This window comes from Pristis pectinata, chromosome 9 (assembly GCF_009764475.1).
Source record: "Pristis pectinata isolate sPriPec2 chromosome 9, sPriPec2.1.pri, whole genome shotgun sequence".
Classification (NCBI taxonomy): domain Eukaryota; kingdom Metazoa; phylum Chordata; class Chondrichthyes; order Rhinopristiformes; family Pristidae; genus Pristis; species Pristis pectinata.
In genome coordinates, this window is record NC_067413.1 from 38,163,448 (window position 1) to 38,235,536 (window position 72,089).

A 72,089-nucleotide genomic window follows, 5' to 3' on the forward strand; every position below is an offset into this window, starting at 1 on the left:
TCCTTCCTCTTCTTCAGATGGTGTCAGGGGATCTATTTTTAGTCTGCTCAAGCAGATTGATGGGTTTAACACACGAGCTGTGGTTAAGTAAGTTTTGGAAATAAATAGGAGAGAGGAGACAAATCTTTTCCTGAGACCTGAGGCTTTGATTTAATTGTTGCTAGAGTAGATGGGATGGTGAACTCTCTGTCAAAAATGGGCTTGCAGTAAGAATGCTGGAATCATTTTGAGAACCAGGCCATGTGGAAGTAGAGTATGTGGCCATTAGAATGACCAAGTAAGCCCATGTTCTCGCTACCTCAACACCTTTCCAGATTCAGGCAGTACAATGTCAGGCTACACCATGAACATCTGGCCAGCCACAGGTCATGGTGCAGGAGGCTGGGGATTATAGAGAGCAGGGCATACCTTCCTGATGGCCTTACAAAAATGATTCAAAATTTTCATCCATTTGTGCCAACAAAATAGATCAGAGATTACATGAGACAGGGTCTGGCAACTTTGTCAGTATGTCACGTGATTATTATGCTATGTTCAAACGTTTTGCTTACTGAGTGCATTTCATTCTTAAGGACATGGTGAATAGTCCTGAACATGCCTGGTATGTAGGCCGTGGCGATAAAGAAAAGTCGTCATGGTTTACATAATGCTTCTATATATTTAATCACAAACCTATAGGGTTTATAACGTATATGGCGTTTACATATTTTGAAATGGCAATCAGTGTCTGACCAACATCAGAGGACGCACTCTGCATATGGAAGCGTCCTACCTCCCAAAACAACCAGGGCCGTCCCAAAACACAGGTGGTATGGCAGTATCCAAAGACCATTAAAAATCCAGACATCATTTGTTGGCATCACCCACCATACTTTCAGCAAGTTTAGATCAAGTCTTTGATATGTACACTACCGAAATAATATTGGAATTGGAATTGGTTTATTATTGTCACATGTACTATGGTACAGTGAAAAACTTGTCTTGCATACTGTTCACACAGATCATTTCATTACACAGTGCATTGAGGTAGTACAAGGTAAAACAATAACAGAATGCAGAATGAAGTGTAACAGCTACAGAGAAAGTGCAATGCAGGTTGACAATCAGGTCCAAGGTCATAAAGAGGGAGATTATGAGGTCAAGAGTCCATCTTATCGTACTAGGGAACCATTCAATAGTCTTATAACAATGGGATAGAAGCAGTCCTTGAGCCTGGTGGTACCTGCTTTCAGGCTTTTGTATCTCCTCCCCAATGGGAGAGGCGAGAAGAGAGAATGTCCGGGGTAAGTGGGGTCTTTGATTATGCTGGCTGCTTTACCGAGACAGCGAGAAGTATGGGCAGAGTCCATGGAGGAGAGACTGGTTTCTGTGATGTGCTGGGCTGTGGCCACAACTGTCTTCAGTTTCTTGTGGTCACAGGCAGAGCAGTTGCCATACCAAGCTGTACCATACCAAGATGATGCATCCGGGTAGGATGTTTTCTATGGTACATTGATAAAAATTGATGATGGTCAGCAGGGACATGCCAAATTTCTTTAGCCTCCTGAGGAAGTAGAGGCGCTGGTGAGCTTTCTTGGCTATGGCGTCTGCATGGTTGGACCAGGACAGGCTATTGGTGATATTCATTCCTAGAAACTTGAACCTCTCAACCCTCTTGACCTCAACACCCTTGATGTAGACAGGAGCATGTGCACCACCCCTCTTCCTGAAGTCAATGACCAGCTCTTTTGTTTTGCTGACATTGAGGGGAAGGTTGTTGTCATGACACCATGTCACTAAGCTCTCTATCTCCTTCCTATACTCCGACATCGTTATTTGAGATATGGCCGACTATGGTGGTATCATCTGCAAACTTGTAGATGGAATTAGAGCAGAATCTGGCCACACAGTTATGAGTATAAAGGGAGTAGAGCAGGGGGCTGAGGACGCAGCCTTGTGGGGCACCAGTGTTGTGAATATTCGTGCCGGAGGTGTTGCTGCCTGTCCTTACTGATTGTGGTCTGTTGGTCAGGAGATCAAGGATCCAGTTGCAAAAGGAGGTGTTGAGTCCCAGGTCTTGGATTTTGGTGATGAGTTTGCTTGGAATTATAGGATTGAAGGCAGAGCTGCAGTCAATAAACAATTGTCTAATGTAGGTGTCTTTACTGTCCAGATGCTCCAGAGCTGAGTGTAGGGCTGGGGAGATGGCGTCCGCCGTAGACCTGTTTCAATGGTAGGCAAATTGCAGTGGGTCAAGGTTATCTGGGAGGCTGGAGTTGATGCGTGCCATGACCAGCCTCTCAAAGCACTTCATGATAGTGGATGTCAGAGCCACCGGGCAGTAGTCATTGAGGCACGATACCTTGTTTTTTAGGTACCGGATTGATAGTGGTCTTCTTATTACAGTGTACAATAAAACCATACTTGAGATCTAACAATAGGTAACAAAGCCTGTGCATTGGTGAAAAATGGTTGCTTTACAAAAAGCTAGTATTGAAAATGTCTGTGCATTTTCCAGGAACTCAGTGGCTGCAATTTAGCAACAACGTGGTCATAGATTCATAGAGTGATACCGCATAATAACAGTCCCATTTTATACTAATCTTATTTTATTCTCCCCACATTCTCCCCCAACCTGCATGTCTTTGGAATGTGGGAGGGACCTGGAGTTTCTGAAGGAAACCTCTGTGGGCGTAGGGAAAATGTGGAAACCCAACACAAGACAGCATCGGAAGTCAGGATTGAACCTAGGATCCCGGAGGTGTGAAGCAGTGGCTCTATTACCTGCACCACTGTGCCCCCATACCAGAAGGATGCAAGAAAGATACTGAATGTAATGGGTCATGTGCAGACAGCATGATATTGTACTTCCTCCAATTTGAGAGAAGCATCATTCGAGTTAGCACGCAGGTACAGCAAGTAATTAGGAAAGCAAGTCGCACACTGGCCTTTATTGTAAAAGGGATGGAGTATAATAGTAGAGAAATTTTGTTGCATTTGCATGGGACATTGGTCAGACCAGACCTTGAGTATTGCATATAGTTTTGGATATTTTACTTAAGGATGGTTACACTGGCCTTGGAGATAGTGCATTGAAAATTTATTCAAGATATTCCAGATATTTTCTATGAACAATTGGACATAATCTCTTTGGAGTTAAGAAGAATGGGAGGTGATATTACTGAAACATACAAGATCCTGAGGGAACTTGACAGGGTAGATTCTGAGAGGATGTTTTCTTTCATGGGAGAGTCTAGAACTAGGGGCCACAGTCTCAAAAAAAAGGGCATCTGCTGAGGACTGAGATGAGGAGGAATTTCTTCTCTCCGAGGCCTGTGAGTCTTTGGGATTTTCTATCCCAAGGAGGACTGTGGAAGTTGTGTCAGTAGGTTTACTCCAGGCTGATACACATCAATCTTTGAACCAAAGGGAGGTAAGTGGAGTTGAAGCCAAGGTCAGATTAGTCATGATCTTATTGAATGGCAGAGTGTGTTCAAGGGGCCTTATGACTAACTCCTTCCTCTGTTTCATATGTTCTTAAACTACACAGAAGTGGAAACAAACTGAGAAATGTTGCTTCCATACCCAAAATGCATACAGGTAAAAATTTCCGCCACATTATTGTAACATGATGCTTAACATTGTCGATTCATGGTTGTATGGTCTGCATTTAATTTGCATGGCCTGTATCATTTCCAATCCATTGTCACAATGACACATCTTGAGTCACCTCCACCACAGGGAAACACAGCAAGACCTCAATAGGAATTCAGCAATTCCGCCATGGTAACACCTGAGATACAGGCATCCCCCTGTAAATCATAAGCACTGCATCACAGCTCCAAGCAACATCTGTCCATACAGTTGGGGGCAATGCCATTATGCCAATGGCTCCCTAGAGACATTGATAACTATAAGACCATAAGATATAGGAGGAGGATTAGGCCATTAGGCCCATCAAGTCTGCTCCACCATTCAATCATGGCTGATTTTTTTCCTCTCAACCCCATTCTCTCAATTTCTCCCTGTAACCCTTAACCCCCTTACCAATCAAGAACTTTTTAATCTCTTCCTTAAATATACCCAAAGACTTGGCCTCCACAGCCCTCTGTGGCAATGAATGCCACAGATTCACCACCTTTTGGCTGAAGAAATTCCTCCTCATCTCAGTTCTAGAGGGACCCTGTATTCTGAAGCTGTGCCCTCAGATCCTAGACCCTCCTACTAATATCCATCCTCTCCACTTCCATTCTATCCAGGCCTTTCAGTAATCAGTAGGTTTCAATGAGATCCCCCCTCATCCTTCTGAACTCCGTCGAGTACAGGCCCAGAGCCATCGAATGCTCCTCATACATTAAGCCTTTCATTCTGGGGATCATTCTTGTGATCCTCCTCTGGACCCTCTCCAGAGCCAGCACATCTTTCCTTTGATACAGGGCCCAAAATTGCTCACAATATTCAAAATGCGGTCTGACCAACACCTCATAAAGCCTCAGCAGTGTATGCTTCTTTTATATTCTAGTCTTCTTGAAATGAATGTTAACATCTCACTTTCTTACTACCAACTCAACTATGCCGTGCCTTGTGTCCATAACCTTCAATTTCTTAAATAATCACCTAGTAAACCAAAAATATTTATAAAAATACCACAGCCATTATTTAATAAGATTCTAAAATTCACAATGGAGACACTTTTAAAAATAAGTATCAGGAAAATTGTAGGAATACTCCGGAGAAAGGGGAAGAGAATTAACATTGGATGGACTTGAAGTGAACTGGACAGGAAGAGAGATTAACTGAGAGAAGGAATGATGGGAGAAGGCAAGAGTCAAGTGGTAATGGGACACAAAACAAAAGATGGCCCTTGAGGAGATGCAAATGGGAATGGAAGAATTATTACATGCTCCTGCTGTCCGAAGAATGTAATGGATCGTTAGATTTGGCACTCAGTTGTATTTGAACAGATTAAAGTCTCTGCTGTACTGACTGTGGCTTTCAGGTTTTGGTTTCAGCTGTTCATTGAGTCCCCAAATTGTTATCAAAAAAGCATCTGGAAGTCAGTAAAAGGGAGGTGATAGTAAACTAATTTCACAAGATGACTGGTGACTGGCTCAACATTGATGTCTCTATTTGAACCAGCTGTCTCTAAAGCTCTTCAATATTCTGTCAATGATGGGAGGGGGCCACATCTCACAGTCGAGACTTCACACATCTACCAAGATGAATAATGATTCAGGTCATTCCTCTCCAGATACGCAAGAAGTTTTTGAAGCAGGTGCCTTTCTCAATGCTACTTTTAATACTCCTTTTGCACCTCTGCTTCTTAGAATGGTGGTCAAGGTTTGAGGTTTGAGTTTGGTATTGGTATTGGCATTGGTATTGGTTTATTATTGTCACTTGTACTGAGGTACAGTGAAAAACTTGTCTTGCATACCATTCATACAGATCAGTTCATTACACAGTGCATTGAGATAGTACAGGGTAAAAACAATAACAGAATACAGAGTAAAGTGTCACAGCTACAGGGAAGTGCATTGCAGGTAGACAATAAGATATAAAGTCAAACAAGGTAGGTTGCGAATTACTGTTCATCAGGGATCATTCTGATTCTGATTATCAGCAGAGCAATCCTTCTTCATAACTACCCGAAGGCATTGTGTGCGACTTCCACTTTCTGCAGTCCATTTGAGCCCAATGCTCACACACTTGCATCTTCCATGGGTTGATTGAAGGTAGGATGAGGGTTGGCGAGGTGGAGGGAGTGAGAGGGAGGATGGGGGCACAGTTATGGATGAACAAATCACACTTCCTGTCGGGAGCACCCAGCTGATATCAAAAGCTTGTGAATATTTGGAATTCTCAACTATAGAGAAATGCAGAGGGTAAGTTATTGATTCCCACACTGACCTGCCCATCCTTGGCCTTCTCTACTACCAGGATAAAGGCCAGTATGAAGTGGAGGAACAACACCTTATATTCCGCCTGGGTAGTGTACAACCCCAATGGCAGGAGTATTGAGTTTTCTTATTTTAGGTAACCCCCTGTTTTCCCCCTTCCCCTTCCTGATCCTCTGGTCCTCCCATTTTTTTGTCCCCTTTCTCACACACCCACCAGCACCCCCTCCCTCCACCTATCTTCATCCCCTTCCCCCTCCCAGTTCCATCCACCCACTTCACACACTTCCCCCCCCCCCCCCCCCACCTGCCCTCAATCTGGTTCCAACTGCTGTTCACCTCTCCTTTCTCCTCTAATGGTTCCCATTCTCACTTCCTTTACTGATCAGAATCCAGCTCTGGCAGTGCTTTGTGTCCCTGTTTATCTCCCTCCAGCTGCTGTCTCCTATCTTCACACTCCTTTCCCCCACCTTGCTCCATCATTTTTTTTTCCTTTTTCCCCTCTCTCTATGTCTGCCTCCATCTATCATTCACCTGCCATTGTCTTCCAACTCCATCACTGCTCACTTCCCCTACCTGACACTACCTGCCTGTCATTTTACACCCCTCCTCAATCCACCAATCACCTCGGAATCCTTTCTCTCCCCTTCTCCTCTCCATACCGGCCATCTCGCCTCTCCACTCTCAGTCCTGATGCAGGGGTTCAACCCAAAATGTCAACAATTCCTTTCCTCCCACAGATGCTGCTGAGTTCTTCCGGCAGAATGATTGTTGCTCCAGATTCAAGCATCTGCATTCTCTTGTGTCTCTTAAGTTATTGATTATACTTAGGGCGAAGGTAGACAGAGAAACAAGTTCAGCTAAGGTAGACAGATTCTTGGTTTTAGGGCAATCGAGCACAAGGGAAATCAGGAATAAAGTGGAGTTGATGCCAACAGTCAGATCAGTCATGATCTTATTGAACAATGAGGTACTGTATGCTCAAAAGACTGAGTGACCTTCCCCACTGCTCTTTAGTACATTCTTGCATAATAATCAACTATTGACGAGAGGGGAATGTTCTAAAGGACTTTCTCTCCTCCTTCTGGAACCCTGAGTCTCACGTGTTTGTTCTCTACCTCTCTCAGGAGACGATAGAATTGCCAAGATGTTAGGTGCTGCCTTAGCCACAGTGTTCTGACCACGGATTTAATCTGGCCTTTTCCACCATGTCAGTTTTGTGTCTCCTTGGTTTACAAGAAGCAGCAAACTATTTAACCATCTGTGAACAACTCCACTAGAAATATGGACTGTGCTTGGCTGTAGTAGGCTAAATTCTTGTCCTTAATCCCACATACTGTATGTTATTGGAACCCCTGTATCTGCATTCTTGGAGCCAGTATTTTGTATATAGACAACAGGGAAGAGAATGATAATTTGGAACCAAAATAAAATTCAGTAATTCAGTAGAATTTTTAAAACCCTTATTCAAAATCATATTTCACTTCATGAAAGCCATTAATAATTTAGAATTAATCCAAGAGGGTCTTCAGCTCAAACATTTATTTAAAAAATTGCAAAGAACATGAAGGATTTCTAGCACACTACCTACCAGATGAACTTACACGGATTGTAGTAAATACTATTTTTGTTCTACCACATCAAAGAGATCAAAGGTAAGCATTGTTTTTCCAATGTAGGGTGAAGCATCTTGAAGCTGCATAACCAAAACAATAGCACCACTCCCTTGAGGAAACAGTACCTTGTAGGTCAGAAGTAGATTATACTGAAATTTCCAATGTTCCAGCATCATTGAAGATGATATGTGACTTTCAAAAATGATCTACTGGATTGTACATGATTAAAGGTTTCCTGTTAATTCAGCAATGGAAATACATTGAAACAGGGCTGCTGCCTTGACAACCAAGGTAAGTTGACTGTAAACTGCTTTGAAGACATGGATAAAATAGCTTAGTGGTTACATTGATTGTATAGCAACTGGAGGCATGGATAATTGATCCAGGGATATAGTTCCAATCCCTCCATGGTAGCTGTGGAATTTAAATTCAAGGTAATTAAATAAATCTAGTATATATAACTAGGATCAATAATGACAACTGTGAAGCAACCAGTTGTGGATCATCAGTGTGAAGAAAATCTGCTATCCTTACTTTTTTTTTTGGCTTATATGTTATTCCAAACCCTTAACGGTCTCCTAAGGGATGAGCAGACGAGGGAGTATTGAAGAGAGTGGTCCAAGCTGAAGGTGGAAAGCGATGGGGAGGAGAAGATGTGGCTAGTGGTGGGATCTCGTAGTAACTGATGGAACTGACGAAGGATGATGTGCTGGTTGCAGAGGGTGGTAAGTTGAAAGGTGAGAACTTGGGGAAGCCTCTTTCTATTCTGTTTGGAGGAAGGTTGGGTGAGAGCAGAAGTCTGAGAAATGGAGGAAATGCTAGAGAGGACTCCATCATCCACAATAAAGGGAAGCCACGATTTTTTTTCAAATAGCTAGTCTCAGAAGAGATAATTAAAATACTACTTAATTGTCATAACAACCTATCCAATTTGCTGATAGCTTTCAGCCATCCTTACCCAAGCAGGCTTATATGTGACTCCAGACCCACCAATCTGGGTGACTTCTAACTGCCTCCACAGTTCAGGGGCAAATAAAGGTGGACAACAAATGCCAATATTGCCAGTGAGGTTTGCATCCTGTTGAACAAATAAATTTTAAAAAAGTATATTGAATTTAAATACCCAATTAGAATGGTAGGATTTGAATTCTTGTCATCAAATCATTAGTATGGACATCAAGATTTATAAATTCAGTAACCAAACCACTTTGCAAATTAAATGTGATGTTGGTTGAGTGAAATGCTGGCTAGGACCCCTTGCATAACTTCATTGCTCTTCGTGGAAGTAATGTCCTGAGATCCATCGCTTTTGCATCGATCCTTGGTCAACATTCTCCCCGTGACTGCATAGGTTTCCACCGGGTGCTCCGGTTTCCTCCCACATTCCAAAGATGTGCGGGTTAGTAGGTTAACATGGGTGTAATTGGGTGGTATGGGCTCCTTGGATCAGAAGGGCCTGTTACCATGCTGTATAAATAAAAAGTAAAAAAAAGATTTAAACTTCTTAACTGAGAGATGAGATCTCAGCACCCAATAGTGTTGGGAAGTATGCAAGGTGCTTTTCCATGGGCACTGATCCAAATATTGGCTTCCTTTTCAATTTAACTGTATGAAATAAAGAACAGAGATGACCTTCTCAAATATACCATTTTCAATAACAGACAACATAACTATGAACATAATTATTGTTACTACCAATGTACAGTTACTGGGTTTCCAAGTTATTATATAAATATAACCAAATTTGATGATGATTGTGAAGTGGTGGGTAGGGTTTTGGTTGGAGATGTATACTTGTGGTTTAACAGTGTAATTCCCTATGAGGCAATTCAATGGAAGATTAGAAAACAAACTCTGATATAAAACAGTGAGTCCAGCATGGTGCTAAATGCAAAGGCCTAGCCACCACCCATTGTGCTATTCTCAGTGTAGACAAAAGTGCCGTGGCTTTGATTCTTCTGTGTAATAAAAGTAAATAAACGTGAAATAGCTCAAGGAAAATTGGTGCCCTGCCAATCACTGGCTTGTATCAACTGACAGGTAAGTCACTGGAGTTTTTAACTCTTCGTTAATTAGGCCTGACATTTGCATCAGTTAAAGAAAGTGTCTGCTCTCTGAGCCACAGAGACTGTGTACTCAAGTAGGAGGAGGAGGGGATCCCCAAACTCCTAGCTTTCATTCACTGAATACGTATGATGTTTGCTCTCCATACACAAGCTCCCTGGCAAATAACAATTTAATTTTAATATTTTCAAACACCCTGCCTCTCTATAATCTCCTCACTACAAACTTTTGAGATACCTCTGCTTCTCTTCATTTCCTAAATTTAATTGCTCCCTTATTAGTAGACGTGGCTAGAGTCATAGAGAGATAGAGCATGGAAACAGGCCCTTCGGCCCACCAAGTCCACACTGACCATCAACCACCCATTTACACTAATCCTATATTGATCCCATGTTTTCTTCTCTCTAGATTCCCATCAACCCTCTCCAGATCCTACCACTCCCCTACACACTACGGGCGATTGACAGTGGCCAATTAACCTACCAACCTGTATGTCTTTGGGATGCAGGAGGAAACTGGGGCATCTGAAGGAAACCTCCCGATCACAGGGAGAATGTGCAAACTCCATACAGACAACACCCGAGGTCAGGATTGAACCCAGGTCTCTGGAGCTGTGAGGCAGCAGCTCTACCAGCTGCGCCACTGTACTGCCCAAGATGCTGCTTCGGCCACTTGGGCTGTAAGCTCCTAGATCTTCCCTCACCACCCATTAAATTTCCCTCCCTCTGCACATTATGCTTCCTTTAAGACACTCCTTAAAACCTAGGGAGATACAAGAGACTGCAGATGCTGGAATTTGGAGCAACAAATAATGCAAGGTCCTGATGCAGGGTTTTAACCTGAAACATCGACAATTCCTTTGCCTTCCACAGATGCTGCTCGACCTGCTGAGTTCCTCCAGCATATTGTTTGTTGTTCCTTAAAACCTACCTTACTTCACAGGGTTTTGGTTATCTTCCCTGATCTGTTTATGTGATGCGGAGTCAAATTTTTGCACGATAAGGCTCCTGTGAAGGAAATTGTGTTATTTAAAAGTGCTAACTAAATGCAAGTTGTGTCATACCACGCAACATCTAGTTTATCTGAGCTCTTTTAGAGATACTGCAGCAATTTCTTTTTCAAATTAAAAGCAGCCAAAAAGTGGTTGAGTGATTAATAGGTCATTAACGTGGAGAGTTGACTTGAAAAAGGACTTTAATTAGAACAATGATTTGGCTTACTTTTCTGCTCCTGAAAAATAAGAAAAGCATAAAAATTAAAGGGTTTGCAAATATATAAATAAACCAAACTAAAACAAAAGAGAAAACACATGAGGCTTGGGGTATTGCAGTGTGAAAATGGTTAAGGGGTGGGAGCTGAATACTACAAAACCTAAAGAATATCATTTTTTCTCTCTTTGTTGGGGCAATTTGACTGTTAAATTGTTTCCAAGCCTCTGTGATAAACTTCAAAAGGTGTATTATGCAGAGTTAAACCCCCTACCCTTGAAAGTCACATTATGTGTTAATCCGTGAAACAAATGGAATCAAGTTGTCTGAAGCTGAATTGTTTCATATCTAATATTGCCAGCTGCATATGTGCGTCTCTGTGTGTGAACTTCTCTTTTCTGTCTCAAGTAATGAGCATGTGCACCTTTACCCTGAGGCCTTCATACACAATTTAGCCAGAAAGCCAAGGCTGATCATGATTTACCTTTTGACATCTCCTGCCTTCAGGCCAAAGGAGACTAATACAGATTTCTGACTCGGAGTTCGCTCTGCAAAAAAAAACCTTTTATTGACTAAATGATAAAGAGGTTTGTAATGATAAATAACAGTCATTTTATTCTGGAATTCCCAGAAAAGATGCAAGCTTTACAGTGTCCAGACAAGCAAAGAAAAAGTATAGGATGGTCCCAGTGGATCAAAATATCGTTTAAGTCTAATTTTCCTCCACAGAAATCGAGGTCACATATTGCGTTAAGATCCTACTATTAATACTGCATAAACACGAAACATAATCGGCATTGTATCCTTCCCAGTAGCATAAAGAGGATTACCAAGCCATGCTCGTGGGCATATCTCTCAAAGCCCACTTCTCAAACGCATTCTTAATGCATTCATGTCTATGCTTCTCTGAAAATTCTGCCAAGTTTGATGGATCATTTAATTGAAAACTTTAAATACAATAATGGATAATTCAGCTCCAGCCAAGCATCACAAACACTTTGTCAAGAATTTGAAACATTTTAAGTGGATAGTACATTTTCCAAAATTAAAACCAAGCAAGACTACATTGTTACATTTTTCCTGCTCATTTGTAGCTTTGGTCAGGTTTAGATGTTTGTGTGGCTTCTTCCCCCATTTCCCGTTAAACATTTTGCTTTATAGGTTTAAAAAAAAGTACCTATGTTCCGTTGCTGTTCTGTGAAGCAAATAAAAATAAAGGCAAATTCTATTTCAGTTTCTGACCAGCTACTAGGATGCAGAAATGAGATTTTCAAAAATAAATCCCAAGCCTCTCTGAAACTGTAGATGTTTACAAATACTCTTTTGTGCATTGGTAGAGGCAGGATCCAATTAAATCTTCAAGGGGTTCTCCACAAAGAATTAATCTCCTTCCCTCCCCAATCCCATCCTGCTTTGGATTCAGGGAAAGAACTTCACTCCACTGGATATCGGGAAACCCAATACTTAAAGTTGTGTTTACATTTGTATCATTGATTATGCTTGTGGTTTACATTGCAGGGGTCTGAACTAGTGTTCAACAAGCATGGTGATGGGGTGGAGGAGAGGGAAGAGGGAGCCCCTTTTGCAATAAAGAAGGTCTGTTCACTTACATGTATTTACAAATAGGCAATCTTTTCAGAGTTGCACATTGCAGCAAATGTACACCATTTATAATCCTTCTTTGGGAAAATTATAAGGCTGATAAAAAGTTTTGTGACTTGGAGGGGGCCTCACTAAATGTATGTGATAAAATATCAAGTTTTATGTCATACTATTTCTAGATTCTATTAAATCTATGCAGCAACATGTAAAAAGTAATAAAATGGATACAGTACCTACCGCCAAATTAACTATGCTTTGGCAAGCTGTACAAAAGGCAAATAAATTCAAAAGCAAACCACAGACAAAAATGTACACTTTAACTTTTGTTCATTTGTTTACAATCTGGTGTGGGACAGTTACCCACTCCAGGGCACTGTCACACAACACGACTGGAATGAACAGAACATACCAGAGTATCAGTTTCGGCAGACAGCTCATCATTCCCGACTTTTAGCCCGTTAGCTTCAAAGGCTGGAAAATAAGACGGGCAAATTATGAAATGCCACAGCCAATATTCCCGGAGGCATAACTGGCATCTGATGCTGGGCACACCAGTTCTGGAAGTAAACTCTCCATCCCTTTCAAATAATAGATGCTCATGTCTCAGCTGTAACCAAGGAAATTGTTAGTTTAATTATATAGTGCTGTGGTGAAAGTGCCCTGGATTATTGTGTCACAGTTTCCTCTCCCTACCTAATAAAGGGTATACACGTGAAAGAGGGAGTACAATAAAGACTCAGCAGATTGATTCCTGGTGTAGGGGAATTGTCCTGTGGTGAGAGATTATGCAGACCGGAACTATATTCTCCAGAGTGCTGGTGGATGTACAAAGGCTTTACAGAGCTTGACAAGGTAAATGCAGGGATGATGCTTCACTCGCTGTGGTGTCTAGAACTAGGGTTCATAGTCTCAGAATAAAGGATGTTTAGGACTGAGATGAGAAGAAATTTCTTCACCCAGAGGGAATTGTCTCTTTGACATTCAGTGCCTGAGAGGGTTATGTGAAGGTTCAGTCACTGCGTATATTCAAGACTAAGGTCAATAGATCGTTGAACATTAAGTGAACCATAGAATATGTAGTTAGTGCAGGAAAGTGGCGTTGAGGTTAAACATCAATCATGGTCTTCTTGAAGGCAGAGTAGGCATGAGGGGCTGAATGGCCTAGTCCTGCTTCTATTTTGTATAGTCTCCTCTTGCTGCCTCGCCAGCTCTTGAAGAATTGTTGTCATCGGTCTTTTCTGCTTTATCGGTAACATTGCAATTATCTTGCAGTGAAGAGTCGTTTCAAATGCAATTCAACTGAAAATCAATAATGATAAACCTGGCTTTAGTCTGTCGAAAGGCATGTCCAGTTCACCACTATTTCAATATATCTCTTTGCAACAGAATTATAAGATCAAACTCTGCATTTTACTTTTAACTGTAATTGTTTCATAGCGTATCAGAATAATAATGAACACCTGGTTGCGAGATCTGCACAGCTATTGCATTTGCAGCAAGCATACTCTTAGCAAATATATTGTTCTGGTCTTGCTGCCCTGCAATAACACCAATTTATGAAACAATTCAGTTCCAAAATTCTTTTCAATTCCCTCCATGGCTTTACCCTTCTTATTTTTGTTGTCACTTCCAGACCTACAACCTGAGCTCCTCCAATTCTTGATTATTCCTGAATCTGTTCACTCCGTTAAAGCCTTAATTTTGAGACGTTTCCAATTAATCAATAATTTAGAGCTGTGGACTCAAAGTCATATAGCACAGAAGCAGGCCCTTTGTTGCTGCTTTGAAATATAATGTAGATGCTGGAATCTGGAGCAAAAAACAGACTGCTGGAGGAACTCAGCGGGTCGAGCAGCATCTGTGGGAGCAAAAGGGATTTTCCATTTTCAGATAACCCACGCCTCCCATGTTCCTTTCTCACTCCTACCAGACCACCTTGGTTCCCTCTCCCTTTTCCACCCACCCCCTCCCCACCCGTTGTCTAGATTCATTACCCTCTCCCACCTGGGACCATCTACTCATCATCCGCGTACCTAGCCACCTGGGTTTCTTCACCCTTGGCCTACTCTTCCTATTCTCCTCCCCCATCTGATCCCATCTGCCCATCGTCCTTCCCTTATCTGGTTCCAGCCTCTACCTGTAGCTTCCTGCTCCCTTCTCCCTTCCCAGCTCCCCCTGCATATTTTTCCCCTCATCTGATTCCAGCATGAAAGTCCAGACATCCAGGCTTGAAAACAGCTGCTTCTCCACTGCTGTCAGACTTCTGAACCAATCACCTCTTTCACATCCCCTTCCTGGTGGTGCTGCCACGTTCTCAGACTCTTAATTCTACCTCTTCCATTTCTTTTTGCACGACTTCAGTTTGCACTACTATGCACCATTCTGTTGTTTTGTGCTTGTCACTGTATTTATTGATGTACTTATTATTACCCTATATACTGTTTACTCTGTGAGCCTCACACAAGCAAAGAATTTCATTGCACCCTGGTGTATATGACAATAAACTTATCTGAATCTGAACCTATCACCCACCAACCTCTGTCCCTAAGCTAACCCCCACTTCCTCCCTCACCTGGCTCCATCTGCCTATCAGCTCTCTGATGGTTCCACCTATCACCTACCAGCCCCTGTCTCACCCCTCCCTCTCACCACTTTATACTGGCTATCTTCCCTCTACTTCCCTGATGCAGGGTCTCAACCCAAATAATCAACCATCCCTCTGCCTCCACAGATGCTACTTGACCCGCTGAGTACCTGCTTGAAATATAACATGCTGATCTTCTGCTTGGGCACCACTCCTTTGCTGAACTTCCCAGCTTCCATTCCTGGCATGGGCTTAATGGGCAGGAGCATCCTCTGCTCTGTTGCCTGTGGTGCCAACTGCCAATAGTGTGCCAGTGGAAGTGGAGCCCAAAGGGGCAGTGTGGACCTCCACTATCTCCCCTGTATTCAGAACAGTAAGCAGATCTTTTAATTGGTTTAATTCAGTTAGTTCCATTATTTTTAAGTCTGTACACTTTCAGTGTTTTAAGTTTTTTTTAAAGAAAATTTAATCTTTTAATTAAAGTTGCATTCCCTTTGATTTAACAAGCTAGCTTTGGCCTTGAAACCACCTTATAAAACTGGCTGCATATTGTATTGCAGAATATTTCTATGAACATAAAAATATTTTCATCTCCAACAGGAACAAATCTAATTACCACCTTATTGGATCTTGCAAATTGGATGCATTTGATGCTTGTTGAACGATCAGGAATAATAACCCGTTACAGACAAACAGAGTTTAATCTAGGAACATTTCATTTGGACAGTTTTTTAAAAAAGCAAAAAACTACCCTGTGTACAGGTTCGGATTCCTTTGTTCAATGCACTTGAAACCCTTTAGGCTTACTCTACGATCAACACCAGCAAAACCTGCATTCCAAGTAAACTCCGGGAAGGAGTGCAAAGAATCACTCAGTGTCAACCTGAAGGCTTGAAGTGTTGACAGTGGGACAAAGGTCAGAGTTACATGGTACACAACCTTCAAGATTGCAGTTCTTGTATTCAAATGTCACCAAGTATTATCCAAAGCAAATGTCCTGTCCTGTCAACATACAGCCCAGCCACCAATATAATGTGCATAGGAGTACTTGTGGATTACAGATGGGCTTACATCACACAGAAGAGGTCAGAGATGATAGAGATTTTTTGTGCTGGTAACTCACTCCGTGAGGGAGCTTAAGGGACATGACTGAGTTGTGGCATCCAAGACTAATTCTGTTGAATATTTTGCAACTTGCAGACAATATCTGCAGGGCTGTCAAAATTGAAATCCTACCACACATGTATGCTCACACAGCATTGTGATATAATGTGTGCTTTTATATTCCACTCCTTATGAAGGAAACATGTTATCTTCATCCAACATCCAATCTCGGTTACCCTGTTGTTATGGAGTGGAAAGCAATACCATGAGAGGGAGCCTTGGGGAATTCCAATCCACCTCCAAGCCTTCTAATAACAGGTTCAAGCAACAATATAGAGGGACCTGGGATCAGGTTAACTGAGACACATCAGCCCAAGCAAACAACACAGCTCCTGCTGAGATGCTGGGAGATGGCTACACCAGCCTAATTGCAGTTGACTCTTAACATTGCATTTACTTCAATAGAAGAACAAGAGGCAACCTTTCTGACTTAGGTCCAGGTTCTCAAGTTTAGGGATGACTAAACATGAATTCCTTGTTGGGAAATGCTATTTATTTTAAAGAGGAGCTGACAGCAATATCCATACCCAACAAGTACCAGAAGATAATCAACTGGATCAGAAGCAAGTTGGATTGTTACATTTGATACTCAATGGCATAACCTCATACATCAATGCCCGAAGATGCCACCATTGACTTGAACTGCCATAGTATTTCCGAAATCTCTCTGGCTTCAAAAGGAGGCTGGAGTATCCTGTGGCAAGAAACTCACCTTCAGACTCTCTGAAGTCTTTCTGCCATCCACAAGTCATGAGTGTGATGGAATCTCCCCACTGGCCTGGATGTGTGAGGCTTCAATAACTCTCAAGAAGCATGACACATCCAAGACAAAGCATGATTGGTAACCCATCTACATTTACTATCACCACCAGTGCACCATGACTACAGTGTATGACCCTTCACAATAGGCAGCAACTTACCAGAGATATTGCGACAACACTTCCCAAACCAATGACCAAGGGCAAAGACAGAAAGCCCATGGGCTCCCCAACCCCTGAGGGCTCCCCTACAACTCGCCTGCTCCCCACAATTGAAATGTATCAGAATATCTTCATGATCACTGGGTATAAATCTTGGAACTCCCTCCCCAGCAGAAGTGTGGGAGCTTCTTCACTAAAAGAACTGCAGTGGATCAAGAAGGCAGCCCACCAGCACCTTCTTGAGGGCAATTGGGGATAGGGAATAAATGCTGGCAAAATCGCAAGCGACATCCACATCCATAAAACTATATATATCTGGACAGTGCATTGCTCAGTGTTACAGACTAGGTTACTATTGGTGAATGACCCTTTAAGATAGAGCACAGTAGTGTGTGTATGTGTGTGTGGCGTGATGACGACAACAGAAGATAAGGATGTAATGACGTTTTTGGAGCAGGCGGTCGGAGTGAGTCAGTGAAGAGAGAGCGAGAGCGAGAGAGACCAGCCTGCTAGTCTCTATCGATGGATGAAAAACAATAACTGTGTCTGTCACTACAATCCAAGTATGGATTTTTGGAATAATCTGGTGGAGTCCACTTTGTCGTTAACCTGTAGAAGGAAACAGATATTTGTGTGGACGGCCACATCTTGGATGCCTTTCAGAGTGGCAGATGCTTCAGAACAAAGCAATGGAGTCCACTTTGTCGTTAACCTGTAGTGGGAAACAGGTATTTGTGTGAACGGCCACGATTCGAGTACCTTTCAGGGTGGCAGATGCTTCAGAACAAAGTGGTGGAGTAGTCACTGCTGAGTAGACACTGAGGTGTCGTATGGGTTCCATCGTGGAACATTTGGATTTCGTAATTATTCTCTATTTTCTCTCTACGTTTTGTCTTCAGTCAACGGTGGCTGTTGAAGAAGCCTTTGCTCACATTTCACCTTACAGCTTGCTGAACTGAACTTTGAGAACTGTTCCTGGACTTGGAGTTTGGGAATTTGCCACACACACACTTCGAGTTTAGTTTTTGGGGTTAATGTTTAAGATCTAACATTTTTACTTCTTACATTCTAACATTTTTACTTTTATTTTTCTTATTATCATAAGTAGTTATTAATAAAGTAGTTTTTAACACTTATACATGACTCAGTGTGTTTCTTTTGTTGCTGGTACATGACATCAGTGTAATTCAGTCTGGTTTATCTCCTTCTTCTCATGAGTTCCCAATGGATAAACTTCACTGGGACACATTGGAACCATATGGTTCCCCTTCTCCCTGGACACCGTATGGCAGGTTCCCAGTCTCACCTTTATCTTTAGATCATTACATGACATTACATTGCATGGTATTTTATATGGGGAGCTGAGAGAGATTGGGGCTTAGGTGACATTTATATGAACTTCCCTGCTCCTAACTGCAGACACAATCCTTCAACTCCAGTTACGAGTGCTGTTAACAGATCAAGAAGCAAATCACCAGGGCTCCCACTTTTAAGAGCCAAATGAGAATAAGGAAGGCTCTTTATTAACAAAAAAAGAGAAAATGCTCAACAAGATCTCAAGTGATGATTTAGACTGGAAAATTATATGCCTTTATACAGCAAGACATTTCCTCCATTTTATTCATCATAGCAGGATTTACCACAACATGTTTTAAATTAAAACAGAGACACAAGAGACTGCAGATGCTAGAATCTGGAGCAAAAAACAAACCGCTGGAGGAACTCAGTGGATCAGGCAGCATCTGGGGGTGGGGGTGGGGGTGGTGGGGTGGGGGGGAGGGAATGGACAGTTGACATTTTGGGACTGGCGAAGGGTCTCAACCTGAAATGTCGACTATCTATTTCCCTCTATGGATGCTACCTGACTCATTGAATTCCTCAGTAGTTTATGCTTTAAATTAAACTCTATGACCCAACCTATTTTATGAATGTTTTCATAAAACTCAATTATTAATTATTGAGTACAACAAGCAGAATGTTTGATACAAATTAGCTACACAGTTAGATAGCATATACCAACAACCTCTTCTCAAACTGTTCTTTCTCTCCATGCCCTGATCTGACCCTTCACTCTAAAAAATGGTGATGGATATATAGTGTAAGTACTTGTTATCAAGGGAGATTAAGATGAAGCCCAATTATTGGCAAGGTGGCACAATGTGTTTAATATCTACTATATTACTGGATATAAATCCCTGTCTGTCGATTCCAATCCATTTGTCATTAATGATTTAACCTGGAATTATCATTAGTTCCTGATTTGTGTTTTGTACTTTCTGACATTTGAATTGCCTATTATTCAAACATAAATAAAGAAGAGGATATTTTCTGTTCAGAAATGAACCAGTAGAATATCTGAATTATGGCTTTAAATTAGGAGTAATCAGCCAAACTTTCAAACATCAAATTCTCTAAGAGAAACAAAATGGCTAAAAACACACCCTTGACTGCCTGTGTAATATACACAAAATAGCAGGGAAATCAGAGGAGCCAAATTTCGGAAGCAGAGTACAATTTTTTTTGCACTATTTATTTATTTTTGTCATTGATAGTAATTTTATGTTATGGCACTGTACTGCTGCTACAGAACAATTTAATGTCATATCAGTCAATGATAATAAATCTGATTCTGATGCACAAATAGTACCAAGTTGCACATTCAGCATGTTAATGAAGGTCAGATTTTACTCCCAAACCATTTTCTTCCTTTTAATTTGCTCTGTCAGCTGAGCTCTAATGATCTGGCAGTGAAGAAAGATAATTTGGAAGTGATTTAGAATGACAGATTTGAATTGAAAAAAAAACATTTAGTAACCCTTGTTGAAGTTGTTCAGTCAGGAGGTGCAAAGAGAACAGTTCAGGTACTACCTTGCTTTTATCTTCTGTGTAAGGAGGAGACAATACTTTGCATCAAGTCCTCACCTGCCTACCTATCACAATCTCCAGCCAAGCTGCCATAATTATTATGCTGGACACTTTCATGTGCTTCTGGATGATACTATCTCAACTAAATTAAAGCCAAAAACTCATTTCACTCCTGTGATCTCCAGCTTTTGTTCTTTTCTGCATTTAGAAGGCTCAAGATCACAATCATTTACCATGAATAGTGTTCCTTCTCACCTCTCCGATTAACAGCACCATGCAATGGGTTCCCTCTCATCTCTTGAGAATAAACTTTGGAATAGAGTGTAGTCGCTGCTTATGTGGCAACCCTATTAACTGATGCACATCTGCTATTTAAAGTTGAAAGAGCTCTTTGCTAACTTTCACCCATCACTGAAGCCGGGCCAATTATAGGATTAAGTTTAGCTGCACTATTGAGGAAACTCCTGACACTGAATTCCATTGTTGGTGAGATTTTAGCTTCATGGAATCATACATATTTGTAGGATTTGTTTCCATCCACTTCCATGGTTTCCTGGGATTCTCATCAATTGCCTCAATGCTGTTCTGTGTCAAGTAAGGTAATCATCCAATGAAAGTCCTATTGGTTTATTTTTTATTATTATTATGACATTAGAGAGGTTGCAGAGGAGATTTACCAGGATGCTGCCTGGATTTGAGAGCATGTCTTATGAGGATAGGTTGAGTGAGCTAAGGCTCACTTTCTCTTTGGAGAGAAGGAGGATGAGAGGCGACTTGGTAGAGGTGTACAAGATGATAAGAGGCATAGAGCGAGTGGACATTCAGAGACTTTTTCCCTGGGCGAAAATGGCTAATATGAGGGGCATAATTTTAAGGTGATTGGAGGAAGGTATAAGGGAGATGTTAGAGAGTGGTGGGTGCATGGAACACACTGCCGCAGAGGTTGTGGAGGCAGATATATTAGGGACATTTAAGAGACTTTTAGATAGCCACATGAATGATAGAGAAATGGAGGGCTATGTGGGAGGGAAGGGTTAGATAGATCTTAGAGCAGGATAAAATGTCCACACAACATTGTGGGTCAAAGAGCCTGTACTGTACTGTGGTGTTCTATGTTCTATCTTCTATATTAAGATATACCGAGATACAGTGGAAAGCCTTTGTTTGTGTGCCATTCAGACAGATAGTGCCATTCATAATTACATCAAGGTAGTAATGAGAAAACAGTGCAGAATTTAGTGTTACAGCTACAAAGAATATTCAGTGCAGGTAGACAAATTAATTGCAATAGCCATGACAAGGTAGATTGAGAAGGCAAGAGTTCATACTTAGCACATTAGAGTTCCGTTCAAGAGCGATAACAGTGCGATAGAAGCTGTCCTTGAGTCTTGTGGTATGTGCTTTCAAGTTTCTGTATCTTCTGCCTGGTGGGAGGCGGGAGAAGAGAAAGTGACTGAGGGGTCCTTGATTATGTCAGCTGCTTTCCCGAAGGAGAGTGAACAAATAGTCTCATTGGTTTCCTAACGACAGAATTTAAAAACATCTTTTAACTCCTGTAGCTCAAGTGAGCTTTGGACTTCTAGCAAGACCCTAATTTTGGCCTTTGGTCTATAATCAGTGGAGCAGTCTTAATGCCCAGTCAGTTGGACAGGTAAATCATTTTGAGACGCAGTGTGAAAAGTGGTCTTAGGGCCCAAAGTAATTGAAATCACAGTCAAGGGCCACTGACAACTCACATTGGACAAAAAAATCACAGATAAATTTATCCAAGCTACCATATAAATGCTACCAAAGGAAGTGGTTGAGGCAGGTACATTTACGAAATTTAAAAAACATTTGGACAGGTACACGGGATAGGAAAGGTTTAGAGGGATGGGGTAAAATATGGGAAAATGGGACTAGCTTAGATAGGCATTTTGGTCGGCATGGATGAGTTGGACCAAAGGGCCTGTTTCTGTGCTGTATGACTCCATGAATCTATATGCATTCTTGGAAAACCATACATAATAAATTAGAAAAATTAGCAAAATCTGCCCAGAAGATTCTGATAGGTTTGTTCCTCTGCCCCTCCCTCATCCCCCCTAAATAATAACCTTGAATATAAATCTTTGACTTGTGAAAACAGGTTATGTGTGTATTTCAAGTATTTTCAACGTTTTTAAAAAAATACATTCTCTGCACATTCGTTCACTGACCTCTCCGTCCTTGGCTGTATACACAGGTCTGATGAAATTCAGTGGAAGACCAAGGAACAGCACCTCATCTTTTTGATAAGCAGCTCACAACTCAAATGCAAGCTCAAGAGTTTCAGGCATCCACTTAATCTGTAGCAGCCCATCAAAGCACTTTGGAAGCATTTTTAACTATGACCATAAAGGCTTTAATCAAACAGTATTAGCTACCTACTGCTGCTAATTTCCCAGCTAACACTAAATTAATCTCACCAATTGATATCGATCTCAGATACGACTCTCATGAGTAAATACTGCTCAGCTGAATTAGTCACAAAAATTTGTAATATCTTATTTATGTTATCAATTAACCTATCTACTAACTTAGTTGCACAATTGCTTTCCACTAACTATGACTTTACAATTCAAAATTTTGAAGAGTGACTTGTTTGATAAATTTAATTTAGCTGGATAAATTAAATGACAGAATTTCAAAGCAGGAGCAGGAACAAAATAATCTAAGGGTTTAAGCACATAAATTTTAAGGTGGCAGAGCATGTATGATATATTTCACTGTTTGAAGAGAAATTCCTCCCCTGATGATGGTCTGTCGAGGCTGATCCTGTCTGCATGAAGCAGGCAAGAACAATGTTAGGGCAATCACTATGTTTATTTATAGTGGTCCTTCACATTCACCCCAAGACCACCAGAATTAATGCTGCAACCTGAATGAGAGTAAAGATGATAATTTAACATCAACTTATCACTCAGACATTGCTAGTTTTTAATTTTGCTTTCCACGGTTATCAGAAGGTTATTAAGTTTATACAGAAATCAATATTCAATACTGATTACGTTTATCAGACACAGGACATTCTTCAATATTTAAGAAAAGGAATGATTTCTTCTTTAATGCTTACAATGCATCCATCATCAGGGACCCCCACCATCCGGGCCAGGCCCTCTTCTTGATGCTGCTATCAGGCAGGAGGTACAGGAACCTGAAGACCCACACCTCAAGGTTCAACAACAGCTTCTTCCTCACTGCCATCAGGTTCTTGAATTGATCTGAAAAACCTTAACGCTACCTTGGACTATATTTTATTTTCTCTCTCTCAATCTTGCAGCAGCGTCATTGCTTATTTTGTTGTTTATTTTGCATTGTGTAAGTTATATTAATTTAAGTTTATGTTAACTTATGTTTGTCCTCATCTTGTAATGTACAGTGCTGCTGCTGATGCAAAAAGCAAATTTTATACCTATGACAACAATAAACTTGAACAATTTTTATCTGTTATTTACCTTATAAAAATTTTCAGGCAATTTCAGTGGACATGGAGGCAATATGAAATGTTCAGTTTATGGTTTGACCTAGCTGGAAGGACAAGACTGGTGGGTGTGTGAGAATAGAACCATCTCCAAGTCACACAGTATCCTGATGTGGAAACACATTCCCAGTTCTTCTTTGTCACTATCCTGCAACTCCCTACCCAGCAGAATTGTGGGAATACCTTCAGCACAAAGCAGCCACGATACAGGTTCACCACCACTTTCTCAAGGGCAGTTATGGACACCCTTTAGGCCAGCAATGGTGAATGGTCAAACATGATAAATTCTTGTTTCTCATTTATTGTGCAAGTTCTGAAATTCCAGGCCTAAAATTCTGTACCTCTCCTCCTTTAGATGTTGCTTTGACCTTCTTTGACATGAGGACACAAGATCAGCAAAGTGACAAAAGGGATAATCGATTGTGCTATCAAGCAGCACTTGCATAGTAACAACCTGCTCACAGAAGATCAGTTTGAGTTCTGCCTAAGTCACTCAGCTCCTGAGCTCATTACAGCCTTAGTGCAAGCATACCAGAGGTGAAGTGAGAGTAACTTCCCTTGACATCAAGGCAACATCTAATTGAGTATGGCATCAAGGAGCCCTGGCTAAACTGGAATCAATGGGAATCTGTGGAAAACCCTCTGCTGGTTGGACTTATACCTAACACAAAGGAAGATGGTTCTGGTGGTTGGAGATCAATCGTCTCAGCCACAGGACATCTCTGCAGGAGTTCCTCAGGGTTCTGTCCTAGGCCCAACCATCATTAGCTGCTTTATCAATGATCGTAAGGTCAGAGGCAGGGATGTTCACTGTTGATTGCACAATGTTCAGCACCATTCACAACTCCTCCGAGAATGAAGCAGTCCACATCCAAATGCAGCAAAACCTGGACAATATACAGGCCTGGGCTGATAGTTGGCAAGTAACATTTGTACCCCACAAGTGTCGGGCAATGACAATATCCAACAAGGGAAAGTCTATTTATCACCCCGATATTCAAAGGCATTACCGTCACTGAATCCCCCACTAACAATATCCTGGAGGCTACCACAAACTCAAAACTGAACTGGAGTAGATATACACATAATGTGGTTACAAGAGCAAGACAGAGACTAGAAATCCTATCGCACCTTAATTCGCCTCTTAACTCCCCAAAGCCTGTCCACCATCTACAAGGCTCAAGTCAGGACTGTGATGGAACACTCTCCATTTGCTTGGATGAGTGCAGCTTCAACAACATTCAAGAAGCTCGACAGCATACAGGACATAGCAGCCCACTTGATAGGCACCATATCCACAACCATTCACCCACTCCACCACCGACACACAATAGCAGCAGTTTGTACCATCTACAGGATGCACTGCAGCAACTCAGCAAGACTCCTTCAACAGCACCTTCCAAACCCACAACCTCTACCAGCTAGAAGGACAAGGCCAACAAAAGCATGGGGAACACCACCACCAAGAAGTTGCCCTCCAAGCCACACACTATCCTGACTTGGAAATATATCACCAATCCTTCACCGTCGCTGGGTCAAAATCCTGGAACTCCATCCCTAACAGCATTGTGGATATACCCACACCTCAAGAACTGCAGCAGTTCAAGAAGGCAGATCACAACCACCTTCTGCAATTAGGGATGGGCAATTAAATGTTGGCTCAGCCTTTGAAGCCAACATCCCTTAAATTAATTTTAAAAATTAAGAATGGGAGTAGGCCATTTGTCCATTGAGCCTGCTCTGCCATCTATCAAGATCATGGCTGATCTTCTACCTTCCCACCATTACCTAGCCCTATCCCCATAATCGTGATTGCTTCTAATATCCAGAAATCTATCAATCTCTGTTTTAAACAGAGATTGATAGATTTCTGGATATTAGAAGCAATCATGATTTAAACAGAGATTGAGCCCTCTGAGTGAAGAAATTTCTCATCAATCTCAGTCCTAAATGCCCTACCCCTTTTTCTCAGATTGTGACCCCTGGACTCCTCAGCCAGGGAGAATATCCTCCCTTCATCCACCTTGCCAAGCCCTTTTGAACAAGCTTTTGATCTCTAGTTTAACATTGCAGTGGCTCACAGTCAACTTCTGCATAAGAACTCTCCTGTGATGAGTCTTGCAATGGCTTACCACCTTCAACGTACTATTTAAAGTGAAGCTGTTGCTGGAATTAACCTACTGTATTTATATTGTTGTTTCACATAAGGATCAAGTAGAGTGTTTTCCCAATATTCAGACCAGATCTGTCCCCTCATTATTTGCACGCAATTCCAAGTCAGATACTAACCTAATATAGGCAAACACAGTCTTTCCTCAAAATATTACACATCAACTTAAAATACTGAAGGGAACTTCAATGGACCAGCTGCTATTAAAAATTATGATGGATTAATTTTGAAAACTGCTTTCTTAGACTGTAGGGTGTGGTGGCTACAGAATGTTTTGAGCACATAGGTAGTTATTTGAGAACAATCAATAAAATATCTTTGAAAATAATTCATTGTAGAGTTATTTGAGAACCTGATGAGCAAGTACTTGTCTCAGGTAATGATTGGCACAATAACGACTGGTTTACAATTTTCTCCCTGTTATATTGCTCAAAATAAAGATCCGTCAACCCCTTAAAGCCACAGCACAGGAACAGCAGGAGGCCATTCTGCCCCTCAAAGCCACAGCACAGGAATAGCATAAGGCCATTCATCCTCGTGAACATATTACACAGGAACTGCTAGATTGATGCAATCACAAAGAAGGCACACCAGTGGCTCTACTTCATTAGGAGTTTGAAGAGATTCAATATGTCACTGAAGACACTTACAAATTTCTTTAGATGTACAATGGAGCACATCTTACTGGTTGCATCACAGCCTGGTATGGAGGCTCCAATGCACAGGATCGCAAGAGGCTGCAGAGGGATGTAGACTCAGCCAGCTCCATCACAGGCACAACCCTCCCCACCATCAAAGACATCTTCAAGAAGCGGTGCCTCAAGAAGGCGGCATCCATCACTAAGGACCCCCACCATCCAGGACATGCCCTCTCCTCGTTACTACCATCGGGGAAGAGGTACAGAAGCCTGAAGACCCACATTCGACAACTCAAAAACAGCTTCTTACCCTCCACAATCAGATTTTTGAACGGCCCATGAACACTACCTTATTATTCCTTTTCTTGCACTATTTATTTTTTTGTAATTTATCGTAATTTTATGTCTTTGCTCTGTGCTGCAGCCGCAAGACAACAAATTTCACATCATATAAGTCAATGATAATAAACCTGATTCTGACCTAGATTCTGATTCTGAAACCATTCCTCCTCTCCAGTCCGTTGCACAGGAAGGAACAGAGGGAGCTGAGAAATTTTTTTTAAGTGCCCTGGCCATAAAAAAAAATGAAACTATTTCTCAACATTGCCGAGAGCAGCAGGTCTTACCCAGAGTGCACCATTTAAAGTGGTCCCAGTATTGAGGGAACCAGAAGTCTGGGGAGGAGTGATTGGCACCTTGGGCATCAATGAGGAGCTCTCTCACCTCTGTGTCTGATAGCTCTGGTTTCAAGTTCCACTCCAGAGACATGTAAAATCATGGGATACTTAAGGCACAGAAGGAGCCCATTTAGCCCTTCTGGTCAATGGCAGCTGTGATATTGTTGGAATGGCACTTGTGCAGGCAAATGAAGCGTATTCCATCATACTCTTGACTTTTAAAGTTTTAAGTTTAAGTTTATTGTCCTATGCATACATACCCAGGGTATAAATGCCATGAAAATGAGCATTTTGCAACCACAGCATAGTACATTACAAACATGACCAAAATAAGTTAACATAAACTTGAGTTAACGTAAATTATACATAACTTACGTGATAAAATAAACAAAATAAACATAACAACATTAGTGCAAGTTGAGAGAGAGCAAAAAGAAATATAGTCTGAGGTCATGTTGGAATTGGAATTGGAATTGGTTTGTACCGAGGTACAGTGAAAAACTTGTTTTGCATACCGTTCACACAGTTCAATTCATTACACAGTGCATTGAGGTAGTACAAGGTAAAACAATAACAGAATGCAGAATAAAGTGTAACAGCTACAGAGAAAGTGTCGTGCAGGTAGACAATAAGGTACAAGGCCATAATGAGGCACATTGTGAGGTCAAGAATCCATCTTATTGTACTAGGGTACCGTTCAATAGAATTATAGCAGCAGGATAGCAGCTGCCCTTGAGCCTGGTTGTACGTGCTTTCAAGCTTTTGTATCTTCTGCCCGATGGGAGAGGAGAGAAGAGAGAATGTCCGGGTTGGGAGGGATCTTTGATTATGCTGGCTGCTTTACCGAGGCAGCGAGAAGTATAGACAGAGTCTATGGTGGGGAGGTTGGTTTCCGTGATGTGCTCAGCTGTGTCCACAGCTCTCTGTAGTTTCTTGCAGTTACAGGCAGAGCAGTTGTCATACCAAGCCATGATGTATCCAGAAAGGATGCTTTCTATGGTGCAACGATAAAAATTGGTGAGGGTCAATGGAAACATGCCAAATTTCTTTAGCCTCCTGAGGAAGTTGAGGTGCTGGTGAGCTCTCTTGGCCATGGCGTCTATGTGGTTGGAGCAGGACAGGCTATTGGTGATGTTCACTTCTAGAAACTTGAAGCTCTCAACCCTCTCGACCTCAGCACCGCTGACGTAGACAGGAGCATGTACACTGTCCCCCTTCCTGAAGTCAATGACCAGTTCTTTAGTTTTGCTGACATTGAGGGAAAGGTTTTTGTCATGACACCATGTCACTAATGTCTCTATCTCCTTCTTGTACTCCAACTCATTGTTATTTGAGATACGGCCCACTATGGTTGTATCATCTGCAAACTTGTAGATGGAGTTAGAGCAGAATCTGGCAATGCAGTCAGGAGCGTATAGGGAATAGAGGGCTGAGGATGCAGCCTTGTGGGGCACCAGAGTTGAGAATAATTGTGGCAGAGGTGTTGCTGCCTATCCTTACTGATTGCAGTCTGTTGGTCAGGAAGTCAAGGATCCAGTTGCAAAGGGAGGTGTTGAGTCCCAGGTCTCGGAGTTTGGTGACAAGTTATCTTGGAATTATAGTATTGAAAGCAGAGCTGTAGTCAATAAACAATACTCTTATGTAAGAGTCTTTACTGTCCAGATGCTCCAAAGATGAGTGTAGGGCCAGGGAGATGGTGTCCACCGTAAACTTATTTTGGTGGTAGGTGAACTGCGGTGGTTACAGGTTGTCTGGGAGGCTGGAGTTAATGCGTGCCGTGACCAGCCTCTCGAAGCACTTCATGATGTGCTATGGTTTTTCAGGTGGGTTCAAGAACCTGATGGAAGTGGGGAAGAAGCTTGATGAACCTTGAGGTGTGGGGCTTCAGGGTCCTGTACCTCCCGCCTGATGGCAGCATCGACTTGTGTCTTGCAGATGGTAGGAGAAGTTTTGGCATATCTGGAAGTGAATCACTCACCACATAACCTCTGACCTGCTCTTATTGCCACAATATTTCTATTGTTGGTCCACTTTATTGTCCCATCAATCATTACCCCCAGGATGTTAATGGTGAGGACTTGGAGATGGGAATCCCATTGAAGGTCAATGCTATTGGTTAAACTCTGGATGTATAGCAGTGACTATGTTTAAAATATTTCCCACCTCTCCAAAATAGAAAAGAAATTATTTATAAATCGCTTTCAAAGAATCAGAAATATCAGTGCCAATTTAATCTCTAAAAACCTCTGCCCCCAAGTTGCCAATGGATTTAATTGTTGGTCAATCTGATGTCAGTACCCTGTGGCATGGGTGTGTCACACCCCTCATTCCATTCTTGTGGACCCCCATACATAAACGGGCTAGACAGGTGTACATATCTGACTCTTTTTATTAGGATAGCTATATGTAAAACACATTTATTCTACTTAACAAAGGCCATTAATCTAACACTGCTGCTGGCATAATGCATTATGTTTCTGTAGCATCCAACAACAAATCAGATTTCAAAATATTCTCCTCTAAAATAACCAGGAGCACTTCAGAAATCTGGTTATACTGACATGTTGCTGCACATTATGCAGTCATTGAATCATCCAATAGAGAGGCTGTTGACCAATATATGTTCATGGAATGAAAATTTATCCTTACTACCTCACATGACTTTGTCTGTGTCCTCCAGCTGCCAACTACCCCACCAACAGAATCAGTCTCTCCCAATCTACCTCCCCACCATCGGTAGTATCTACAGGAGGTGTGGCCTCAAGAAGGCAACATCCATCATCAAAGATCCCCACCATCCAGGCCGTGCCATCTTCTTGCAGCTGCCACCAGCCTTAGGAGGTACAGAAGCCTGAAGTCCCACACCACCAGGTTCAAGAACAGCTACTTCCCTTCAACCATTCAGCTCTTGAACCAACTGGCACAACCCTAGCAACTTAGCAACACTATGACCACTTTGATCACTTTACACTGAATTGGACTTTGTTTCTGTTCTATTTGTTCTTTCGAGTAAAAATTGTGTATAATTTATGTTTAATTTATGTTTTTCTTCTGAATGCTGCTTATATGATGCTATGTGCCTGTGATGCTGCTGCAAGATTTTCATTGCACCTGTGCGTACATGTAGTTGTGCATCCGACAATAAACTTGACTTTGACTTTGAACAGCTTTGCTCATTTCCCACTTAACCTTCTCTCCTCCCAACTCCTCCATACATAACTGAAGTTGTTTATGCCTGTTACCATCCCTGTAAATTTCCTCTGTACCTCTCCATAAAATCATAGAAGTTCACCACACAGGAAGCCATTTGATCCATCCTCTTCATGCTGGCATCCTTGACATCCTTCCTGTAGAGTGGGACCCAGAATACAGCAATCTGGTTCAGACCGACAACCAAGATGAAGAGGGAGAGGGCTACAACTGCATTCCTTGGGAAACCACTTCCCTTATTATAAGTGACCCCTGCAGTTCAGGTAATGAAAATTCGCCCTTACAGAGTTCAGAAATCACTACCAAGAGATCTGAGATATGGAATAAAAATTCATTCTTGCAGAATTTATGCATCAATTTTTATTTTATTTTCACTTCGTATTGACACATGCGCAGATGATGTGGCTTTGCATTATTGAAAAAAGTTATACAAATGGATTTCTGGGAACACAACATTCCCCCCACCCCCATAATATGGGGGCCACCTGTACTTTGATATAAATTGTGATTTTATTGATAAATGAGATGGGATTTAGGCTGTGCCCGATAAGCATATCAGCATCAATTTGACACTTGGGACAGTTTAACCTCTGTCCATCACATGATGTACTTAAACTCCCCTTTCTTGAGAAGCAAATGTCTAACACACAAGGATAAGGATTTCAAACTTCCAGCCAAGTTATGGTAAACTGGATGATTTCCGCAAAATGATTTTTTAAGAGATTGCCATAGTGCTCTATAATTGGTTCAATGCAAGGAACTTTCCTCAAGGGCTTTTTTAATCCAAACTCTCTATATGCTGAATATATTCATTTTCCAAAGGGCTTTTTTAATCCAAACTCTCTATATGCTGAATATATTCATTTTCCAAAGTACTAAAATTAGTAGAGGGATGCTTTGCATCAGTATACATGCACATTCACAATGAGCAACAAAGTGGTACCTAGGCTACAAATTATTGGGGTAAATCTACGGTTGTCCCAGAGTCACTGATTGCCAGTGTCCCTGGTGTTCTAACATACAGCGTAGTCTCCATTCAGCAGTTCAGTACCTCGACACAATCCAACACAGTAAAGGGGCTGTCCCACAAAATAGGTTTGTCCACTGTCTGCAAGCTGCTGCTAAGAAAGAATAATATTGGGTCAATTCATGCTAATCCAGCAATTTATTCCATCGAGGACAATTGGCTAACTGCATGGGTCAGCCACACACAGGAGGTCAGATGTCAGAACATCTGTCGCTGAACTCATCACTGAATCCAGGGGTGGACACAAATGTCTTCAACTGAGGGATTGAATGCACTTTGCAAGCAGACCCACAGCTTTACCCCAGGTAGGGGCCAATTTAAATAGCATCACTGACCTTAACATTGAAGGTAAATTGTTTCATGAAGTCACAGAGTCATACAGCATGGAAACAAGCCACTCGGCCCACCATGTCCATACTGACCAGTGGGCACCCATCCATAATTAATCCCATCTTCCAGCACTTGCTTATGTTAATTTAAGTTTACGTAATTTATGTTTGTCATGTTTGTAATGTACTGTACTGCTGCTACTGCTAATTTTATACCTTAGGTATGTATGCCCTGACAATAAACTTGAACTTGAATTTGGCCCATAGCCTTCCATGCCCAGGCGATTCAAGTATTAGTCCAGACACTTCTTAAATGCTGTCAGTAACTCTGCTTCCACCACTCTCTCAGGCAGTTTATTCCAGGTACTCATCACTCTCTGGGTGAAAAAGTTCCCCTCAGATCCCTTCTAAATCTCTTACCCCCTTACCCTAAATTTATGTCCTCTAGTTTTATTCACCTCTGATAAGGGGAGAACTTTCCTGCAGTCTACCATATCTACCCCTGATTTGTTTGCTGTTTTACAAAATCTTAGAGTCATTGAGAGTCTTACAGCATGGAAACAGGCCCTTCAGCACATCGACTCCATGCTGACCATCACCACACATTTTTACACCAATCCTGCCCTAACCCATTTTATCCCACCCACATTCCTACAAACTTCCCCTCTCCTACATTGTACCACTTACCTACACACTTAAGGGCAATTAATCTACCAACCTCTGTGTTTTTGGGATGTGGGAGGAAACCAGAGCTTCTGGAAGAAACCCATGGAACCACAGGGAGAATGTACAAACTCCACACAGACTGCACCCAAGGTCAGGACTGAACTGGGGTCACTGGAGCTTAACTAGCTGCGCCCCTGTGCTGCCCATGTCATCTTAATGCTTGAATTAATTGTTAGCACTTTCACATTATTTCCAAGTGAGTTTATTATTTTATATATATTGAACATAGAACAGTTTGGCCCAAAATGTTGTGGCAAACTAATTAAGCTGACACCTTATCCCTACTGCCTACACATAGTTTACATCCCTCCATTCTCTGCCTATTCATGTGCCTATCTAAGAGCCTTAAATGCTTCTATCGTATCTGCCTCCACCACCACCTCTGGTAGCGCATTCCAGGCACCCACCACTCCCTGTATAAAAAACTTGCCTTGCACATCTCCTTTGAACTTACCCCATCTCACCTTAAATGCATGCCCTCTAGCATTTCGACCCTGGGAAAAAGATAGCAGCTATCTACTCTGTCTATGCCCCTCATAATTTTATAAACTGATCAGGTCTCCCCTCAACCTCCAGCACTCCACAGAAAACAATCCTATTTTGTCTAACCTCTCCTATAACACATGCCTTCTAACCCAGGCAGCATCCTGGTAACATGAGAGATTCTGCAGATGCTGGAATCTGGAGCAACACACACAAAATGCTGGAGGAACTCAGCAGGTCAGGCAGCATCTATGGAGGGAAATAAATAGTCAACGTTTCAGGTCAAGACCCTTCATCAGGACAGTCCTCTTCCTTTCCAACCCTGATGAAGTGTTGCCAAACTGAGGTAGTGTTTAAGGTTGTGCCAGCTGGTTCAAGAACTGAATGGTTGAAGGGAAGCAACTGTTCTTGAACCTGGCGATGTGGGACTTCAGGCTTCTGTACCTCCTGCCCAATCGTAGTTTGAGAAGATGGCATGGGCCAGATGGTGGGGATCTTTGATGATGGATGTTGCCTTCTTGAGGCAGCGCCTCATGTAAGTACTTCTGATGGTTGGGAGGGATGTGCCAGTGATGTATTAGGCTGAGTCCACTACTCTCTGTAGCTTCTTCAGTTCCTGTGCATTTCAATTGTCGTACCAGACCATGATGCAACCAGTCAGGTTACTTTCAACAGTACATCTGCAGAGGTTTGTTAGAGTGTTCGGTGACATGCCAAACTTCCTTAACCTTCTAAGAAAGTAAAGATGCTGGTGTGTCTGCCTTGTGATGGCATCTATGTGCTGGGCCTAAGATACTAAGCCTGCTCAAAGCTATATGCAGCCTTACAAAGGCAATACACTGTCCTGACAGAGGAAATGAACAAATATTACATAAAATGAAATTACAACACTCCATCCTCCCCATATTAATGAAAGGAAATACTCTGCTTTTCTTGGTCTTCATACCATTTTGTTTCAAAGTCTTTTAGATATGAGAGAGCTTTTCTGCCCATGCAATGGGTTATCCCTGTGATGATGTGAGAGTGATGACAGATGTATCATCTGGAGTTTCTCCTTTCATCTTGAGGTTACAAAGTGTGGATTCATTAGCATTGGATGGTGTTTCGAGCTTTTTGAAGAGTGGCACATGCCCTGATCATGGATCCTTTTGTAGCAGCCACTTCAAATGGCTGCTGCCATCTGGAGTTGCTTGCTTTCTTATAGGGTTATAGTGTTTCACACGAATTGTTTCCCCAGGCTGGAATGGCAAAAAGCTAAATTTCATGTATTTCTTTGCATTGGCATTCATGCTGTTTCTCTTGGCTTTGTCACACTAACATGGGTATTAGTTTATTATTGTCACATGTACTGAGATAGAGTGAAAAGCTTTTATCTTGCATACCATCCAGATAGATCACACCATACATAACTACATTGAGGTAGTAGAAGGAAAACAGAATAGTGTTGTAGTTACAGAGAAAGTGCAGTGCAGGTAGACAAATAAAGTGCAAGGGCCATGATGAGGTAGATTGGGAGATCAAGAGTTTAGGAGTTCACCTTTTAGCCTATGAGAGGTCCATTCAAGAGTCTGATAACAGTGGGATAAAAGCTGTCCTTGAGTCTGGTGGTACATCCTCTCAAGCTTTTGTATCTTCTGCGAAATGGGAGGGGGGGGGAAAGAGAATCATCGGGTTGGGAGGGGTCCTTGGTTGTGTTGGCTGCTTTCCTGAGGCAGTGATAAGTGCAGATGGAGTCAAAGGAGGTGAGGCTGGGCTGTGTTCACAACTCTCTATGATTTCTTGTGGTACTGGGCAGAGCAGCTGCCATACCATGCTGTGATGCATCTGGATAGGATTCTTTCCATAGTGTATTATTTCCCAGATTTTCACCATCCTCTGCATTTTCCATTTATGAAATATCTCATGCTTTTCTCAAGTCACTGGTGAAGTATCCCAAAACATCACAAAATGAAAAGTGAACATGGCATATTTGATTCTTTATAACAGGTGTAGTGAAAAACTTACTTGCAGCAGCAAAACATATTGCATCAGACACACAACACTCACAAGAAAAACATAAATTATACAAAATTATACAAGAAAGAACAAAATTGGAACAATGAAACAAAATTCATTGTAGTGCAAAGTGGTCAAAGTGATCATGGGTGTTGCTATACTGGGGTAGTGATTAGGGTTGTGCAGGTTGGTTCAAGAATCGAATGGTTGAAGGGAAGTAGCTGTTCTTGAACCTGGTGGTGTGAAATGTCAGGCTTCTGTACCTCCTACCCAATGGTAGCTGTGAGAAGATGGCATGGTCCAGATGGTGGGGGTCTTTGATGATAGATGTTGCCTTCTTGAGGCAGTGCTTCATGTAGATACTTCCAATGGTGGAGAGCAATATACACATGATGTATTGGGCAGAGTCTACTACTCTCTACAGCTTCTTATTTTCCTGTGCATTTGAATTGCTGTACCAGACCATGACGCAACCAGTCAGGATACTTTCAACAGTACATTTGTTGAAGTTTCCTAGAGTGTTTCTTATGCTGCTGAGGCAATGGGTTACAGAGACCATAAACAAAGCTCAAAACGGTCCATCATACTTGACACGTTTGCAAGAATTAGAGAGCATCTGTTCTAGCTAATTAACCCTTTGTTTCCTAACAGCCTGTTAAATCATGCTCAGACAGGCAATCAGCCCCACCATTCAGTCCTACCGAAGCTCATACATTCTCTTTGACTCGTAATCACAGCTCATCACCACTGTGGCAATAGCAAATGCACAAAACATGCCAGCTGCCCACAACCTTCACACATGGGCAGCTCGCTGGCCATGGACCCGGGATTTGATTTCACAACCCATAGGCATGCCGAGTGCATTTCACAACAGCTTTTGCCCTTCACGTTGATCTGGGGGGGGGCGGGGGGGGGGGTGGTGGTGGGCTCTATGCGATTGAATTTCTGAACCCTAGCTCCTACTGGATAGCTGGACAAACGCAGATGCTGTTAACCTCACTGATGGAAGCTCTGACATATTCCACTTTTATCTCAGCTTTTCAAGGCATTTCCTCCTATCATTTCCACATGGTGTTAAGTGGCAGGGATAATATGAAGCATCACTAATCTGTTTTTGTGTTCTACCTCATTGTGTAAATGCATAATGAGCACTATCCAGGTTTATGATATTACATTATCCTGCTGTGTCCTGTTAAGACCCTGTACCCCACACACCACAATATAATTTAAGTATTTTGTTGGCCCAAAGGGAAAAACATTTTGCTTGTCATAGCACATATGTGGTTCACTTACACTGTGCAATAGGGGTTAAGCAAGCAAAGCCAACACTGTGTAGTTATTTTTTCATTACAGAGTGTGACTTCATCCACAGTCACTATGTACTGATAATTTCATCAAGATATATTAAATCCTTCAAGATACATGCAACTATCACAGTGTCAGTCAATATCTAAGTATCTAAGTTTTAACCATGCACTCACGAGCAATTTTCCCAAGTCTTCAATTTTACCACAGCCATTTAATCAACTTAGGTTATGTTCTACTGAAACAATCTTCCCAATTCCAAAAAGAAAATGAAACAAGAATTCCTCCCTCCGCTTATCTCGGCTGTTCAAAATAACAAATTTCACATCATATACGTCAGTGATAATAAATCTGATTCTGATTCTGATTCTGAATTTCACAAATTGTACTTCCTCACCCTGTGACAATGACACAGGAGCAACCTGTGGCAAGTCACAGCAATATTTAATGTCTCCACCAATTCTTTTAGAAGAACAATGGAGAACAATACCGATTTTAAATTTGACGTTATGTACTAGCCTTCTAACAGAATATGAATGATTAGTATGCTCTGCAGTTAATACTTTGGTAATTTTCTCCTGAGCAATATGAATTCATGATCTAATTGTTACTGGCTCATTATTTGTCTCATTGCTAATGTTCATATAAATTATTCTATTTATTAACTCCAAATTCCAGGTGCAACATTTTAATGATTTTATTTCTTTTTATGTTGAGCAGGTTAACAACTGTGTTCAGATAATGCAGAGGGAATTTTAAACCCTTATTGATTAAGGCTCTCTTGACTTATTCAAAAGTCACACAGAGAACTAAATAATAGTCATACAGGGAACTAAATCATAGCCTTAATCATTCAATCACATACTTTGTTTGTATTACGTACCAGAAGAAGCAGGCTGGGGGATGGGAAGATGTTAGCACTAACTGTTTTTTAAGTGGAAATGATTCCCTCTGCAAACCTCAACTAAATAAGGGTCAATTTTGATACTTTGTGAGAGAATTCTGATATTTTTAACAATGCTTCAGCAACCGGACTCCAGAATTCCATCTGTTTTCAATTCAGAGGACAGAATTATCCAAAGTCAAATTATGTTTTTATTGCTAGGAATTCCAGGACTTCAGTGGTGCTTTGAGGATGAATTCTCTTCAATTTTTCCCATGAAGGCTACACACCAGCACCCCTTGTGCAAGCTCAATCCTAAAGCCCTAACCATGGCATCTCACACTTGGACTGACCACCACTGGACTTAACTGGTTCGGACACCAACCAGTAGCTGGTTACCTCTATAAATATCAACTCTAAGTGTGGCAAAGATATCGTTTTGCTGACTAATTAATTGTATCTTATGCGTGCTCCATGTCAAAGAATTAAAATAAGAGAGATGGAAAGAACTGGTAAAGGAAGGTAAAATTAAGTATAACTTAAATTCATTACTAAGATGTCAAGAATCGTGTGCATCACGTGGTGGTGATTAAGCAGGGCAACTCTTTAACAACTGTGTATTATTACATTTGATCATTTTCACTAACGCTATTGTAAGGTTACTGGAGGAAATGCTGAGTGAATAGTTCAAAAGCTAATTATTATTGTGTCATTATTTGTCTGCTCATGTTATAAAAAAGTTTATGTATTTCTGTCAAATTCCTGTGTAATATTTTAATGAATTCTACCTTTTATTTTAAAGAAGCTGACAACTGTGTTCAAGTATTGCAAAGAGATTGAATAGCTTTATTTTGATTCATTCACAAGCCACACCGAATTAGGAACTATCCCAGAACCAATTCTTTAATCATCGAGTTGCTTTACATTGTTCATGTTATGAACCAAAGGAGTAATAGTGGACCTTCTCCTTGGGTCATTGGAGTCCAGGCGATAATAGTGCTCTCATTATGTTGTGAGGGAGAGACCCTCATACCAACAACAAACAGTGGTAGTAATGTGGAATGAAAAATGGAGTCCAGAGTTATCCCGATTTAAAATAAAATTATCTGCTTCAAAAGGTGCATGCATACAATCAATGTTGAGCACCACTGTGAAGGTGAAGGTTAGCACAGAATATGGCATTATCCAGAACTTAAGCATTTTTCAAAAGGTCGAGCTCTATCCAGAGAATGCCAAACATGATTTGATTTGAGAGCCAAAACTGACAGCAAATTTGTTATTTTCAAATTTATACATAAAATATAAAAACATTTGAGAACCATTGAACATCCTTAATGTATGGAATTTGGGCCATTAAATCAATATATGTTAATTAATATCTCTCTGTTTCCTGTCTAGACATGGAGCCTAATCTTTCTCTAAACAAACTGGCAACAGGTTCCATTTGGATTTATAGTATAGGAACTACATTTCTAGGCCCTGAAATAAAAGTATAGCATTGATGGAAATCTGCCTAACAAGTGATCAAAACATGCTTTATAACCTGGTTTCACTTTCCACGAACAATGCAAAGATTAATTGAAAGAAACGTTATGGGTCAGAAACATACACATGGTCACACAAGCAGGGGTTGTGTGTGGTATTTCACTTTTGAAATTCAGTGGTGTTAAAATCAGTGGAACTGGATTTCAGAGGAGGAAGTTAATATGTAGCTATTACTGTAATTAAGAGGTAGCAATTAATATGTAGCCTGATATACTTAAAATTCAGGCCATGGATCCATTATCAACTAACCATCAGTCCACATCTACCCCCAACCTCCAGTAATTTCTCTTTATACAGTACAAAGGACCTTAAGGTCAAATGATTCTACTCCAATGATATAATTCAAGACTGAATCAGTAGGTCACGGGTTCAAGGCCCACTCCAGAGACTTGAGCACAAGGATACAGCCAAACACTTTGGTATAGGGTTCAGATGAGATGTTAAACCTGCCTTCATCAAAGGTTCCTGGCACAATTTTGAAGAGAAGGGTCCAGGGCATCAACCAACATTATGAGAAGGTACAACAAGACCACCAGCATATTGTGATTTGTGGGACCAAACTGTGTAAAGATTGCCTCTTCCACTTTACAACTATGACAACACTCAAAATGTCCATAATTTAGCTGTGAAGCATTTTTGTGGTCTGTGGTTGTGAAAAGCTGGATATAAATACAAGTGCGTTCTTTCTTACCATTTGAGGTTCTCTCTGTCATTTGCCTGTAGATATATGTACATATAGTGAGGCAAGTTGCCAGAGGACATACCTAATACCACTAAAGAGAAGCTGATTTGTCCTGTTCTGTCATGCATCCCATCCCTCCCCCACCATCTCCCACATCCTTAACCCTAATCCCAACTCCACAAGCTGCTGAGTCCTTTATTGGTAATTAATTGGCCATTGCAGTTGGGCACCCGCTGCTTGGTCACTCAACAGTGGTTTGGCACCAGATCTGAGCTGAAGTGGTATTTCAAGATGCAGGCATATTGAATATCAACAGAGGTCTCCATTATTTGAGGAAGAAACATGAAAGTGGGGAGACTTGTCACCTGATTTACAACATATTGGGAGAGGTAGAAATCAAGGTTTATATCAGGAGATTCCACACAATCAAAGACCCTTCCCACCCCAGACATTCTCTATTCTGCACCCCCCCCCCCACCCTTCCATCGAGCAGAAGATACAAAAGCTTTAAAACATGCACCACCAGGTTCAAGGACAGCTTCTATCCCACTGTTATAAGACTCTTGAATGGACCTCTTGTATGTTAAAGATGAACTCTTGACCTCACAATCTACCTTGTCATGGCCCTTGCACATTATTGTCTATCTGCACTGCACTTCCTCTGTAACTGTAACACTTTATTCTGCATTCTGTTATTGCTTTTCCCTTGTACTACCTTGACGTGCTCATGTTTTCAAATGATCTGTATGGATGGCATGCAAGATTAAGTTTTTCACTGTATCTCGGTACATGTGATAATATTACACCAATTCCAATTCTAATTCCAAATAAAGTCCTAGTTATCAAATACTATTCAAGATGGGTTCACAATTTCTTCCAACAAACAAGGCCTGCATTCAATATTTAAAAGTTGGAAAGTGCTGGAGCTTCATGAGGCTAAGGGCATCCATGAGATAATTTTTTAACACAATAGGCAGGACCAATATTTATCAGCATTGAAGAAGAAAGTGTTGTAGAATGCAATCTCAAAAATAAGAATGGAAACCTCCGATTAAAAGTAGAATTTAATTAATCCTGATGTAAGTCACTGGCACAGATGATAATAAGTTTCATAATGTGCACTAAACTCTAGTTGGGATGTTGCCCACCCCAGATTTGGTTTCTTCTCTGTACGATTCCTTCAACATGAAGAACAGAATTGACAAATAGCCCGTTGCATTATTTTTAACCCTGAATGTCTTCAGTACATCAGTACCTTGTTATCCTGTCTTTATTTGATTCTTTCAAATGACAGTACTGACGCAGAATTGCTGAAGCACTAAGCAGACATATTTTTTCTTTAATTTATCAGTAAATTGACAGTTTTATGAACTGCCTTTTTTTACTCATGTCCTCTAAAGATGGCAGTGATTTGGAAACAGTTGTAATTAAATCCTCAGGGAATGCAGTGGAAGATTATAGCCCCATGGCAGGCTATTAAAAAATAAATAGTTGTTCTGATATAAACAAGTATTGTAGCTAGAACCTAAGACTTGACAGTACAACAGTAATCAACCTGCTAGCACCTCTAAATGCTACCTATAAACACAAATATAGCTAACTGCGGCCCTCCCTTGCAACTCTTACACCCTGTCTTTGTCTTATTTCACACAACTGTTCATTGAGTCATGTCGGATTGTAAACTTCCTCTCCCTTCTTCTCCTAGTCCCAATCCCCACTAACTTTTGGCACTGACAGGGCATTAGACCTTGCTGGCAAGAGAACATTGTTAACAATTGCTGTCAATGTTCATCCATGTTCATCCCATTCCTTGTACTTGTCTGATCTTCTGAGTAGGGTCACTCTTGCCAGTATCCCTGAATCCAGTGATGGCCTGACCTTAGTGCCAATGTCACATGGAAAAAGCCCCATCCTGAAAGACCCCAAAATGCTTTCACAACTAACAAAGCTTGGCTGACTGTCAAAACTGTGAGAGTAATTATAAATGTCACTGATCACCTCTGACATTCAGAACATATAAAAAGCACTAAAAATGATTTTAAAAATTCAAAAACTAGCAAGAATACTCAAATATTAAAAAAACAAAATATTTTAAAAATAATTAAAAGCATTAAACTGAACTGAAATTATTTTAAAGTAAAACAAGTTACCTTCCCCTAATCCTTCAAATTTTAGCCCTGTATATCCCCAGTTGAGTCATAGAGCCTGTGTCATACCGGACTGGAACAGGCTAGGAGAGGCAATTCCTCGGTGCCAGGGAATCTCAGCCACTCTGGTCTCCAGAACAAGCTGACAGATTTGGCATTCCAAATCAACAATTAAATTTGGGACTTCTCGATCAATCCACACAGGACGTCCTACGTTCACTTCTATTAAAGCAGGTAAATACCAGCAGTTCCATTCAGTGTGAGTGGCATCTACTAGCAGGTGAAGGCTGGTGTGCCTGGAGCAGTTTGTGTGTTACAAGTAGCAACCTGTGGAAAAACCTTTTGATAAAATGCATTGCCAGCACTTGGCAGAATGCAAATAGTCAGTGTGGAGATTGGTTAAACTTTCAGGGAAGACCTGATAGGAGTTTACAAAATTATGAGAGGCGTAGATGGAGCAGGCAGTTGGTTTCTTTTTCCCAGGGTTGAAATGTCTAATACTAGAGGGCATGCATTTAAGGTAAGAGGGGGAAAATTCAAAGGAGACATGTGAGGCAAGTTTTTTTTACATGGAGAGTGGTGGGTGCCTGGAATGCGCTGCCAGGAGTGGTGGTGGAGGCAGATACGATAGAGGCACTCAAGAGGCTCTTAGATAGGCACGTGAACGTGCAGTGAATGGACGGATATGGGTCATGTGCAGGCAGAAGGAATTAGTTTAATCATTAGCTTAATTAGTTCAGCACAACATCGTGGGCTGAAGGGCCTGTTCCCATGCTCTACTGTTCTCAAATGCGCATAATTCACAACTAATGAGGATTAGGAAGTGGACCTTATTGTAAGATAACGGAACATAAGCATGCAGCCCCAGTTAATATGACTCTTACATTTGAATCCGTGCTTCAAATTGGAGGAGATACCAATCAGGTGCCATGGAGTCATACAACAAAGAAACAGGTCCTTCAACCCACACGGACCATCAAACACTCATTTACACTAATGCTGTTTTTATTTTCCCCGCATTCCCATCAACTACTCCTCACCGACACACTGAGGGCCATTTACAGTGGCTAATTAACCTACCAACCTGAAAGGAATGAACACGATCTTACCCAACATGTCCAGCACATACTCACATCCCCCAAGGGCACATGATCGAAATACAAAGCCTTCCCAAACCAGGAACTCTTGAGAGCTAATCACCTGAAACTAACACATATAAATGTGCTGCTTACTAATGGGGCTCCAACCAGGCACCAGGCACCAGGCAGTTGCGACCCTGGTACTTTGTGGAATGTGTATGCTATGACTTCAAGCACTCACTATTGAATGGGATGTTCATGCTCAGCTTTAAATCAGTCATCTGCTGTTCCATGAGCAAACTTCGCACAGTTTAAAGTCACAGTTCACTCTTGACATGAGCCATATCCTTCAATAAGGACCATTGTAACCTTAGCAATTGTAGCAATTTAGTAGCAGTTAGTACTGGCTGATTGCATCATGGTCTGGTATGGCAATTCAAATGCGCAGGAATGTAAGAAGCTGCAGAAAGTAATGGACTCAGCCCAATACATTACGGGCACATCCCTCCCCACCACTGGTAGTATCTACATAAGGCACTTCCTCAAGAAGGCAACATCTATCATCAAAGATCCCCACCATCGGGGCCATGCCTCAAGTTCTAGAGAGCTTATCTGAGCTCCTTCAGTTTAGTGATCATAAAACTGTTGATGGCTGTGACTTCAGCTGCTAAGGCCCTAAATTCTCGATGTCCTTCCCTGAACATTCTCTGACTCACTAAAGACCCTCTTTAAAATGTACATCTTTCTGGTCATTGTATCTAATCCTCAGTGTCAAATATCATTTGATTTCTTTGGAGTGAAGTAACAAAGAAATAGGCTCTTCAGCCCACCGAGTCCAACCCGATCATCAAACACTTATTTATGACAATCCTTCACCAATCCTATTTTATTCTTCCTACATTCGTATCAACTTCTGCCAGATTCTATTGCTCACCTACACATCACAGGCAATTTAAAGTGGCTAATTAATCTAATAAGCCTCATGTCTTTGGGATGTGGGAGGAACCTGGAAAAAATCCATGCAGTCACATTCAAACTCTGCTCTGATAACACCAGAGGTCAGGACTCTACCTGGGTCACTGGAACGGTGAAGCATCAGTCCTACTAGCTGTACCACTCAGCCGACTCTATTTCTAAATCCATTCCTCAGTTTACAAAGGAGATGCAGTCCTGGAGATCATTTTATTATGTAAAATTTCATAAATTTCACTCAATCCTGATGCAGTCTCGACCCAAAATGTCAACTGTCCATTTCCCTCCATAGATGCGGACCCGTCAAGTTCCTCCAACATTTTGTGTGTTGCTATTGAAAAGGAGATTGCAATACTTACAAAACATGCAGTTACTGCAAAAATAGTTGTGATTCACATGATCAATGAAAAATAGAATATCAGAACTGGTGTGAAATTGTAGAGAGCTATCCTACCCTTTAACTGGCCTTTCAAAAAACAGTAAATAGTTTTGCCTTTGATTGCCTTCCTAACACACACTCTTGTGCTGCTATGTAATTATTATATAAATTCCATGTAAATATTTTCTTCTTCAAGATCATCTTTTATCCTTTAAGTACCAATACTTTATTTATTTCACCTTTGTATATTCATAGTCTTTCTGACATTTAAACATTGTCTTGTTCTCTGGCCATCATCAGCCATGACAGTTCCAATTTTTGTTTATGGACTTACTTGCCTGTTCTATTCTCAGGAGGACATGGTAACAGCAACAGGGGCACATCTGGAATCCTGTGACATGACATCATCCTGAAGACAGGGAGGTCCAGAACTACCAACATTGTAAATTTTGCACAAAGTAAAACAAACAGTGCAACAGGTGATACGGACTATGACAAGTCACATTGAATAGGAACAGTTTGAACTACACCAGGACTCTTTCAAAACTTCAAGTAAATAGAGCAGAAGGAATAAAAATGAAGTCCTCAAAAAGATTCTGCACTCATTGTTGAAACAGAGGATGGCACAAAGAAACTGAAATATATAATCAAAAATCAAATTGGCCTATTAAACTAAATAGGAATTTACAGGAAATTAACAGAACATCAATAAATAAGCCCTCTTAATTACTCACACTCTAACATAATGTAAACTGTATTATGTAATGATAATCAATGGCCCATTATCAGAGAATGAAATTATAATTTTTTTCATTTGGTAAGGTTGACATTATAAATTGGTAAATTGGTTTATTATTGTCACATGTACTGAGGTACAGTGAAAACTTTGTTTTGCATGCCATCCACACAGATCATTTCATTCCACAGTGCATCAAGGTAGTACAAGGGAAAATAATAACAGAATGCAGAATAAAGTGTTACAGCTACAGAGAAAGTGCAGTGCAGACAGACAATAAGGTGCAAGGCCATAACAAGGTAGATTGTGAGGTCAAGTGTTCATCTTTTAAACATGGCTAAACAAGAACATAGCTGGCAAGTGTCTGCTTCTCAACTCTTATAAGTGGCTGGGAATAAACCTGAAGGTGTTTCAGAAAAGATATAATGCATTTGCTTCGATTTCCTTTGAGAACTTCTGTTTATCAGTTGCAGAAATATTGGAGATTAGAAGATTCACTGCCTATGGAAGTGGTCAACATTGATGATGTTTATACATTACAATCAGTATCCATTAAGTAATTAAGAGTCTTTTTGCTTTGCACCTGGTATATGTGCATATTATTTTTGAATCCATTGATGCATTATTTTACTAAACTATATTTATATGATATTTCACAAAGCCAGTGATAGGAGTAAGCATTCTGAGAAATGGGGAAGGATATAATGGATTAATTTTCAGCTTGACGATGTTGGACAAACTTGGATTGTTTCCTCTGGAGCATCAGAGGCTGAGGGGGCAACCTGATAAAATTACAAAGTTTATAAAATTACAAGAGGCATGGACAGGGTAGATAATCAGAGTCTTTTTCCCAGGGTGGAAATGTCAAATACTAGAGGGCATAGGGTTAAGGTGAGAAGGGGAAAGTTTAATGGAGATTTACGAGGCAAGATTTTTTTTAAACAAAGAGTGGTAGGTGCCTGGAACGCACTGCCAGGGGACGTGGTGGAAGCAGACACAACAGCAATGTTTAAGAGGTATTTAAACAGGCACATGAACAGGCAGGGAACAAGAGGATATGGGCCACTTGCAGGTAGACGGGATTAGTTTAATTTGGCATTATGGTCACACAGGCATTGTGGGCCAAAGGGCCTGTTCCTGTGTTGTACTGTTCTACTTTCTTAGTATCAGTCTTCCCAAGGCAAGTTGCCGCTATTAAATGAACTTCAAGCCCCGACCTTAGACAGCACCAGTGTTTCATTCCCATGTTCTGGACCTAAACATTTTGACGCAGATTACCAATGTGGTACCAGTTAATGTAACACAGGACATTTGGTGGATACTACTCAATATTATTTAGGGGTTTTGCCTAATACTAAAAGAGGAAAATTTTACATTTCAACAGTCATCTTTACATTTAAGTTTCGATCCCATTGGGTTACTAAGTTGTAACCTTTGCTGATTCGTATATATTTATGCAAGTGTCAGTTGCTGCTCAGTTACCTCAATGTTACTGGAATAAGTAAATTGTTCGTTCAGGTCCCACCCCAGAAACATGAGCACAAAACCTAAACAGGCAATCCATTGCTCTAAATCAGTTAAATTGAGGTTGGGTCTGCCTTTTCAGGTAGGTGAGAATGTTCCAATGGCACTATTCCAAAGATAATGACTACTTTAATCTAGTAAAATAGCTTAAGGCTGAAAACAGGCACATTAGCAAACATGTTTTTGACACTGAGCCATTTAAGGAGTTATCATGCATCTTGGTCAGAGCTGTTTGATTAACATGCATCTTAAAGAGACATGGTGAGTAAGAAAGACTGAAGGAGAAAATTGCAGAGTGAGGGGCTGTGGCTGTTGAAGTGGTGGAGAGAACAAGAGGAATACAGAGAGGAGAGTTGTGGAGCTGGAGAAGGTTACAGGGACAGTGAAGGGAAAAGTCATGGAAGGAATTGAAAGCAAGAATATGGGAAAAAGAGATCCATTGTTAACTGAGGGCACATGGAGGTTAGTGAACACAGGGTGAACAAGAGCTGGTGTCAATTTTCTCAAAGACCGTAAGCTTTCCAGGAGTAGAATGAAGAAAATCAGACTAGATTGAGTTAGAATACTTACCTGAAGATAACAAGAGCAAGAATAAAGCAACAGGTGAGATAGGGGTGATGTTGACCGGTGTTACAGGGACTGAATAAATGGCCTTAGTGATGGTGTGGATATGTTGTCCAAAGGTGATTTTGGGTTAAATATGACACCAAAGTTGCAAAAGATTTGCCTCAAGTTGTTACGAAGAGGGTCTGAATCAATGAGTAGAGTGCGGATTTTGTGAAGGGGATTGAAGAAAATGATTTTGGTCTTCCCAATCTTTCACTGGAGGAAACTTCTGCCCACCCAGTGCTGTGCAGGGAACTAGAAGTCTGATGACTTTGAGGCAGTGAGGAGCTTGAGAGATGGGCATGAAGGAGAGGTGGTTGGTGTCACAGAGTCATAGTCATAGAGTTATACAGCAAGGAATGAGGCTCTTCAGCTCAACTTGTCCATGCCGACCAAGGCGCCTTCCTGAGCTAGTCCCACTTGCCTGCATTTGTCCCATATCACTCTGGACCTTTCCTATCCATGAACCAGTCCAAATGTCTTTGAAACATTGTAGTTGTACCTACCTCTACCACTTCTTCTGGCAGCTCATTCCACATACCCATCATCCGCCGTGTGAAAGGCTTACCTCTCAGGTCCCCTTTAAATCTTTCCCCTCTTTCTTTAAACCTATACCCTCTAGATTTAGACTCCCCTACTCTGGGAAAAAGACTTTGCAATCCATCTTATGTATGCCCCTCATAATTTTATAAACCTCTATAAGGTCACCCCTCAGCCTCCTATACTCCAGGGAAAACAGTCACAGACTATCCAGTCTCTCCTCATAACTCAAGCCCTCCAGTCCTGGTGACAGCCCTGTGAATCCTTTCTGCACCATCTCTATCTTAATCACAGCCTTCCCATAGTATGGCGACCAGAACTGCACACAATATTCCAGGTGCAATCTCACCAATGTTTTGTACAGCTGTAACATGACATCCCAATAAATGCATTGATACTGACGCTGCCATTACAACATTTACTGCATTTCAGAAGTTATTTATTGGCTATAAAGAACTTTGTGATGTCCCTTGGTTGTAAAAGGCAGCATTAAAATAAATACTAATGGAACCTCAGGCTTATAAATTGAGGCAAAATGTATGAAAGCAGGGATGTGAGGTTGAACCTTTATGAAATGTTGAAATGGCCAAAACTGGAGTACTGGATCCAGTTGTGGTGAGCAGATGTGAAGGTCCGAAATGGGGTGCAGGAAAGATTCACTGGAAGGAGTCCAGGAATGAGAAATTTTAGGTGTAAGGTTAGACTGGAGAAACAGATTGTTCTCCTGAGAGCAAAGGAGGTTGACATGAGATTTGATAGTGATGCATTGAAGATTCTGACGGGCTTACTTGGGGTATTTGGAAAGAAGCTGTTCCCATTCGCAAATACTTCAAGAAAGAGGGGACACAGATCTCGGGTGATGTTTCTATGCAGAGGATATTTACAATCAGGAGCTCACTGTCCATATGAGTAGCAGAAATAGAGCCAATCAGGGCTTTCCAAAGGGAATTGGTAAGGCATTTGAAGGAAAATAATTTGCAGGGTTCAGCAGAAAGAGCAGGGATTACTCTATGTGGAGCTGCCATGACCTTGATGGGCTAAATGGCCTTCTATCCTCCAACAATTCTGTAATTTATTTCTGTACTGTAAACTTCTTTGCCAGAAATCATGCACAGCTTCTTCAGGAAGGATTCTCAATTCTCCTTCTAGTAATGTCTTAGGATAGAAAGCCTCTGGTAAATACAAACCACAGTAATCAAGTGGAATATCATCATAACTTTCTGAATCTTTATTTTACTTTGCTTTCAAAGGCAGTAAATGGTTGTTAAATGACAAAACTGCAAAGAGCTACAACTGTATTCATTCTACCAATCACTCCAGAGCATGTGAACAGAATCACACATGCTCACAGGAAGATGAGTAGCTACTATTGCAAATCCTGTTTGTACCTGTATGGACATGGTACATACTTTTCCTGGTGTTCATAGTGATATAACCTGATTTATACAAGAGCTTTCATGTTCATGCTGCTTAATTAATTTTACAATTCCAGTTAGCTATTCAGTCTAAAGGAGTTGCATCAACTTGTTCCATCCCTTGGAAAAACTGTCTTGTGTTGATGGATACACATTTTAAATTCCGAATGTATTCAGAACAAGTTAATGGCTCACAAGACAAGACAGGTTTTCCAAATGAAAGTTAAATCTTTCTTTTTCCTTTCTCAGCCTTTGATTTTTGTTTAATTTCCTAAGCTAAGTCCAAAGAGTCTCATTATTAAACCAGTTAAAGTGGGTTCTCAGCCAGAAAGAGTCCACAAGTAGAAGAAAAAATAAAGGTTCATTGTTACTTCTTCATTAGAACCCTTCACAAGCTGCGATAATTAGAAAATTTTGCTACTATCATGTTGGAACATGCGGTTATTTTTTCCAGTCCAATAGTTGAAAACATATGCCTGTAAACAGAAAAATAGGTTAAAGTTAGTCAGAAACTTAAAGAGCAGTAGGAGGGAACATAGGAGGCTGAAGGGTGGCCTTGTAGAGGTTTATAAACTCATGAGGAGCATAGATAAGGTGAATGCACAGACTTTTTCCCAGGGTAGGTGAGTCTAAAACTAGAGGACATAGATTTAAGGTGAGAGAGAAAAGATTTAAAGGGGACCTGAGGGGCAACTTTTTCACACAGATAGAAGTGGGAATGTGGAACAAGCTGCCAGAGGAAATGGTAGAGGTAGGTACAATTACAATGTTTAAAAGACAGGTACATAGACAGAAAAAATTTAAAGGGATATGGGCCAACCTCAGGCAAATTGGACTAGTTCAGGTAGGCAACTTGGTTGGCATAGATGACTCAGACCATAGGCCTGTTTCCTGTTTCATAACTCTATGATTTTATGGCTCTAGCACTGTGTTGCAAACAAATAGTGGGATGGCTGTTGGCACTACTGTCTCACAGCTCTTGGGACCTTGGTTCAATCCTGACCTTGGGTGCTGTTTATGTATGGGGTTTGTTGTTCTCCCTGTTTCTACTGAGTACTCTGGTTTCCTACCTCATAACAAAGACATGCTGGTGCACTAGCTGGCTACTGTAAATTGCCCCATCTTGTAGGAAAGTGGCAAAAGAATCAAAGGGGAATGACAGAGAGAACAAGCCACAGGAATACAAGGAGGGGGAAATGAGATAGCTCTCCTGGAAGCTAGCATAGACCCAATGGGCTAAGTAGCCTCCTTCTGTGTTGTAGGTAGTAAGTAATATAGAGTCATATCACAATGCAGTGAGCAAGTAATGGTGCACCAGTGCAAGTCTGGAGTACCACATCTGAATGAAAATATTCAGTTTAGATCCATGAGAAAAGTCCAAATTTAGATCATTAAATGAGTACTTCCCCCCACCCATCCCTCTGACTTTAATTTTTCACAGGACCCCTAAGGCAATGTCTTGTAAGATTGGCCCCATTAAAGTGCAACTCAACTTGCCTAGTCTTAGGCATTAGGGGAGGTGAGATTTCAACTTATTTGGATAAGCATACTTTGTATTAAATGTTTTCCCACCAAACAAGGTGGGTGGCCAGTTGGGTGGGCAGTCAGGTCCATGTGTTATGGTTTGTTCATGTCTGACCCGTCAATGAAGGTGCCCTTGTTAACAAGTTCCCAGCAAAGACGTGAGGAAATTGCTGTAAAGAAAGCAAATTGAATGGATTTAGCTTGTATACATCATTAGTTTACACAATCTCAGATGTTTCAAACCACCTCAAAGCCAATGAATGACTTTTAAACCAAAGCCATTGATTTAAAACAGATAATTTAAGTGCAGTGTCCTAAAAATAGGCATGATCTTTTGGCTAAGAAATAAATCCTGGTCATGCCAATAAGAAAATCTCTGGTAGGATGGGATCCCTTCCACCTTCTTAAACAGACGGTTGAGGCCATGGATTAATATGTTCAACCAAGAGAGCACTGCATCAGATGTGATTTTGAGCTCAGATCCTCCAATGAACCAAGAATCACATGGCATTCTGACCTTCAGTCAGAAGTTATCACCGAAACAAGCTGAAGAGCAGAAAACACCTTAAAAATCATGAAGAATTTGATACGAGCTGTGGAAGGGCCTGATAACACAACGTTTTGACTTGATACGATAGTCCACTGTCATTATATTTATTTATTCATTCACAAGGTGTAGACATTATTGACAAAGCTCAGAGTTTATTGTCCATCCATAATTCCTGTGAATTGAGAGGGAGATGGGGGTAAGGAAGTTAAGAGTGAACCATATTGGTGGTGATTATCTGGGAAGAGTTGATGGGAATGTGGGGAGATTGGAAAAAGGATTAGTGTAAATGGTGTTTGATGGTCAGACTCGGTGGGCCAAAGGGCCTGTTTCTGTGCTCCATGACTGTATGGCATATTGGTGATTCTATTTCACATATAGGATAAGAATGGCTGGTTTCCTTCCCTGAGGACCATTAGTAAACCAACTGGGTTTTTACAATAGTTTCAGAGTTACTGAGATTAGATTTTAAAAAAGCTCAGTTATTTAATTATTTGCACTTATATTCTTCAATGGCTGTGGTGAGATTTGGTCAATGGTTCTGACCTCTGGCTACTAGTTCCGTAACTAAACCACTACCATACTGTTTGTCAGTTCTCCAACTGCTTGACTAGTGTAATAGACAGATAAATATAAGTATCCTAGGAGTTCAGAGATTCAGAAAGAACAAAGAAAGAGTCATAAAAGAAACTAAACATAAATTGGTCAGGTTGTTAGAAGGGCAGTAGCAATTTCACTGCTGTGCATTTGAGATTTGACATGATATTTTGTAACCACTATAGATAAAAGGACAGTACTGCAATATGTTCACAATCCTCTTATGATTAGTAGCCAAGACTTCTATATAAATTGGTTTATTCAGGTGAATACTTCTTTCCACACCACCTGAAGTAACACCAGGAGTGAGACTGGAGATCTTCTCCTCGGAGTCTGACCATTTAGATATGAACACTCGTAGAGATCCTGAACCCTTTGGCCACTTATTTTCACCTGAATATCACATTGTAAAACAGCTGAGGCTGCGACTGACAGTGTGGTAACACGGTGGTTAAGTTATTCCAGGAGATAACATGCACCTGCACGACTCCTGTCAAGTCACAGATACCTGCAGAAAAATAGGACAAGGGAATTAATCCAAGCTTGCTGTTATGTGTTTGAAGCCAGTGAGTTAGAGGTTACAACAAGCGTGAGCCAATACTGATCCTTTCTGGATGTTGGAAGTTCAACAGGTTTTGCTACCTTTGGTTTCTGTTTTTCTTCTTGGTTGCTGGGGCAATGGAAAGTTGTAACACTGCTGTCCACACTGTGTTCATAGCAGGATTTTAATTATCGCTGGCCTTGAGGTTCACTTTGCTTGTAAATAGGAGAATTAAACAACTGTAGCACTTTGGCCGATTGCTGTTTGTAAGACTTTCCAAAGGGTCATGATCTTCAGGAACAGGCACATTCTTTTTTCAAATGCTTGTTTATTTGGAATCTGGTGCAGTTGAATGAAAACCTCCAATGGAATTTTGTGCAGCAGTTAACAGATAACCTGCAACCATGACATCTGAGTTCCAAGCCTTAAAGGGACCTATGCAACTCACACCTTCCATTGCTGCAATTGGTAATAATACCCAAAATGGCAGGAAGAAGGAGAGAGAGACATAGAGTCCTTTCTCACCACTCCCCTTCTCCTCTTTATACTGGCCATCTCACTTCTCTATTCTCAGTCCTGAGACAGGGTTTTGACTCAAAACGGTGATAATTCCTTTCCTCCTACAGATGCTACTCGACCCACTGAGTTTCTCCAGCACATTGTTTGTTGCTGATGGTAAGTGTGTTTGGTCTGGCTGCCATTGAATATGGGGGAGAAATCTTGTGAGGGGTGTCTCTATCTGGCTTTCCACAAGAGTGGGAGGAGAAAGGGAGCAAATGTCTCTGTCTGGCTGATTGAGGGCATTGAGATCTGGTACCTGAATGATCCCAGCACTGCAACAAAAGGCAAAACACCTTGGTAGCAAGTGGACGGTAGAAATCTCTAATCTTTATATATCTGTTGAGGTCTTGAATCTTGAATGCCTCATGCTATTGAGAAGGGGGCAAATGAGCACCCTCAACAAACTCACCCCACCCCACTCAATGTCACTGAGCAAGACCTACAAATTATTCTGGAAGAAGAGAGAGCTTTTGAGCCAGGAAAGGAATGAGTTCAGGTAGATCTTGCAGGAAGTAGAGGTGGATCTCACCAGCAGAGTGAGATAGCCTATGAGAAATTCAGGAAGAAGACATTCAGGAGAAGGCTGGTGGGGTTATACCCTTAAATGTTTAGGACATTATCCAGCCTGTCAAACTGAATGCACAAAATGTCTAAGCCCATGGAAAAGTCCATTTCAGATATTCATGCAAAGCCAGGAAAGCATGACTTCTGTTAAACTAGAGAATTGACAATCACAACATTATATATCTTAATGGCTTCCGACTTACTTGTAAATTGATCCTGACCACTCATATATTAAGCCAATTAAGCCTCAAAGCATATTATTTGATTGAATCATGCAAGGTTGTTGGTGGAGGGGGCTGTTCCTTATAAGACTGTGACTGGAGAGTTATATCAATTACAAAGGGTAAAATGGGCCAGGCTAATGCTGTATATAACCTGGCCAGATATTTTGTCCAGCCATCACAGAGGGAACTGTGGATTTCTGGCATAACTTTGAGGTGAAGAGACCTTTCAATATGTTCCTTTTACCATTGAATTTATGTCTGGTGCAGTGATTTGTATCCATGAACAGAGGCTCCTCAACAGGCAATATAAACCATGGGTTTAGTTAATAACCAATACTGCAACCTTAAGCTAATCATTCATTAGTTCCCACTCATATAGTCTGTTATTGAGATATAGCCAATGGTTCTTCACTTGTGTAGTCTGTCATTGAGATATAGCCAATATTTCTTCACTTGTGTAGTCTATAATTGAGATATAGCCAATGATTCTTCATAGATGCTACTGAGTGGTTGTTATACCCCTTATGGAAATGTGGACTGAGCAGGCTGAAAATTGGTGAACTCTGTATGTCATGAGATTCTGTGGACTATTCAAAGGTCTCTGGCAGTGTGGGGTGTCCCTCATGCAGAGCCAGCCATTCCACTCATCCACTTCATTTTGATGGTAGCCCAGCTCCCCATCCTGCTTCTCCTCTGGTTCCTGGTGCTTTAGGAGGGATTGTTGTGGAGCTAATACAGGAAAGGGTCCTGTGGTAAAAGATCAGCCATGATATGGAATAGCAGAGCAGATACAAGGTCCTGTTCTTGCTTCCATTTCACATGGTCTTGTGGTCCAGTTGGAGGCCCTTAAAAAAAGGCTCAGCAGGATTGTTTGCTAAGTTGTGTAGTAAACCACAGACAATGACAAGGCAGAGTCTTCGACAGTGCCCCAGTGTAGTCCGGAGGGTGAAATCTCATTTTGAGGACCTTTGTAATGACCTTCACTCTAATTCATGTAATCATATTTGATATATTATCATATTTTCTCACAACCCAGAAGGAGGTCATTTGGCCCACTGGAACTATGCTGGATCTCAAAACATTCCCTTCAACAGACTTGTTTCCCTGTAATCTATTCTCTCCCACATGCCCATTAGCACCCTGCCAATTATCCTGCTGCCCGCCTACATTAGCGGGTAATTTACATTGGCCAATTAAATGACTAGCACATCCTTTGAATGTGGGAGAAAACTGAAGCTCCTAGGGGAAGCCCATGCTGTCACAAAGAGAAGGTGCAATCTCCACACAGACAGACCTGGAGGTCAGGATTGAACCCAGGATGCAGGAGCTGAAAGCCAGCTGCACTATCTGTGCTCCCATAGTTTTCCTGATGTTGGATCTCAGCTCCTTTGGCTGGAAATTGCACATGAGTCAGACTTGGGGGAAGGAAGGGATACTCTTTATCCACTAACATCCAAAGCCTGTTCTCTGAAAGACAATAGGCAGCTGTGAGTATCTTAGAATGAAGGAGTCACATGAACTCCCAGGATACCTTGTATTGATTGGGAGGAAGGTCCCCTCACGGTCAACTGTGACCTGGTCGATTCACAAAGGGCTCCTACTTCTGAAGGAGAAGCACTGTAGTGCCTGATGCGTTGAGTCTTGGAGAAGTTGGCAATGCTGACTCATCCACTACTCACTCCACCTCACCTTCTACCCTGAAAGGAAAAGAGACGAGTGAAGAGCCCCACAGATCAGGTGGTGGAAATCAGCCATGGCCACTGAGAATGAAGCCGAGTGTGCCAGTGGACTTGATCTTGAATGTGAGAGTTGTCTTGGCAGGGGTGAGAGCTGCAGGCGAGACCACAGAATATCACAGATTTCTGTCTCAGGAAACTCTATTCCGCGGAGATTTGCTCATCAGAGAGAAACTGAAATTTCATTGTACGTTCCTGTGGACCATAGGGAGATAAAGTCTTTAGATGTGGCCCTCTAAGGCTTCTCCCCTGGGGACCCCATCCACATCTGAAACCCTTCCGGTGCTAAGTCTTTTAGAACATAGAACAATACAGCACAGGAACAGGCCCTTCAGCCCACGATGTCTGTACCAAACACAATGCCAAATTAAACTAAATCCTTTCTGCCTGTACATGATCCATATCCCTCCATTCTCTGCATATTCATGTGTCTATCTAAAAGCCTCTTAAATGCCACTATCGTATCTGCTTCCACTACCACCTGGCAGCTCATTCCAGGCACCCACCACTCTAGGTGCAGTGCAAACAATGTGCCCCACACATCTCCTTTAAACTTTCCCCCTCTTATCTTAAATATACATCTTCTAGTATTTGATATTTCTACCCTGGGAAAAGGATTCTGACTCTCTACCCTATCTATGCCTCTCATAGTTTTATAAACTTCTATCAAGTCTCCCCTCAGCCTCCATCGCTCTAGAGAAAACAACCCAAGTTTGTCCAACCTCTCCTTATAGCTCATAAACTCTAATCCAGGCAGCATCATGGTAAACCTCTTCTGCACCCTTTCCAAAGCCTCCACATCCTTTCCATAATGGGGTGACCAGAACTGCACACAATCTTTTAGCAAAATGAGCAGGAGCATCACACGTGTATCCTTTGCGAGGAACATCCAGATTCTAAGGTATCAGTGAAACTTAGCAGAAGTCTCATTTGTGATTAGGTGTAGCATTTAGAATGAGCAGGAACTACAGCAGGGAGCAGATAGTGCAGGTGAGGGTGTGAAATGACCCTTTATATTGTGCAGCTGCAGATTAAGCAGTGTTATAATGAAGGGTCTCAACCCGAAACATCGACTGTCCGTTTCCCTCCACAGATGCTGAGTTCCTCCAGCATCTTGTTTGTTGATATAATTATCTGTTTGTTGTTAGTGACCAGCTACAGGCAAGCATTATAAAAATGTAAGTGAATTTGAGGGCAACGCCAAAAACCGTCTGTACACAAGGATTGCTGTCATCCAGTGCGCCTTTGATGAAAACACACCTTCTGCACAAGTGCCTGCTCAAAGTGACATGAATCACCCTGGAAATGGCTAGTAAAGCACGTACAGTCAACCTTCATTCATGTGTCCTTGGAATAAGCAGCATTACGTAATCAGATTTCCAGGCCAATTACAATGTCTACTTAAAAGAAACTAATAATCACCTGCAGATCTGCTTTTCCTGCAAGCATTTTGCTAAATACTTGGCTCCACTTCTGTTGTGCTGCAGCCTGGAGTGAATTTGATCTCCTTCCGATACACACCTTGTAAAGTAAGATTTACTGCTATTATCTGTGAACAGCATCCAAGGGTAGCAGGTGCACCATCATTCTGGGACCATGACATAATGGTTACAACCAACAAAAGCTTATTAGCAAAACCTGCAAGATAGAGGGGTGATTTAAAAATAGGTTTTTGTTTTCACCTTCTGCTGATACCCATTCAACTGGGACATTCTGAAGTGTATGAATCATTAAAGTGATCACAGTAGTGGATTACTAAAGTAAAAACTGCTCTGGGAATAGCTTCTCCAGGACACAAACCAATTCTGGGTTGACCTGATGGCTCCCTTCACATTCCCATATATCCAGGCAGCTTAAGCTGCTTTCCCATACTCATGTGTCATTACACTGGGGATGAATTGATGGTGCAACTTCACTTCTGAAACAATTCAATACTTGCTGTCTTGAAAAGTCACTGCATATCCCATCTGTAAACCGATAGTTAAGGATCAAGTGTTGTACACTGTAGAGACTTGGACACAAAAATACAAGCAGAAATTTCAGTGCAACTATGCACTTTCTTTTGGAGTAAACATTAAACTGATGCCTTGTCTGCCATCTTGAGTAGATGTCAAATCTCTTTGGGTCTTACATTACTCAGATAAATTTATCTAGAAATTGGACTGCACTGGTTTTTGGTGTTTTAAACGTATCCATAAAGTGGGTAGAGTTAAGAAACGGCAAAGGTAAAAAGACCCTAATGGGAGTTATATACAGGCCTTTGAATAGTAGTCAGGACGTGGGGTACAAATTACAACAGTAGATAGAAAAAGCATGTAAGACGGGCAATGTTGCGGTGGTCATGGGGGACTTCAATATGCAGGTAGATTGGAAAAATCAGGTTGGCCCTGGATCCCAAGAAGCAGAATTTGTAGAATGCCTATGAGATGGCTTTTTAGAGCAGCTTGCGGTCAAGCCCACTGGGGAACAGGCAATTCTGGATTTGGTGTTGTGCAATGAACCAGATTTGATAAGGGAGCTTAAGGTAAAGGATCCCTTAGGAGGCAGTGATCATAATATGATAGAATTCACCTTGCAGTTTGAGAGGGAGAAACTAAAATCAAATGTATCAGTATTACAGTTAACTACAGAGGCCTGAGAGAGGAGCTGGTCAAAGTTGATTGGAAGGGGACCCTAACAGGGATGATGGCAGGAGCAATGGCAGGAGTTTCTGGGAGTAATTCGGAAGATGTAGCATCAGTTCATCCCAAAGAAGAAGAAGCATTCTAAAGGGAAGATGAGGCAACCGTAGCTGACAAGGGAAGTCAAAGACAGCATAAAAGCAAAAGAGAGGGCATACAATATTGCAAAAATTAGTGAGAAGCTAGAGGATTGGGAAGCTTTTAAAAACCAACAGAAGGCAACTAAAAAAGCAATAAGGGGAGAAAAGATGAAATATGGTTAACCAGCCAATAATATAAAAGAGAATACCAAAAGTTCTTTCAGATATAAAAGATAAGATAAGATACCTTCATAAGTCACATGTACATCAAAACACACAGTGAAATGCATCTTTTCCATAGAGTGTTCTGGGGGCAGCCCGCAAGTGTCACCACACTTCCAGCGCCAACATAGCATGCCCACAACTTCCTAACCCGTACATCTTTGGAATGTGGGAGGAAACTGGAGAACCCAGAGGAAACCCATGCAGACACAGGGAGAACATACAAACTACTTACAGACAGTAGCCGCAATTGAACTCGGGTCGCTGGTGCTGTAATAGCGTTACGCTAACCGCTACACTAATATGCCTGCCCCCTCTATATAAAGATATATAAAGAGAAAAAGAGAGGCAAGAGTGGACATCAGACTGCTGGAAAATGACGCTGGAGAAGTAGTAATGGGGAACAAAGAAATGGCGGACGATCTGAATAAGTATTTTGTGTCAGTCTTCACTATGGAAGACATCAGCAACATGCCAGAAATTCGAGAGTCAGGGGGCAGAAGTGAGTGTAGCCTCTATCATTAAGGAGCAGGTGCTTGAAAAGCTGAAAGCTCTGAAGGTGGACGTCACCTGGACCTGATGGACTACACCCCAGGATTCTGAAAGAGGTAGTTGAAGAGATTTTGGAGGCATTAGCAGTGATCTTTCGAGAATCACTGGAGTCAGGAATGGTTCCAGAGGACTGGAAATCGCAAATGTCACTCCGCTCTTTAAGGAGGCAGGGAGGCAAAAGACAGGAAATTATAGGCCAGTTAGCCTGACTTCAGTGGTTGGGAAGATGTTAGAGTCCATTAGTAAGGATGGGGTCTTGGGGTACTTGGAAGCATATTATAAAATAGGCCAAAGTCAGCATGGTTTCCTTAAGGGGAGATCTTGCCTGACAAATCTGTTTGAATTCTTTGAGGAAGTAACAAGCAAGATAGACAAAGGAGAGTCAGGATGTTGTTTACTTGGATTTTCAGAAGGCCTTTGACAAGGTGTCACACATGAAGCTGCTAAACAAGATAGGAGCCCATGGTATTACAGGAAATGCACCAGCGTGGATAGAAGATTGGCTGACTGGCAGAAGGCAAAGATTGGGAATAAAGGGGGCCTTTTCCGGTTGGCTGACTAGAGGTTTTCCTCAGGGGTTGGTGTTGGGTCTGCTACTTTTCATGTTATATGTTAATGATCTGGATGACAGGATTGATGGCTTTGTGGCCAAGTTTGCGGATGATAGAAGGATGGGTGGAGGGGCAGGTAGTGTCGAGGAAGCAGAGAGTCTGCAGAAAGACTTGGACAATGGCAAAGAAGTGGCAGATGGAATACAGCGTAGGGAAGTGTACAGTCATGTACTTTGGTAGAAGGAATAAAGACGTAGACTATTTTCTAAATGGAGAAAGAATTCAGAAATCAGAAGTGCAAAGGGACTTAGGAGTCTAAGTGCAGGATTCCCCAAAGGTCGAGTCGGTAGTAAGGAAGGCAAATGCAATGTTTCCATTCATTTCAAGAGGACTAGAATATAAATGCAAGGATGTAAAGCTGAGGCTTTATAAGGCATTGGTCAGACCACATTTGGAGTATTGTGAGCAGTTTTGGGTCCCATATCTAATGAAGGAAGTGCTGGTGTTGGAGAGGGTCCAAAGGAGGTTTTATGAGAATGATCCCAGGGATGAAAGGGTTAACACATGAGGAGCGTTTGATGATTCTAGGCCTATACTCACTGGAGTTTAGAAGGATGAGAGGGGATCTCATTGAAACCTACCAAATATTGAAAAGTCTGGATAGAGTGGATGTGGAGAGGATACTTCCAGTAGTGGGAGAGTCTAGGACCAGAGGGCACAGCCTCAGAATAGAAGTTTGTCCCTTTAGAACAGAGAAGAGGAGGAATTTCTTTAGTCAGTGGGTGGTGAATCTGTGAAGTTCATTGCCACAGATGGCTGTGGAGGCCAAGTCATTGGGTATATTTAAAGAGGAGATTGATAGGTTCTTGATTAGTAAGGGCGTCAAAGATTACAGGGAGAAGGCAGGAGAACGGAGTTGAGAGGGAAAAATAAATCAGCCATGATCTTGATGGGCCAAATGGCCTGATTCTGCTCCTATGTCTTGTGGTCTTATAATGACGAATTCAAAATCGTGAATTGGTAAAATTTACCTTTAACGATCATTAGAGGAGTTATCTCTTCTTTTGGAATGTTAAAACACAAGCTGCATTATTTCCATTGGCAGCTGCCAGCAGAGAACATAACTGCTAAGGCATTACCACTAAGGAGCATGAGAAGTGGGTTAGAACAGCTTCCGTGGGTACTGTGTGCACATGCATAATCTTTCCCATTGCATTTTCACCTCTCTCCTTGGCAGCGACAATAGTTGGATGAAAGACTGCCATGGAGATAGGAGAAAATGCAAGGGAAAAGAGGATACATGTCAAGAGAAATAAAAGACTGCAGATGCTGGAATCTAGATGAAAAACACAATTCATGTCTACTCGGTACCTGACCACAGAGTCCTCCCGCCAACCTGTGATCCTGCTCGGTCCTCCAAACAACTGAGAGGCAGGATAAGGCAGAGGTCAGAACAGGGATCTCTGCAGTGACAGGCTCCATCAGGAACACACTAACAATCTCCAGGCAGGTACAATCCAACAGCAGAAACCTATGTCCCAACAGGTACACTTCAATCATGTCTTGCTCTGTGTTTTGTTCCATATTCTACTGAGTGAAAAATGCATATTTAGGATGCATATTTTTGCACCAATTTCATCTGTTAAATAAGAAATGAACACTGTCCTTCTTGATGATGTTGTCACACATGCAAATGATCTTCAAGAAGTGACACTTATGCTATAGCAAATCACGCCCAGAGGTGCACATTCCAACTACCTGAAGTGTGGCATTTCCATCGGAAAGGGTGCAACTAACTTAAAACATGCACTAAATTATTTTTATGTACATCTTATGCTTAAAAGGTGTGTACATGGTCCATTTTCTGGGGTGTTATGTGGTCATTATGGCATTGTTCATGGGAGGTTGCTCTGCTCAAACTGGCTGCCATACTTCCCAAATTACAGCACTGACTGGAGATACTTTATTGGATGTAAAGTATTAGTGGCATCCTGAATGGTTCTATTGAATTCAAGCCTTTCTAACAAAGGATAACTTGGTAGAACTCGCTAATGGGTTTGGTGTTGCATTAATTGGGAACTGGGGCAGTCTGACGCATTCAGAAATCTTTCGGAATCTCAGCTGCAACCATTTCCTTTGCCTCTCTTTCCCTCATTACAGAATTGCTGGTTTCACATTTCTCAGTGTGAATTTCCTCGATGGTATTACAGAAAGTAAGAAAAAGCCTGAAGCTATGGTTACAGATGTATTCAGCACCTGTCCCCTAAAACTATCCCTTTTAACTGTTTGCCTGCATGGAGCAATTTGTTCTACAATTATATTTGCTTCAATTTGCCTTAAACTTTTCTCATTAGAAAACGTTCTATTTTGTGTAAACAAAGCTGCTTATTCCTAATGAAAAAGCCTAAATTTGGGCTACGCTTTTGATTTTCACATAAATCACCTTGCAGGGACAAAGCATCAGCAAATGTGCTCATATAACTTCTAAAGTCTTAGAAGCTAAGACATGGCACAGATAGGTGAGCTTTTAATACGTTGAGTGCTACAAGGTTCCTTAAAGTTTTAGTGGTTTGTTTTCCTGTAGTTTCAAATATCATAGAAGTATATACAGTAGCATAGAAATGAGCCCTTTTAGCCCACCTCTTCCATGCCAACCATGATGCCTATCTACGCTAATCCTATTTGTCTGGATGAGGCCTGTATCCCTCAACTCCCTTCCTATCCAAGTACCTGTCCATCCCTCAGTGGCAAAGCAAGGAAACTGCAAGTGAGGCATTTGGAATGAGGAGGGCCTTGTTTCAGTCCTGCATAGTGCTGAGTTTAGATCTTTAGTGTCAACATCTCGGAGGATCTATCCTGGGCCCAGCACATAGATGCAACCATGAAGAAGGTGAGCCAGCATCTCTTCTTTCTTGGAAGTTTAAGGAGATTCAGCATGTCATTCGAAGACTCTGAAAAACTTCTACAGATGTACAGTGGAAAGCATTCTGACTGGTTGCATCACAGCCTGGTATGGGAATTCCAATGCACAGGAACGCAAGAGGCTACAGTGAGTGGTGGACTCAGCCAATTCCATCAAGGACATCTACAAGTAGGGAGAATTTACAGCAGTCAATAAACCTGTTAACTGGTGTATTTAGGATATGGGAGGAAACCAGAGCACCAAGACATAAACTCCACTCTGACAGCACTGGAGCTCCAGGTCATTGGAGCTGTGTTGGAGCTCTCCATATTGACCATATACAGCTTTGGGACTCAAAGGTCTGGGGAGGGGTGGGGAGATGAGTATGGGGCAGGTATTTGGGGAGGAGTCAGTGGTGGGAAGGGGGAAGAGTTGGAAGGAGTGGTGGTAGATTGTGGGGAAGTGATGGGGATAAGGAGGGAGTGCAGACACAGAAATGAATGAAAATGAGCCAAATTTTTACCCCTTGATTTCTTCAGTGACTCCTACCGTCAATAACAATCACATGAGCAGGTTTGTGCCCAACACTGATGTATAATCCCAACTCTTCAGTGGTTGGATCGTGTGCTGACTCCATGAAAGAGGCATTCCACGCTCCTGGTGGAGAACCACCACTGAAAGATGGGCATATAATTCCAGTGCTCAGATCTCTATGGACTGAGCACATGAGGCCAGACCAGCTACTGGAAGAGATTCCAAAGAATTTCTCCATCAAACTATGTGAAAGAGAAAGAAAAGGAAGTCGGCAAAATGGTGGAGGGATAGGATCCGAGAGCTGTCAGTATGTCTTCCCAACAGTTGGCGAAAGGCTGTCTTGGCATGAGTTATTCCAACTCCATCATCTCCAAATCTAAGGCATTTGACTGACTGATACAATCTAAACAAATCTGATGGTCAATATGACTCTTCTCGTGCTGCCTTCTTATCCAACGTACCTGGAATAGGATGGAAACCTATAACCCATTGTATATTGTAACAGGGAATGACACAAACTGTGGATTTGCAATGAAAATCAGCAGATGGTGCGGTAAATAAATGTTCACTACTTAGACCATGGCATTGTACATTTGTTATTTATTGGCCAAGGCTGCAATGAAGACAAGTGAACACTTGCTGCTATAACACCATGGAAGTAACAGTGAGTTCCAGAGTCTGTACATTTTCACTTCGGTTTAGCAACCCAGAAATTATTGTTAGCGATCTTCACACGTGCATTTAACAATGTGTGATCAGATCTGAGCTTTATGCTTTCACAAGCAATTCTTACCATTGAAAATATTAAATCTAGTGCTTTTAGATATAAATCTTGAGTTCTAATTTATACTGAATAACCTCTCTGGCCCTGAAAACATAATTTTACCAGGCTAATTTGTAAATTATTCAATGCTAAAAATTATATAGACTTCCAAACAAATTGCAAATATATTTATGCACCTGTGTGATATTTCAGCTTAATCCCCATGCGTATATCTCAATCATTATATCACTGTCTGGGAGACTTCTTCCATCTGATTTGCTGCTCAGTCTGTTTGATGTTTCACTGTTCCTGAGTGCCACAGAAACAAAAAAACAAAAGAGCGTGCCACAGAGGGAGAGTCACAGAGCTCACTTAATCTCTGAGGTCAGTGATCTGTGCAGTTGAGGCAATATTTATTATTTTATAGTGTAGATTTTAAAAGGTGATGCTCTAATTCTGAAGCATCACTCGGTTAGATGGGATCAAAAAGGTGAGGACTGTAGGACTGTGCATGCTTTACATATTACATGATTTATAGCTTTTAGGCTGGCATTAGACCTCCTTTCATCTTTCTTCCTCTCGTACTATTACCAACCCAGATATAGAGCTTCCCCTTCAAGTCATCAATGCTTCCTGTGATGATGGGGTGCATCTTTTCACCAGTGTGTTGAATTCCTGCTTCTCCAGTGACTCCAGGATTACTGGAATTCTAGGAATTTATTACCTGCTACCCATCCAATGAGACCCAAATATACTGTATTCTTCCCACACAAGGTCCTCTTGTCAATTCACAGGGCTGATGGAGGGGTGAGGCCAAGTTTGAATGCATTGCATCACCAGCTTACCACACATCCCTATCATGTAATCAAGGCAGGTAAATAGACTCACTCACAAGTCAACCAACAGAATGGGTTGGAGGGACTGAATGACTTATTCCTATTCTTATGCTTTGATTTTCATTCCTGTTGAGTGTACAATTTCAGACTCAAGAACCTTCCTGAGGTTTGGCACGGACAACAAATAAATTGAAGTCCACTACAAAGTTCCAACATGTGTCAGAAAAGGTAACTGAACCTCCAATACAGGTCCCTCTAACACTGAAGTTGACCTACTGGTCAGAGCTATGCAGTGTACTATTGCTAATTACTCAGGGAAGCCAACAGGGATGAGGAGGGAGATTCTTATTCCTTCAGATGACCAGGACTTCAAACAAACTATACAGAGAGAGAGAGAGAGAGCTGGCTGGTAAGGCTAATGCCAGCAGCATAGTTCCTATGAAATAATTGCAGTGTAAGATGACATTTAGTGACCTAACCACAGTGACCTAGGTATGACAGCCTTTCCCTTATACTCTGCACATGCCTGCACTGTCAGAATCGACTCCCAGTATTGGTTTTCCTTGTCTTCCTTAGATACTCTCTCATACGTCAGAATGCTTTCTTACACCTGAGCACACATAAACAGATGACAGGCAAATCTCCAATGTTTGTTTTTAATTTAATTTTTCGACCTGAACTGCTTTGGCAAAGCCTGGATTTATTGTCATTTCTGATTGCATCTGGAGTCACCGGTGAACTCATTGGGTCCTCACAACACTTGTTTCAGCTATTAGCTTTCTATCCCAAATTTATTTAATTTCTTGAATACAAATTCCCCTACTGGGATTTGAACACATGTCTCTAGATCAATGGGTCAGGCTGATAAAATCTAGTCCCACGACTTAACCACAGGGCTGCCTGCACAGTGAGTGTGCAGTTTATGTCATGGATCAGGTCCTCCTATTGCATGTCAGCTGATGGGTCCTGAGGAGAGTTGTTGGTCAAGTGTGCTAGGCCTGGAAGAATGGGTATTATCCCTAATGGCTTACCTCTGACTTGTTGTGCATGAGAAAGGGTGGAAAATGGAGAAATTCCTCAATATAAACACACCTTGGTAGATGCCTGAAGTATAAGCATAGACCCACAAGGTGTGTTAAGTGAATACCAATGGCGTTTAATCCCTTGCAACTCATGAAGGTTTATGGCCAGCTGTGTGTGAAGTCAAAGGTGCCTTTAACTTGTGTGAATCCCTGAGCCCTGTCTAGTAGATGTGGCATCAGCCACAAGGTTAGTATGAGCTTGAGGTTGAGCGATGTTACTGATGCCCCCTGCGACAGCTTAGAAGATTTCAGGGGCAAAGGTCCTGCAACAGCCTTGAGCTCCCTCAGCTCCTGACGGCACTTATCTTCAGTCTCTGAGGCCGACATCAGAGCATCCTTCAAGAGGATGAACCCACAAAAAGCATTCAGCCTGGATGGGGTACCAGGCCGAGCGCTGAAGATCTGCGCAGTCTAACTGGCTGGTGTACTTAAGGGCATCTTCAACCTCTCGCTTGTGCAGCCTGAGATTCCCACTTGCTTCAAAAGGGCATTATAGTACTAGTACCCAAGAAGACCATGGTCCCTTAATGCCTACCCTGTAGCAGCACTTACATCCACTGCAGTGAAGTGCTTCAAGAGGTTGCTTATGGCATGAATCAACTCCAGCCTCTGAAATGACCTGGATCCGCTTCAATTTACTTATTGTCACAATAGGTCAACAGCACATGCTATTTCACTGGCTGTTCTGGATCATCTGGGTAACAGTAACACATACGTCAGGCTGCTGTTCGTCAACTACAGCTCAGTGTTCAACACGGTCATCCCCTGCAGACTTATCACCAGGCTCCAAGACCTGGGCCTTTGTACCTCCATTTGCAACTGTATCCTTGACTTCCTCATCAGCAGACCTCAATCAGTACAGATTGGTAACAATATCTGCTCCACACTCACCTTCAACACAGGTGCTCCTTAAGTCTGCGTGCTTAGCTCCCTGAGTTACTCTCTCTAACCCACAAATGTGTGGCTGAGTGCAGTTCCAATACCATCTGCAAATTCGCCGATGACACCACTGTCTTTTCTTTTTCAATCTTTTTATTTATTTTCAAATTAATACAGATTTATATACAGCATCAATATTTATACATGTAATACAAAGAGATCAGGAAAACAATCATTGCATAGATAATCATAAAGAACAATAAAATTTAAAAAAATCTGTAGATCCAATGATCCCTTAGGAAATGAATATAATATAAAAGAAAGGAAAGAAAAAGGTTTATTATATAAATTTAAAAAAGAAAGAAAATAAAAACCCCAAATCAATAAGAAAAATTATAAACAATATAAACTAAACAGAAAAATTGCAAATAAAAACAAACAACAAAAAAACGGCTAAAATTTCTCAGTAGAAACAGAGCAATATTATGTCGTCGGCTCCGTTCCTCTAAGTTAGAAAGTTATTGAAAGGGGATCTACATCATGTGAAAATATTGAATAAATGGACTCCAAATATCTTCAAATTTAAGCAAAGGATCGACAGTACCGCTCCTAATTTTTTCCAAGTTTAAACATGATATAGTTTGAGAAAACCGTTGAAAAGTAGTAGGGGGTATTGGATCCTTCCATTTAAGCAAAATGGATCATTTGGCCATTAATGAAACAAAAGCAATCATACAGTTAGCAGAAGCAGATAAATGGCCAGACTCTATCCTTGGTAATCCAAAAATTGCAGTGATAGGGTGAGGTTGTAAATCAATCTTCAATACGTTTGAAATAATGTTAAAAATGTCTTTCCAATATTTTTCCAAAAGAGGACAGGACCAAAACATATGTATCAAAGAAGCCACATTTGATTTGCATCTATCACATATAGGATTTATATGGTTATAAAAACGAGCTAGCTTATCTTTGGACATATGGGTCCTGTGAACTACCTCAAACTGTATCAACGAGTGTCTGGCACACATTGAAGATGTATTAACTAAATGAAAAATTTTCTTCCAAGTCTCTGTAAGTATAGATGTCTGGAGTTTGCTTTTCCATTCATTCTTAATTTTGTCCAATGATTCTGGACGTATTTTCATAATTAAATCATAGATTATTGCTATCAAGCCCTTCTGATAAGGATTAAGACCTAAAATTTTTTCCGTAGTTTCAATTTTGTAAGGTGTCAGAAAAGAGGGTATAGTAGCTTTTAAAAAATTTCTAATCTGCAAATATTGAAAAAACTGTGATCTAGGCAAATTGTATTTGTTAAACAATTGTTCAAAAGATGAAAAACAGTTATCAATGAATAGATCACGAAAACATACTGTTCCCTTCCTTTTCCATATGGAAGAAGCTGAGTGACACCACTGTCATTGGCTGGATCATGGGTGGTCATGAGTCAGCGAACAGCAGTGAGAGAGAAAGATCTGGTTGAGCGATGCCACAATAACAACCTCACACTTAACGACAACAAAACCAAGGAGTTAATCATTGACTTCAGAAAGGGGAAGTCGGGAGACCACATGCCAGTTCTCAAGAGGTGGAGATGGTCAGCAGCTTCAAATTCTTGGGCATTCTCTGTAGCTGTGACACTTTACTCTGTACTGTTATTGTTTTTACCTGTACTACATCAATGCACTCTGTACTGACTCAACATAAGTGCACTGTGTAATGAATTGTCCTGTACAATCGGATTGTAAGACAAGCTTTTCACTGTACCTCGGTACAAGTGACAATAATAAACCAATACCAATACCAATACCATTACCAGGACATGACCTGTCCTGGGCCCAGCGCATAGATGCAATCACAAAGAAGGTGAGCCAGCACCTCTGTTTTCTCGGAAACTAAAGGAGATTTGGCATGTCACCAAACCCTCTAACAAACTTCTGCAGATGCACTGTTGAAAGTATCCTGAGTGGTTGCAGCACGGCCTGGTACAGCAGCTCCGAAACACAGGAATCCAAGAGGCTGTGGAGAGTAGTGAGCACAGCCCGGTCCATCACAGGCACAGCCCTCCCTACCATTGACAGCATCTACAGGAGGCACTGCCTCAAGAAGGCAGCATCTATCATCAAGAATCCCGCATCTGTCATCAAGAATCCCCACCATCTGGGTCATGCCGTCTTCTCGCTGCTACCATCAGGCAGGAGGTACAGAAGTCTGAAGTCCCACACCACCAGGTTCAGGAAAAGCTACTTTCCTACAACCATCAGGTTCTTGATCCTACCTAGTCCTAGCTCAGCAATGAAAAACTACAGACCACCTCTTGCACTACTATGGACTTGTCTCTGATTGTGTTTTTTTACACTAATGCCTTGTTTTGCACAGTCTTTTTTTTCTCTTCACTGTCATGTATGATTTATGTTTTGGTGGCACGTTAGTGTAGTGGTTAGCGTAACACTATAACAATGCCAGCAACCCGGGTTCAATTCCCACGTCTGTCTGTAAAGAGTTTGTACGTTCTCTCTGTGTTTGCGTGGGTTTCCTCTGGGTTCTCCAGTTTCCTCCCACATTCTAAAGACGTACAGGGTAGGAGCTGTGGGCATGCTATGTTGGCGCCAGAAGAGTGGCGACACTTGCAGGCTGCCCCCAGCACATTCTCAGTAACACAAAAAGGCACATTTCACTATGCGTTTCGACGTACATGTGACTAATAACTAGATATCTTATCTTGTGTGTTGTCCGAACCTATGTGCCTGTGATGCTGCTGCAAGCAAGTTTTGCATTGTACCTGTACCTCACTGTACTTGTGTATCTGACAATAAACTCGACCTGACTTGACTTGACAGCAATGGGCAAGGCACTTGGGTGTAACTCCTGCTGCAGGGGTTGACCCAAGTCTCCCACAGCTTTGCAGAAAACCCCATCGTCTTGATGCACCACATTTCAAATAAATGCAGACTCATTGTTCTTGGCCATGCACTCTACTGGCAGTGGGGGAGGGGGGAGGGGAAGCAAGGGAACACCTCCTGCCATTTGCTTTCTCTGCAGCTTTTGCTCTACCTTAACCCCTTCCTTGGAGCAGACTGGACCTGCGAGAAGGATCCACATGTGGAAGCAAACTGGCGTTGTCAGAAACCCTCGGAAAGTCGAAGGGATTGTATGCATACTGAAATCGTTTGAAAACCATCCAAAAAAATACATTATCCAAAGCAACAAACAACCCACTAGAGGAATTCAGCAGGTTGAAGCTGCAAGTGTCTCAACCCAACATATCAACAATATCTTTGCTCCCACAGATGCTGCTCAGCTCTCTGAGTTCTTCCAGCAAATTGTTTGTTGCTCCAAATTCCAGCATCTGCAGTTACTTGTGTCTCCATTATCCAAAACAATCGCAGACATGGTAGTGTAGCAGTTAACGTAATGCTATTACAGCACCAGCAACCTGGGTTCAATTCTGGCCGCTGTCTGTAAGGAGCTGGTACGTTCTCTCCCTGCCTGTGTGGGTTTCCTCCGGGTGCTCCAATTTCCTCCCACATTCCAAAGATGTATGGGTTAGGAAGTTGTGGGCGTGCTATGTTGGCGCCAGAAGCATGGCGACACTTGCAGGTTGCCCCCAGGACACTCTACGCAAAAGATGCATTTCACTGTGTGATTCAATGTACATGTGACTAATAAAGAAATTTTAATCAGGTTGCCTCTCGAAACTTTGCAATGTTTCAGCGAAAGGCAGGCTGGTGTCCCTTTAAAAATTATTGTTGCTTCCAATTCCTGCCATGCATGACTTCTTGAGGAAGCAACAGGAGCAACACCACTTAAGACAAAATGGCAAAAATGACCTTACAGTCAGCCTCCTCCTTCCCCTCCTCCCCTCCCTTCCCTACCCCATCTCTTCAGGCTGTCGAAGTATATGCACCTTGATTAGATCTTCCCTCCATCTCCTTCCTTTCAAAGAAAATAACCCCACCCTGGCCAGTTTCTATTCAGTTTTCAAACCAGGCAACATCATCATAAACCTCCCCTTCTCCATCTCCACCCTATTCTTCTTGTAGGGTGTTGACCAGAAATGTATACAACAAGTGGCCAAACAATTGTTCCCTCCAGTTTGTGTTGTATAGTTCCTTGCTCTTGTGATAAAGGCAGATATACCTGATTTCTTATTAACAGTCTTATCCACCTGTCCATCCACCTTCAGTGATCTGTGGACATCCATTCCAAGATCCCTCTGTTCCTTCCCCCTTCCTCATCTTCAACCATTTATGATTCATCCTTCTGCCTAGTTTGCCCTCGTCAAATGCATTAGGTCAGAGTTCTTAGAACTGAATTTTTTTGACATAATTAAGTCACTGGCCGACACTCCAGCTCCCAACATTCTGCCAGCACCCCTCATGCGCTGATCTCTTTAACACCCACTCTACTGTTCTCTGTATCATCTCCCTAGAGTTATGACCCCATTTCAAATTCCAGGCCAGGATCCATGACCCCTGAGCCCTGACTCAATGACCTCTCCCTCGATTCTGTTCTCTGACCTCGACCCCCTCTTGTGCTCCAGGCTCAAATCACACCCCCACCCAGCAGCCGGTCTAATAACCTGACCAGTGTCCACCAGGTCTCTCTCCCGCCACGAGCCCCATGATCCATCCCAGATCCTGGTTTTAGTTGCTAATTTCTATCCCATGCTTTAGAATGGCAGGGAGAGGAAAGGATGTTCTGTAAGACTCACTCTGTCATGCCCAACACTTTATCCTCAGGTACTACTGAATTTTTAAGCAGCTGGTTTATGACAAAAGGGTTCGTTGACATGCTGCACAACAGTGGATTAACGTGCCCCTTGGGCTGTGGTGAATTTCTAGGCCACCATTTTTCATGTGCAAAGCGAGGTTTGTAATCTTTATTTCTGCCTAATTCGTATTTTAAATGCCTCTCCTGAATAATCCACTCATTTATAAATATTTGAACAATGTGATCAAAATGGTTTCATTTTAAATGTCTGTATCTTATGATTTGTGCCCCGGATCTTTCTTTCGCCCGGGCTACCAGTCAGCACATACTTACTTACTGTGCCTGTGAAGTTTCTCCAATATAAAATGAAAACACATCAGAATGGAGAGTGGCTTGGACACTGGCCAAACTATGGGATGATACAGATATATGCTGTTGAAATTTGGGCATGCTGACTGTTAGGAAAGTTGCTGGATGCTGTAGCTACTTTCTATGGTAGTATCATTTGCAAGGAATTGCTTTATAAACACTCAAAGTCGTCAAAGTCAAAGTCGAGTTTATTGTCATATACACAAGTACATGTATGCACAGGTGCAGTGAAAAACTTACTTGCAGCAGCATTACAGGCACATAGCATTAGGTACACAACATTCACAAGAAAAACATATATTAAACATTAATTATACAAGAAAGAACACAATTAGAACAAAAAAAAGCAAAGTCCATTGTAGCTCAAAGTGGTCATAGTGTGACTGAAGTAGTGATTAGGGTTATGCAGATTAGTTCAAGAACTGAATGGTTGAAGGGAAGTAGCTGTTCTTGAACCTGGTGGTGTGGGACTTCAGGTTTCTGTACCTCCTGTCCAATGGTAGCTGCAAAAAGATGGCAATCACTCCCTACATCAATGTATTTCTGTAGACTTCTGTCTTCTCACTAGTCCCTTTTAATTATGACAATGTGGTCTGATTATCCTCTACTTTAATGCATAGGGAACTGTTCCCCTTTGATTTGGGGGATAAAAATGTTTAGAAAAAAACTCCTGATTCTCTTTTCCCAACCCCCATCCTCGATGCCTCAACCCTGCTGCTTTTTCTTGCTGCAATGTTAGTCGGTGAGCTTTGCTATTCCATGTACCCATCCTGCCACCTACTGGGGACTGCACACTCTCAGCAGCATGTTCTGGTTTGTCTATTTCCTCCACGCTAAGACTGCAGTTCAGTCTTGAGATCACTGGGAATGGGGGAAGCCGGACATCTCTCTTTCCAGCACCACTTTTGGTTATCTATGTTGTACCTATCCAGAATCAACCCACAAAATGTTTTATCACACTCCTGCTCTGAAGAGTCCACGCTCTGTGTCCCACACTGTCCCAGTGATGATCAACAATAGACTCAAAGTACGGCACCTTGTTTCCCAACTTCAAATTCAAAGTCGATTTTACTGTCATATACACATGTAAATGTATGCAGTGAAAAACTTATTGCAGCAGCATCACCGGCACATAGCATTAGATAAGCAGCATTCACAAGAAAAACAT

General features: G+C 41.6%; 1 long non-coding RNA gene across 2 annotated transcripts; it reads right to left on the reverse strand.

The window, feature by feature from the left end:
* Window positions 1–10,466: 10,466 nt before the first annotated feature.
* Window positions 10,467–41,441, reverse strand: LOC127574189 (uncharacterized). 2 transcript variants are annotated; one of them, XR_007956886.1, is made up of 5 exons: window positions 41,216–41,441; window positions 21,225–21,320; window positions 12,773–13,662; window positions 11,246–11,309; window positions 10,467–10,560 (listed from the first exon to the last, which is right to left on the reverse strand). It is a non-coding gene; the product is annotated as an uncharacterized LOC127574189 (long non-coding RNA). The 2 variants fall into 2 exon arrangements; XR_007956885.1 differs by lacking the exons at window positions 10,467–10,560; window positions 11,246–11,309 and having other exon boundaries at window positions 11,436–13,662.
* Between the last annotated feature and the right edge of the window lie 30,648 nt (window positions 41,442–72,089).